The sequence below is a fragment of the Clytia hemisphaerica genome, unplaced genomic scaffold (assembly GCF_902728285.1).
Source record: "Clytia hemisphaerica strain Z4C2 unplaced genomic scaffold, Clytia hemisphaerica genome assembly, whole genome shotgun sequence".
Lineage (NCBI taxonomy): Eukaryota > Metazoa > Cnidaria > Hydrozoa > Leptothecata > Clytiidae > Clytia > Clytia hemisphaerica.
Genome location: NW_027103917.1, coordinates 1,211,245 through 1,272,192, shown reverse-complemented (window position 1 = coordinate 1,272,192; position 60,948 = coordinate 1,211,245). Strand labels below are relative to the sequence as shown.

The 60,948-nt window shown below is 34.6% G+C and overlaps 6 protein-coding genes across 6 annotated transcripts; 5 read left to right on the top strand and 1 right to left on the bottom strand.

Annotated features, from left to right (window-relative positions):
- The first annotated feature begins 5,589 nt into the window (after positions 1–5,589).
- Positions 5,590–7,677, top strand: LOC136809367 (glucosamine 6-phosphate N-acetyltransferase-like). The gene has a single exon (XM_067065892.1). The coding sequence runs from the start codon at positions 5,693–5,695 to the stop codon at positions 6,287–6,289; it is 597 nt and encodes a 198-aa protein (XP_066921993.1). The 5' UTR covers positions 5,590–5,692; the 3' UTR covers positions 6,290–7,677.
- A 3,457-nt stretch (positions 7,678–11,134) lies between these two features.
- On the top strand, positions 11,135–23,506 carry LOC136809366 (SH3 and PX domain-containing protein 2A-like). Its single transcript, XM_067065891.1, has 11 exons — positions 11,135–11,330; positions 16,713–16,793; positions 18,122–18,197; positions 18,685–18,761; positions 19,034–19,125; positions 19,863–19,974; positions 20,347–20,512; positions 20,815–20,932; positions 21,307–21,440; positions 22,024–22,058; positions 22,567–23,506. Exons 1-11 carry the CDS (start codon positions 11,250–11,252, stop codon positions 23,281–23,283), a joined length of 1,689 nt encoding a protein of 562 aa, XP_066921992.1. The 5' UTR covers positions 11,135–11,249; the 3' UTR covers positions 23,284–23,506.
- A 2,759-nt stretch (positions 23,507–26,265) lies between these two features.
- LOC136809365 (lysosomal thioesterase PPT2-B-like) lies at positions 26,266–30,969 on the top strand. The gene is made up of 7 exons (XM_067065890.1): positions 26,266–26,816; positions 28,605–28,761; positions 28,929–28,984; positions 29,112–29,201; positions 29,671–29,764; positions 29,914–29,968; positions 30,437–30,969. The coding sequence occupies exons 1-7, from the start codon at positions 26,531–26,533 to the stop codon at positions 30,578–30,580; spliced, it is 882 nt and encodes a 293-aa protein (XP_066921991.1). The 5' UTR covers positions 26,266–26,530; the 3' UTR covers positions 30,581–30,969.
- Positions 30,970–35,286, bottom strand: LOC136809515 (lysosomal thioesterase PPT2-B-like). Its single transcript, XM_067066054.1, has 8 exons — positions 34,790–35,286; positions 34,470–34,562; positions 33,999–34,188; positions 33,576–33,631; positions 33,189–33,284; positions 32,218–32,311; positions 31,576–31,639; positions 30,970–31,269 (listed from the first exon to the last, which is right to left on the bottom strand). Exons 1-8 carry the CDS (start codon positions 35,109–35,111, stop codon positions 31,126–31,128), a joined length of 1,059 nt encoding a protein of 352 aa, XP_066922155.1. The 5' UTR covers positions 35,112–35,286; the 3' UTR covers positions 30,970–31,125.
- A 616-nt stretch (positions 35,287–35,902) lies between these two features.
- Positions 35,903–37,586, top strand: LOC136809547 (uncharacterized). Its single transcript, XM_067066089.1, has 2 exons — positions 35,903–36,143; positions 36,552–37,586. The coding sequence occupies exons 1-2, from the start codon at positions 35,940–35,942 to the stop codon at positions 37,536–37,538; spliced, it is 1,191 nt and encodes a 396-aa protein (XP_066922190.1). The 5' UTR covers positions 35,903–35,939; the 3' UTR covers positions 37,539–37,586.
- Positions 37,587–55,865: 18,279 nt separating this feature from the next.
- LOC136809514 (solute carrier family 35 member F2-like) lies at positions 55,866–60,614 on the top strand. Its single transcript, XM_067066053.1, has 7 exons — positions 55,866–56,032; positions 56,717–57,011; positions 57,377–57,530; positions 57,908–58,064; positions 58,378–58,430; positions 59,420–59,574; positions 60,048–60,614. The coding sequence occupies exons 1-7, from the start codon at positions 55,866–55,868 to the stop codon at positions 60,354–60,356; spliced, it is 1,290 nt and encodes a 429-aa protein (XP_066922154.1). The 3' UTR covers positions 60,357–60,614.
- The last annotated feature ends 334 nt before the right edge of the window (positions 60,615–60,948 follow it).

Sequence of the window (60,948 nt, the reverse complement as noted above, 5' to 3'; positions counted from 1 at the left end):
GATATTGAAACCTGCTTTCTTAAAGAAAAAAAAGTATTTTAATCGCAGAAAATCAATGTTCTCACCAGAGGAATGTAAAGAGATGGAAAAACAGCTTTTCTGATTACTCAAAGTTCAACAATCACTTCTATTGAAAATTCTATTGTAAAAACGTTGATTAGGTCATTAAATGAAAGTCCAGAAAAGACAGCTCGCCATACAAATCGGACTGTTTCTACATGATTTGACGATAAAAATGAAAATTTGTTTTTCCTTTTTTGCCGATTACTAGTTTAATTTTTAAGAATAAGGAGCAATATTTTTACCAATGTAAAGCAAAAGAAATTCTTAACGCAATGATATTAAATTGGTTCTTGTAAAACTGTCAGAAGTCGAGTAAAATCAAGATGAAGTTAAAATTTTCTTGAGCTCTAGCTTTCCATATTATGTTGGGTCATGATGCAGTTATATCAGTAGAATTGCTAGGAAATTCTGAGCAAGAAGATATAGGTACCTTTTCGTATAGGAGAGGTGTACCCAAAATATAAGCCCCAAAAGTTTGCGCATAATCAGACTTGAAACAAAAGAATTTTGTCACAACATGCTAATTATGCAGATTTTTCATAGCGACAACAAAACAAACCTATTTACTCGACATAAACTCCCTTAAGGGCAAGAGACCTGGTATATGACGAGCCGTTTTTCCATTGTTTTCAAGAAGTTGTTTTTCCATCTCTTTACATTCCTCTGTTCTCACTTGACAATCTCCCAATAAGAAAAATTCGAATAACTGAGGGTGATTTAGCCTATAATGTAAGGGGAATAGAAATTGCTTCGAATAACTGAAAATTCAAATAACTGAAGTACGAATAACCAAGAATGTTTTTGCCTGGGTTGAGTAAGCAGTTCCAAGGGGAATGCCATCTCAGTTCGAATAACCCAATTATTTGAATAAGTGCAGGTTCGAATAACCGGGAGTCTACTGTACTTATAAAATGCTTTAAAAATACATTTGAATCAATCAATCAATCAATCAATCAATCAAAGCGACCAATTGTTCCAAGTTAGAGCCATTGACGGTATGTAGCCCTCATAAAACATTCATAATGACCTGAGGAGATAAAATCCTGTTTTTTGGCTTATAATAATAAAATCACAGTTAGAGATAATATTCATGAGCTGTTGTGCAGTCATAAGGTATTTAAGGACAGTTATCTGGCACCCAGATGGTGACATTTTCATTTTCATTTTCGACACGCTAAAGCTCCGAAGGTCGGGAAAATTTTCAACATCTGGAAGGTGTTTACATTGCGGAATTTTGCGAGACTGCGTCAAGAATTTTGCAGCGGGAGGTCTGATAACCCAGCCCTCGTTTTCGGGGATTGGCAGGTCCAACCGAAATATTTCTAGGTTTACAGGCAAGGACTGTTGAACCCGACTGAGGAAGCGGCACATCAAAGGCCGACTATCATTCCTCTCCGAATGGAAAATTGGCCCGCTCCCTTTAGAGCTTTAGCGTGGGCGGTCGCCAATCCGCCATCAGAATATCAGATATATAAGGACAGGTGCAAAGGGACTGTACTTGGGTTTGACAAGATTTAAGTTGATGAAGCAACTTGTAATCCTCAAAATAGTTGAACGCTAAAAACCAATCTATTTAGACCCTTTTTCCTGGGGACTGAAATTGGGTGACTAATTCAAACACATTTCCGCCTTCCTTCTCTTCATTTCATTCTCTCACCTGTTCTCATTTTCACTGTTTCAGAGATGCGTTTTATTACATTTTTGCAAACAGCAAGAATCCAAATATTGTTGTTCAGCTCAGAGACAGAGACAGCCCTACAGTCAGGGGCTATCCAATTCCAAATTTTAAACCCAGAAAACAACAAATATTATATACATTAAATTCTAACTTCTTGATTATGATAGTAATTACCTTAGATTGTTTTTTATCTTGGCAAGGATGTGAAACATTTCTAGTATTTTTTGACAACTGATTCTCTATCCGGAAGAACTCTCCTTGTTTGTGCAAAATTGTTAAATTCAGGACTGAAAACAGATATATTTATTCCCTAATGTAACAATGGCTAAAAAACCATTGTACATAAAAAAGAAAAATAACCAATGGACACCAAATAACCCACATCACACAATCAAAACTTTTATTGACGCCTTTGAAAACAAGATAAATAACCATGAAGTCACAAGAACCAAACACAAATACAATCTGAAAAACGAAGAACGTGAAGCTTTAGAACAACTAAGGAGAAAAGAATGACATCACAAACGCCGATAAAGGAGGCACCGTAGTAATCCAAGGCGTTGCAGATTATATAAATGAAGCCCTAAGACAACTAAATGATCAGACTTTCTACAAGGAGTTTGACCAAGACCTCACACAAAAACATAACAAAAAGATACAAGACATCATAGAATCCAAGCTACTAGACAATAAAACCACTGAAATGCTTACCGAGACACAGCCAAAGACACCAAAATTTTACACCACACCCAAAATACACAAATCAGATAACCCAGGCAGACCTGTCATAAGCTCCATCAATTGTCACACAGCACGCATCTCCCATTATGTCTATTATCACCTACAAGACCATGCGAAATCACTACCTTCATATATCAAAGACACAACAGACTTTATCAACAAATCCAAAGATTTACATATACCAACACACGCAATACTTGTAACCATGGATGTGTCTGCATTATATACCAACATCCCGAATGTCCAATGCATAGCCTCCATTCATAAATCATTAACAAACGCTGAGTTGTCCATTAAACATATGACAGTAATTTTAACATTCTTACATCCTCACCCTTAACAACTACATATTCAACGACAAACACTATCTCCAAATCAACATGCGAACATTTTTATGGGAGAGTTCGAAGAACGAGAAATCTATCCCCCCATAACTAACAATATAATGAAATACCTCAGATTCATAGATGACATATTTTTTATATGAAAGTGATCTAAAAGAATTTTTTGCTATCATCAACACAGTTCACCCATCAATTAAATTCACAACGGAATACTCTCATAGCAAGATCAACTTTCTGGACACAACGATAACCATAAAAAACAATCGTCTAGATTACAAGATCTTCAAAAAACCAACAGATTGGTCATCATACCTCCATAATACCTCATACCACCCAAACAACCTAAAACACCACATCCCATACTGTCAAGCACTAAGGATAAAAAAGATTTGCTCTAGCCCCGAAGAATACAACCAATCCCTCCTCCAAATGAAAGATGCATTCATCAGAAGAAGAAACAAAGCTGAAAACCTCCATAAACAGTTCGAGAAAGTTAAGAATAAGAACTGGGAAGATCTCCTAAAATACAACAACACCAAGAATAAACAACAAATTGCCTTCATCACTACCTATAACAAAAACTTACCACCCATCCTTACCTTACTGGAAAAGCACTGGGAAATCCTAAACATCAACGAACGGTTTCAAGATACCTTCCAACAAACACCAGTCATTGCATCATAGACGCAACAAAAACTTGAAAGATCTACTTGGACAAACATCATATCCAATAACAAATTCTCAAGAAAACAACAAAAACTGAAAGGAAAGTGCCAGCCTTGCTTGACAAGGACAGGAAACCTTTGCTGTAAACAAATAATGTCAACCTCAACCTTCACCAGCCAACAAACCAAAAGGACATACCAGATCTTCCACAACGTCAACTGCAAAAGCACTCGTATCATCTACCTCTTGGAATGCAACAAGTGTCACATCCAATATATTGGAAAAAGCGAGACCAAATTCAATCAAAGACTCGATAACCATAGAAGTAATGCATACAGACCACGACAAGAGACAATCTAAGCGTGTAAACATTTCCACCAAACCAACCACAATTTCAAAGTTCACCATCATCGAACAGATCAATGAGACAGATATAGAAAGAGTGAAAAGGATAATACTACAGAGAGAAAAGTTCTGGATCCAAGAACTGAGAACCCTCACACCTCATGGATTGAACCAAGAACTCAATCTTCTCCAACCGAGTGCCTAAGTCTGATTTACATGCTCATTTTATACCAAATTCAACTTATCAGATGGCCCCATTTACACCAACCCATTTTCAAGCCAAAATCGCCTAAAATGACGTATTTGTCCAATTTGACGTCAAATAATTTTGTATAAAAACAAAGAAATATCATTCCTTTGAGAACGGACCAAGTCCGAAACATGTCGGGGAAAAATCAAAATAGAATAGCCGCATTCTTATTCACTGTTCAACATATTTATTCTCTGAAAATTCTAAAAGTACTTTATCTTCTTTCAATGGGTACAGTTTTTCAAGTGAAATACCTTAAATCAACTCTAAATTGGTCTTTTTAGTACAAATTAGGCCATATTGTAAACTCTAATTCCCGCGCGAAATTTCCAAATTTTGAGCAGTGGACTGCGAAATTAAATTCCGTGAAAATTTCTTCCCTTAAGGTAAGCCTTTTTTCGTTCATTATTTAGAACAATTGCCCCTCGTTTTGAAATCATTACCAGTGTGATTAAATCTATTTAGTCTTTAATGTTATTTTCAAATAGAGTAAATTAGTTTATGATAGTCTTTATTTATGGGTTCTTTATGCTTTGTAAAATTAAACTTTGCAATACTGAACAACATGGGTTTTATTTGTATATAGCTATTTGTGAATGTCTACATATTTCTATTTCCACTTTTGTGGTCAGGGAAAATCTCTTTTGTTTTTGAAAAATTTTTCTTAAAGTTTTTTCTCATTTTGTATTTTGAATACTTGATATGAAGTACAACTATTTTTGGTAGGAAATTTCCAATTAGTTGAGTTGAGAAACTAATTACTTAATAAGTTTAAAATTCCTGCTGAATTATTTAGGTTTCTGCATGATGCTTATGAAATCTACACATCTTTTTTGATTAATGGTTTCCTTTTTACCTGTTTTTAATGAATGCTTAAACACTCCCACAAATACGCCTTTATTTATCAGTTTTCAGTAAAGATGATAAAAATAGGACAGAAGTGGTAAAGGGTTACAACCCTTTTAAAGACATTTTTTCAAAACCTCGTGTCAAAAGTTATTTGAAATTGTTTATATATACCATGAAGAAAAAACTTATATAACATTAAAAACTTTTGTATATCGAAAACTTACTGACACTTTTTTCTGTTAAATTTGGGTTACTCAGAATCTTTACCTAAGAAATTGACTTTTTGAGGAAAGCTTTTTTGAGAAATATTTCATGTTTTTTAATGAATTAATGTTTTGTTGTCCGAATACAGCTTCCTGATATAATTACCCATTCAAATTAATTTTCATTTTGTTTTGTTTGTGAACAAAGATTTCCTGTGTTGCTTGATAATGTCTTTTATGCTTTTGGTTTAAAGGGAAATACCCTTGTGTCATCATTCCAAAATAATGAGCTTTTCAACAATTTCTTGCCTTACATAATAAAGATTATGAGCTATGATTTAAAAAAGTAACATCATTTTTTCAGATGATTTCTGCTCTGTTTTATTTTTTACTTCACTTGCTTGACTTTATTGTTTGAATTTCATTGGTTTTCTTAGATTGTCATTATAAATTCAATATTGGTTTTCTTTTTCGTTTCAGATCTTACTCATAAAAAATCTTGGAATTTCCATTCTTGCCTTTTCACGGCTTTGGTTTTGGCTTTGGTGTAAACATGTCTAAGAAGTCAAGCGGTCTTCATTGTGACAGTGAATATCTTTTCGATGCTGAAATTCTTAAGCGATTGGATTTCACTGACACGTCATGTTGGAAAAAGAATAATATATCCGTGAATAGTCCTGGTGAAAATTTAAAAGTGCGTCCATTGCATATAATGGATCACCATAAAGAATATCCTGCTTTGATGTCAGAATTGACGGTTGTTGGAGATGTAAGTGATGAGAAATTCCAGACAAGATTCAAAGAAATGAGGAGTTGCTCTCAAACATATTTCATTGTGGTTATAGAGGATACTTCCATGAATAAATGTGCTGGCAGCGGCACACTGGTTATCGAGAAACATTTGAATCGCAAAGTTAAATTGGTTAGTCGTGGACGTGTTGAGGACATTGTTGTGCTAGCCTCTCATAGAGGGCGGCAGTTAGGTAAATTGATGTTGGAAACGTTGGTTTTATTAGGCAAAAGTGTTGGATGTGATGAAATAAGTCTTGAATGTAAAGATCCATTAATACGATTCTATAACCAATTTGGTTTTGTCTTGCAGAAAAATGAGAACTATATGCAACTTAGGTATGAAAATAAAGATCATTGATTTTCAATTCATGCCATGGACTTGTCGATTTTTATCATGAATTTTTATTTCTAATAATTATTTATCAGAGGTTATTGTGTATTTGAGTAGAGTGCTAGCAACATTTGGACTGGGGGTTGATTTTACTGGAGGATGTTTTTCTGCTATATTAATTTGCACAATATTTCTCCCTTCAGGTTCTTTGTATGTCTAGATTGATCTGTGCCTGTAGATTTAGGGAGATCTTGTGAATAAACTAGAAAATATTGAGTTTTAACAGTTTTCGATAAACCCCACCCTCTCTCCTTTAAAAGATGTGTCATTTGAAACGTTTAATTTGAATTTAATTTTGAGTTTCCCTGATTTCTGTGTCTTTTGTTTACTGAAAAGGTTAATTAATATCCTTTATACTGTTCATTGTCTTTTACTGATAATCGAAATCAGAAACTGGAACATTTTTCATTAGTTCGCTTCCATTTATTGCTAAAAAGCCATATGAAGCCATCATTGGTTGCTAATTTACATTTGGAATGAATTTCTATCAATTTTCTCAGTTGATGTGCAAAGTGTATATTTTCTACATACGATTTGGGTGCTTTACCAATCAGGCATTCCAAGAGATACAGTGTCATCCTGCAATCACTAATTATTTATATTTTGACTGACCATTTTATCTTTAATTTATTTTAAAGGGAACTGTATGATAAATACAATTTAGAATTATGATTTAATGTGTTGATTTTTTATTTCCTTAGATTCGAAGGAATTTTGTGTTGTTTTTGTATTTATTTTTGTGTGACTTTTTTTGTAATCAGATTGCTTTTTATTTGTTTAGTGTACGTGTTATACTTTTTTATTTTGTTTGTATAATTTCAGCTTTTTTCACTGATTCGCGTTTTTGATAAGATTTTCATACTTCAATTAAAATTACTGATCAATAACAAGCCCTTGCCTCTTAAGTGACACCATACAAAATTTTTATTTAAAGCTTTCAAGATACAATCAATACAATACCTATTATATATCATAAGCAAACGAAAAGTTGCAAAGTTCTGTTATTCTTTTCCAATTTTTTTTTACATTATGATTTCTCTCTCAAATCATTTTAAAAGTCTCAAAATAGTCAGCAGTTGAACTGAAGACAGTTGTAAGACTGTCACATAATATTCCTTATAAATACCTTTTAACAAGAAAACTGAAAGTACTTGAAATTTTGTTCATGATAGGGTCAAAGCTACCAAAACTTGCTGTTTATCTCTTTAACCAACAGTAGAAATTTGTGTAAGTTTATTCGTCTTAGTTGCAGTCATTAGTAATTTGTAATGATCTTCAGATTAGTAATTATCTGTGCTAATTTTCTGTAAAAATCTGGATTGTCAAGAAAGTCTGTCAAGTGACAGGACAAATTAGTATATGTAATCACATGATAACGAGTGCAATTCGAGAATAATTGCACGAGTGATTTTTTTGTTATTAATTTTCCGAGTCCGAAAGGACGATTCGAGCTAATCGCACAATGGGTTTCACTACTTTTTTCCAGTTATGAAAGTAAATTACAGAAATTACACTGAAAGTTTTATATTTTTCTCTTCTCTCTATGTTTTTCTTTTATTGTTGTTTATAGATTTTCTTTCTCACAAAATGAATTTCGAATGCAATTAAAACGTTCGATGGAAAAAGAATGTGAGAAAAAACATTAAAATCAATTTTGTAAACATTGGCGCTGCATCGAAGAGTGTGATTAACGATTAATTGCTCTCTACAGGATGCAATTAACGATTAATTGCTCTCTTTGAGGGCGCGCCAAATAAGAAAAAATAACCCATTCTAATCTTTCAAGAAGACAGCTTTCTCATTCTTTGAGTGTTTAGTTTTTTGAATGACGATCTTGTCAACTCTAAATTCCATATGATTAAATCCCTGTCTTTAGATAATGCTAAATGTTATACCCTGAACCGTCAGTAGAAAACTGCAAAGATTCCTGTTCATTATACATCTCATGCTATATTTACATAATCAATTGCAATATACTTCATATCTCTGAACCCTACTTTTATTGAAAGCTAAATAAAAAGAAACCTACACACTGTTCAAAGTTCTTTTGATTGCTTTTGATGCTTAGGTTTTACAGTCCTTTTGTCATGCATCACTCAATGCCATAATAAATTTTATCATTACTTGAAAAAAAATTCTCTCTCGTTCCCTTTGTTAATGCTAAACTGCTAAAAAGAGTATGCAAAGAAATTCTGTTAACAAGATTTATTGATGGACAAAAAGTTTGATTTAGATTTTTTTCATCTCTACAATACACAATACGTAGGCCTTCCTTGTAAAAGTATGCCACTAGCACTTAATAAAAATGCTATGTTTATAACTGTCGAAAACATTTTTCTGTTTACAAATCATTTTGTTTACATTTCGTCTTACTTTTGATATAGTTTAGTTTTCAAAGTTTATGATACAGACTTTTATATATTTTTTATTCAAGCTTATTCCAATTGTAAACTTTGATGGTATCCCGGGGGGGGGGTACTAGGGCAAAATGGGTTACGGGGATGCTCCGCTGGTCAGGGTACCTTTTTTAACCTCCACGAGTCCCAGGTAGGGTCGCAAAAACACAAAAATAGAAAAATCAGTCCCTCGTAGGGTGCCTATTTTTGGAAAATTTGGGGAAAAAGTAGAAAATTTTGCAATTTCAGTCCCATTCAGGGTCACTTTTTTCGCAAATTTAGAGTCCCACGTAGGGTCCATTTTTCGAACATCGGCGGAGCACCCCCGTCGGTCGACAAGGGTAGTACCCCCCCCCCGGGGATGGTATTTTTTTTCTATTTGAGTTACAGTAAAGATTCCAATCCTATTTCATGTTTTCTTTTTATGCTTTAAAAGTGAAGTAGAGTGAGCTAAAACACGAAAATAAATCTCATTTCTCTGAAGAAATATGTTTTTTTTGTTGTTATATAGAGCAGTAGTTATTAGTATTTTATAATTATGGGGGGGGGGTCAGACTCCTCTGCATGAGTTAGTATAGAATAATAGAGTTAGTTAGTTAGAATAGTTAGAAAAACCAACTTAACCTTATTCTTGATGTAAAACGAAATTTTGAAAATATTCTTTTCAATACAGTAGTTTTAAATATCCCTATTAGAATACGAATAATGGGTGGGGATAGGGTGAAATGATGTAGTCAACGAAAGTTTGACTATAAATCTCTAGAGTCGATGCTCTTAAAGCGAATGGAGTAGTTTTGACACAGTATACACTCATTTTTCATCAGAGCCAGTAAATTTTAAGTGAGCCTTCGGTTGTCCTGATTTCAAAGCACTTTGAGCCTCAAATTGTTCTTAATTTAGTGCAAAGTTCTCTAGACCATAATTCTTGGCTGAGCATTGTTCTTATTTTTTTATCTTTTTGAGTCTCGTCAGTCTTATGTTCTTTAAAAGAAGATAGTTTTCCTTCGGAAAGAGTATTTCATTCCTTGCGAATAGTTCATCATAAGCTATAAACCATATTATTAATCGAAGTCATACTTTACTTTTTATTATGGAATGTTTTTGTAAAGAAGGCTGCTACACATTTTCTTTATAAGAACAAACTATATAAGAACAAAAGGCTTCGATGGCCTAATATTGAAGACAATTTGAGAACATTTTAACAGCAAATTTCTTTGGAAATCGAACAGAAGTAATCATAAACGGCGAAGATAGAACATTTTAAGAACATTTTAAGAACATTTGGATGCTCTTATGAAAAAATATGTATTCTCTTTTGAGATTTTAAGTGTAGATTATGGTTTGGTCACAGACAAAAGACATGTTGAGAAATACAAAAAGTGCTTACTCAGTCATACGATGGCATCTTTAATATCTAGATATGTTTTGCGCTTAGCCTACATGATCAGATTGTTTTGATTTTTCAAGTGGTTTTACTAGACTTTCCTATTATGTCACTTTGTTTTTAAGAAATGTAATAATTTTAGCTATCCATTTTACAACTTTTAAAGTGATTTCTTTTCTTTTTATAATTTCTATCCAGGATCTCAGAATGAAAAGGTTTTGCTGAAAAGGTTTTGCTGAAATGAATTTTTGACATTAACAACCTGACATACAAATCGCATATAGAGGTTCTTCGTGTTTTGTTACGTACTTTCCACCCTTATTGAAGCGAGCCTTCGATTTACGTAAGGGATGATCACCTCTGCAGATTCGAACGTTTGCTTCCATGACGGAAATTACGCTTAAAACATGAAAAACCTCTACTGTATACCATAGAGTAAAATTCTAAGAATCTTCACAAATTTTACTTTCGATAAAACGCATCCCACTCGTCATCTAAAGTATTTTATTGTTGGTCAGAAGTATTTGCGAGGGAGTCGAACCATAATGAAAGGTTTTCAACAAATTATCCTTTCTTTGGTAGAGAAGTCAATTCATTATATTAGTGCTGAAAAGACCAATTTTAGAAGAAAGAGTTTTTTGATTTTTTTGCTTGGTAGAAAAGGGGGTAAAAGTGAAGTCATGATTGAAATTAGTTTAGTATCGACGAAGCATAAAAAATCAAGTGAATTAAAGTTGAACGTACTATAACTCACGGGTTGCAAAATTATCGAGATTTTATCTTTATTTATTTATTTATAGAAGTATATTTCTCAGGTCTATTGACCTCTATGCCACAATCTTTTATAATTACAATTTATAAAGCTTATTTTCCCATTCAATTGCAAGTTCTTCTTTGAACTTAATGACAGATGACTAGATATGACTAGATATACCAACTTCTGTGCTTCTTTGAAGAAAGGTGGAAATCCTGTAGGAACTAACACCAGACTTATGCAACCTTTCAATTTAATATCTCTTGTTTTCATTTTAGCATAATTAAGACGACAAAATTAAAAAGTATCGTTTGTTGATTTGGCTGAAATTTTTTTCGCACACCTGAATTTATTACCGTGTGGCATATTTCACCGTTGTAAATCACCACAAAGATGCCAGAAGAGACGACTTCGTACGTTACTGATGCCAACATTACAGACATCCAGAAACGAAAACTACCCACCAAACACTATGTAAGTCAAATCATTCATATTGTTGCAATACCTCCATATTATCCATAAGTTTTATTATAAGAAGTTGTAGCTAGTACATGATTTTGAATTAGAATTATCCGTTCATATTCTTATTCATTCTTTAACCCCTCGAACATCTTTCTTCTTTTTTTTGTTAAAATCTTATGATTGTCAAGTGCTATGACCTTGAAATTCTGACCAAAATTTTGGTTGGGCCACCTGTCTGGTTGGTTTTTTTAACGAAGCAAAATAAAAACTTGACCAGAATGAAATATTGATTGAAATTTGTTACTGAAGGCTAATTTGTCAACAAAAAAAAAAAAATTATAATACTTATTCCCCAAAAATGCATGTCACGTGGAGTTGTCTCACAAAATTTGAGCAAATAAAATTAAATTTACAAAGAAGTTAGAGATGGGGACCTATTTTAATTGGAAAGTCTCATCATTGTTCTTTTAATACCGTTCTAATAATATAAGATTTTATTCGTGCTAGCAAGAACTTATAGTCCTGTAGAATTAATTAGAATTGGATATTCGAAGTTTCTGTCCGACCCGGGTTAGTAGCTTTACCTGTAACGCCAGTCTTTTGGGCATAGAAGTTTTGCCAGGCTTAATTAGCAGGCCTCATTAGCAGGCCTCGCAAAAAAGTCTTTAAACCCTATCTTTCGAACTCGTTATATGCGGTTACTTTCTACGAAAGATTTTTAATAATCTCTCAGTCCATTTAAGGCTTGGACAAACTCTTGTTTATTCAACTTATTCACATTGTCTTTCATAAAAAGCTACTCGGTTTTATGAAGCTTGATTATCAGAGCACCGTTGCCTTTAATTCATGATATGCACCATTGCAATGTCTTCCATTCCACCCAATAGCTGATTGGTTGAAAGTGACGTATTGACTGCTTTTACGTCACTTTCAACCAATGAGCTATTGGGTCCATGATGTAATGTCAGAAGACATTGCAGTGGTGCATATCATGAATTAAAAATAAAATATTGCTGTTTTTCATCTAACACACAAAATGTAAAGGATAAATGAAAAACATTAACCAACTAATTTGTTCATTAAACTGTCTTTAGGGACGGGCTCAGGAAACCTCTAAAGACACAAAATCAACCATGATACAAAGGATAACAAGGAATGACGATTCAAAATCGAATTTTGATGTATAAATCGTCGCTGTAGAAAAAAAAAGGCGTTATGTCCATTTTTGCTGTCGACATGTTATCCCGGAATATGGCGCACCGGCTAGTCATATTTTTGTATCATGGGCCCAACACTAAGCTTTTTAATTATGTTTTTTTCTGCTTATTCTTGATATTCATGACGTAATCTTTTATACGAAACACACGAAAAACTATTTCTGTTATTACATAGTCCGTTCAATTATGGAGATGAGAAAAATTTATCTCAAGAGCAAAAAAATATTGTAAAAATATAAACAAAAGTTATAAATTAAAATTAATATAATTAATATAAATTAAAATTTTATGGCCTGGGGAGCCAAAAAATAAAAAATTAAAAAATTTCAAAAATTGGACTCCTTTTTATTCTATAGCGACGAAATATTGTTATTATTGAAAGAGGATTGGAATCAAGTTTAAGGGTGAATGTCAAATGATTCCAGATTGGATTGAGTCACTTCATGTAATCAGTTTAAAAAGACAAATTTTTTTTTTTCTAAAATGATTTGGATGGTTTTGTGCATACTCTCCTTACTCCTTGGGAGAAATTCATCAGAAGCGTCGCACAAGATTATTGGTGTCTTTTCAAAATGTGCCGGACAGACCACCAACAATACAGACTTCCAAAAACGAGCTGTGCTTTACGACCATGTTTTTAACGAAACATTCCACATTGCTAAAATGTCTTATCCGAAATTTCATGATCATGAATAGATCAGTTTAGATGTTTGTGAAGATCATGAGCTTTTGATCAATCTCATCGTTACCTTTATTTTGGACCTCGACTTCAATGTTCAATTCAATGTTTCAATTCTGGGGACGAAGGGTACAGACCCGGTACAGATAGATCTATACACGTCATCATCGTATGAAAAACCAAAACAATATTTACTTCTTCATCAGTTTTTTAACTCATAGTATGAATAAACTATACCGCCTTAAGGATGTTATCGGCACGCCTTTGGACGGTTTTGTTAGTTTTGAACAAAACGATTGGAAATCCAATGATTTAATTTGAGTCTTTACTTATTTCGAAAACTGTCAAAGTTTACAGATTGGAAAGGGTTGGTCTATTACTCCTGAAAGGCTCGAAAACAGAATTCAGTGAATACTACTCACGTATGTACGAAAGAGCCATTCAGAGAATCCGTCATGATCACCCAAACGTTTGCTATTTCACTGATTCGATTAATATCCGAAATTCAATCCAGTTAGATAAAGCAGCTGACAATCTACACCAAGAACTATCGATGAATGCTCTGGTTTTGTTTGGCACTCCAAAAGATCAAATGTACTTCATCAAAACTGTCAATATCGGATTATACAATTTCATCTGGGTGACGCATGATTTGGATGAATGGAAAATTTATCCAGCATATCTCCATCTTTATCATTACATCATGATTTTCTTAATTATCGCACAAATATGAGGACTTTAATTCTACGTAATCGTTCTAAATTTAAACACCGAAAACATCTTTTCCAAAAGTATTTTGTTCAAAATGACAGTGTGGCTGAAATGGCTCATGCAGCATTCGAAACAACATTTAACCTTCTCGGAAATAACTCAAGGGGAAAGCTTGGTAATGTTTTAAGGCTACCATCGTTAACAGAAAACCATTTTTTAATGGTAAGAGGGTCAATATCTGTCGTAGAAAAAATTGTTTTTGATGAGTTCAGTAGTATAGAGAAAAGATTGTTGGAAGAATTTAGTGTCAAATTACAAACTCTTCCAGAAATATCTACGTGCGAAGTGTCCGTCAGGTTGGGAAATAAGTAGAGGAAAACTTTTAAAACAATTCACAAAATGGAATTTCGAATATGGTTTCACTTGTAAACAATGTCAAAAAAACTTCATTAAACAAACGGAAGGAAATGTAGAAAAGTGCCAACAATGTTCTCGCTATTACCTTTCCAACGGTAATCATACGAGATGTCATGACCCATATAATGAACAATTTCTAGTCAAAGATACAATTCACTGTACAGCCTTTGTTTTGAGCAGCTTTGGTATTATATTTGGTATTTTTGCTTCAATAACTTTCGTGGTATATAACGGTACCCCCATTGTCAAAAGCTCTGATTTCTTATTGACTGTGATTCACTTGTTTACTTCAATATCCATCAATATAGATTTCATAATATTACGTCATATTAAACCAAGAGGATGGACTTGCTACTTGGACGCCATTATTGCTTGTAATTTATACACAATTTTCATGGCGATCCTTCTTATGAAGTCACATAAAATCTTGAAAGCTTTTAATGCGATGCACAAATTATCAACAAAAAGCAAACGAAACACTGTTCTCCAGCAATGGTTTACCATTTTTATTCTGACTGGTTCAACTTTTGTTTTGACTTTGATTGCCATGGAAACACAAAAAATAGATGTTCAATCTGAAAGAAATACTCAAACTCAAATCATATATTTTTTCTGTAGAAATATCCTCCCTAAAACCGTTCAGCTGACTTTAGCATGACCTTTACAGGTGGCTACTTTTATAATAACATAGATAGGACGAAATTTGCCGGATATTTTCAATGAATAGATGTCTTTATTAAATACTTCATTTACTTCAACTGTATCCTTTGCAGTCATGTTTATTTTGTTGAAGGTCCTTTCTTCCATGTTTGTTTTGTTGAAGTTTCGCAGTCGAGATCCTTTCTTCCAAGCATCAATAATTTGGCTTGCACTCTCATTGAATTAAAATATTTATAATTTGTTATGTTATGGGAGGAAAGTCTACGCGAAGTTATATTCAAAAAAAGACTTTCGAATCGAACTGTAGTGACAGCCTTACATCCACATAACAAACAGGGGGGGGTCTTGCAGTTACTCCTTGACACTATGTGGAGTAACTGCAATTTTGGACATTTTCTACAGACACCACCACCCTTGCAGTTATTCCATAGTGTACTAACTGATTTTACCCTCAAAATTGGTGTATACCACCCCCAAAAATGCCAAATTTGGCAATTTTTTCACTGAATTCCTCATTTTTGATACCATTTTACTGGGTACGTCTTATTAACGACCGTTCAAGAGTTAAATATCTCAATCATTTTCCAAGTTTGTTAAAATATCTTTCATGCCTTGATTGAAGAAAAAATTTGATTTTTTTTTTGACTTTTGAAAAAAATGTTTTGAATTTTTTTGCTTCCGGAATTTTTAAAAACCTATGATTTTAAACTGAAAAATTGAAAAATGTGCTCACTTAGTACACCATATCCTACCAAAATCGACAATTTTGGGCTTAGGCACCACCCATGTTGCAGTTAGTCCACTGGTGGAGTAACTGTTTTCCCAAATTTTGGTTTATATACCACCACGGTAGTAATTGTCATAGTGTTTATATAATAACTGCATGACCCCCCCCTGTAACAAAGTCAATTATGATCTTCATTATATTCAACTGTTACACCGTTGTTGTAAAGCCAGGCTAATGGTATTTAAAATGAGACCTGAATGGCTATGAAAAAATGCTGAGCTTGCGAAAACATTCAAGTTGTCAATGGAATGTCTTTCTAGAATTACATCATGCCGACCATCGATTTAGAACGCTCATAATAATTCAAACGAATGGTCGACATTTTTTATGTATGAAGTAAATATATTTTGCATAACTTTTGCACATAGCTTCCATATGTATTGATTGGCTTTAAATTTCCAACTTTCAGTGTATTTTAAGAACAATGCGAGAATACGTGGAAAGATATCGACCGCAATAAGTTTATTTTTTGACGGCTATGTGTTAGCCCTCCCTTTCACGAATAAAAAATCGAATCGAATAAAAAATTCCTGAATTTGAAATAACGAAAACCTTGAAAAGTCAATTTTAGTGTTTATGCTTTTTTTCTCGATTTAACGGCCAATTTGTAGAATTCTGTATAGATCTCTCTACCCTCCTAAAGGAATTCGTTTGTAAGGCTCGTTCCTCTAAGTAAGGCTTACTTACCTTCATCTTCCTTTCCTTATTGTGTATTAGAATTGCATCATTCACCCGGCGTCGCACCCGCCGAGCAGAGTGTTGTTGAACACATCAAAAGCCCTTTGGATGGAAAATTTTCAATTGAGGCGAAAATAAAAAAATGTAGAGTTTCATTGCAAACACATCATTGACAAACTATTTATTTTGGACTGTTACCAATATCAGGGACATAATGTAGATTTATTTTCTTGTTTTATTTCCAGGTTTATATTATCAATGTACTTTGGAATGATGGCAAAAAGCAAGTTATTTGTCGACGATATAATGCCTTCTTTGAACTTCAGGTAACTTGTAATTTATTGAATCTGCACCCATTTATTCACACTGATTGTCTACGAGGGAGGGAGGATGCCATACGTTTCATTGTTTTGTACCAAACATATTTCTTTATTCCTAAAACACAAGTGTCCCTGTTTCATATCAGACACATATTTCATATCGGGACAGTGTCCCCTATTGTTATGTCATGCTGATTTAAGCAAAAAAATGTCTTTCTTTTCCTCTTTCTGACCAATCTTGCTCCATATCTGTGTCAATCCAATGTGAAAAAGCTTTTGAATTAAAAGTGATGAGTAAGCAAACGATATCACTCTTATTTAAAAACAAAACCTTTAAAGTTACACAATGGTGCAACCTAAAAAGCCTAGAAAATTGCTGAAAATCTAAAAGAGGAAAAACTTTCACATAACAAGTCCTAATCCTAGTCCAAGTCAACTTCTATCGTCTTTTTTGCAAAAGGTTTGTCGATCTTTTGGGTCAACTTTTTTTTTGTGGAGGGGGAGGGGAGTGGGTAGGGCATCTTTTTCTTTCTATATAAGTTTATAAACAAAAGGGTAACTATATCAGCTTCCCAAATATTACGTTATATTGATACCATTAAAAAATATTGATGAGCCTAATTATACTTAAATATTTGTGGATTTCCATTTCATTTGTTCAGCTTTATGTTTAAAGCTTTATGTCTTTCTTTTACTGGTAACATGGTCCTAGAGAGACCAATACTCTACTAAACGATTCTTTGTACCCTTAAGAGGCTTTTTCCAATATTCTGTCTCTGTGAATGTGTCAAAAAGTTTTATCTTTAAAAAGACCATTTTAAATTTTTAATCTCTATGAAGTTTTAACAAGATGCCATTTCCTTGAACATTAATAACAAAACACCGTTAAAAAAAGACCTTACAGTAAGGGGAAAAGACAATTTTTGTTTAATACCAAAACTAAAAACTCAGGCTTGCTACAAAGGTATTTTCACTGACTGAACAATGGCGTAATGGCGTTAATCATTTAATTCCGTCCGTTAGTAGAGGGATAGGAAAAATATATGCATAGTAGAATCAGTGCGTCAGGGTGGTTTATGGAAAAAAATGGCGGTAGAGTTTGGAACAAACACTGTAAACACCTCCACAATTGCTTACTCCGCATGGGCTAACCAACCGTTCACAAATTTTTCCTGCCTCATTTTAGTGATCTTGTCCAGGCGATGGATTGTTTATCGTCCTTTCAAAGAACCCAGTTCTACCAGAACGTTGTTTTAACGTTCATCTAACGTTCGAGATCAGTGCTATTGATGTGTTCGATTCTGCTTCATTTTTGTTCATTTTTCATTTTCCAGACATCTTTGATTGATTCCTACCCAACGGAAGCTGGTGTTCACAACCCGACAGCCAGAGTTATCCCTTTCTTGCCAGGTATGAATATCAATCACCACAAAATGTCCATCAGACGTACTATGTAGCTTTACAAAAAGCATGCTGTTTACAGAAAATATCCCATGATGTCGATTATACCTCAGGAAAAGAACAACCAAATCTTGTTGATAAATCCCTTCCTACTATTTGTTCATAGTGTTATCCTCATTAAATAATTTAGGTGCAAGTTTTACTATATTTCGGTCCGAAATTGATCATAAAGTGCTAATTTTGTCGAAAGCTTCTAAATGTGTATTATTTTCCCCCTAAATCACGCTACATTAAGGAAATTGGCTAGACGAATGTTATATCTGATTGTTAAGCTACTATATCCCAAAAAAAAAAAAGATCAATAATTTTCAAACGTGGACTTGTTTCATGTAAAGAAGAATAGCACTTCCAACTCTCGAGATTTGATCAAATTTTTATTTTCATAAAGCGAGTTTTGCATCACCTAATCTCACAATGAATTGTTCAACTTTTCTAGGAAAAGTGTTGTTCGGTCGAAGTAATGTTCGCGAAGTGGCATTGAAGAGAAAAGACGCCCTTAACGAGTATTTAGAGGTAAGGTTACTCGATCCAGACCCCTTTCTATGAGTCTTAAGGTACTATTTACATGATATTATGACCTTGGGCAAATCAATATTTTAGTTTTTTTTAAAGGATTTTGGAATTTTTGAGATATGCAATTGATTTTATCCTTGACGTTTACCAGTTAACGCGAAACTTAAAAAGTCCATGGGCTGCATAAAGCTAAAGTTTCAGATCAACGTTTTTGCGAGTTTTTGCACCTGCTTGGAAATATTGGATTGATCTTGCATCTTTCTTTCTCATAGAAATTGGTGAAACTTCCAGCCAAGATTTCACAATGTAAATTGGTTCTTGACTTTCTCCACGCGAATGAAGAAGATGTCAAAAATCTCTTGAGGTAAAATTTTCCTTCATGTTTAGTGTTATCCTATGTCAAAACGTCAAAAAGAGGTTCATCAAACGTCCTTAAGGGAATCAATGATTGAAATGAGATTCATTCTTCCTTGCCTGCAAATCAAAGAGCTATAGTTTCAATCGGTGATTCTGACCTTTTCAACGACGGGTGACGAAATTAAATGGGGGATATCGACAACAGACTGACTTATGATACCTATTGTTGGGATGAGAAAAGCAAAATGATGGTGAAACCTAGATTTTTAGAAACTATGCTGATTAGTACTAGGATAGTAATCGTATATGGTTTGGAGTGCAATTAACGATTAATCACGAGTAACAAAGGAGTCCTGTTACGAGTGACTCAACGTTAATTGCACGATAAAAGCATACTATTGAGTGATTGCTGTTTGTAAAAATATTTTTTCATATTTTTGTAAACATTCGATTCGAAAACCTCTTTATTGTTCTTTTGTCTAAAAAGAAGACTAGACATTGTAGTGTGATTTCTCTTTGTTTTTATTTAGAAGAAATTGCAATTTCTTTATCTTTAAAGTGAAAAAGTCCCTGTATTGTTACACTTGGAGGGGCGGGGGGGGGGGGGGGGTAAAAGGAACAAAAGGGCAAAAGTGTCCCCCCCCCGCCGTAGAGTGCAAAAAGTAGTAATAGCGCAATTAACGATTAATCGCGTTCCTCTAAGCCAATCAGATTCGAATAATTTTTCTTTTCAACTCATCTCAGTGGTGGAGAGAAGAAGGAGAAGAAAGAAAAGACTGCAGACTCCATCTCTGATCCAGTGCTTCTCGAACAATATATCGTACTTACCAACTTCAAAAGTAAACAGAGGAACCAGGTATACTTTCACTCTCATCTATTCATTCTGACAAACTGGAAAAAAATGTCAAAACAATGTCTTTTGACGTCAATTGGGTTACTTTCATTGGGCAACATTCTGCCACAAACAATAGACAATCATGTTGTGACTTTCAAAAATCGAAGATCACTAATTAATTTGGTCTAGAGGCTTTGAAATTTATCCCGCATTTAAGAAAAGAATCACGATTGACGGTAGATTTCATAACTCCATATACAACGTTAGATGGATGTTGAAGCAGCATTGCGCAAGAATCGGAAAAACTTTCTTCAGCCTCTCAAAAGGTATACGGATGTTTTCCTTGAAACAGGAACATTCTTCAACCACCCTTCCGCCCTCTCTGTCTTCTAGGTTTCTTTAGCAGCTGGTGATACAGTAGAAGTGATTGAGAAACATGAGAATGGGTGGTGGTTTGTTTGTATAGAGGATGAACAGGGGTGGGCGCCCTCCTCTTATCTGGAACCTCTTGAAGGCAGCTCTTCGGGAGAAGTTGAGGAGATCGATGTCCAAGGGAGAGGTATATTTCTTACTATTCTAAAGCTCATTTTCTTGAATATAATTTATCTAACTTTTAAGATCGATAGAGGTAATCTTTGGACCATTGAATTATTTCATATTTTCTTTTTGTGTTTGATTCAAACTAAGAGCATTTGGTTGGTGCAATATTGCCGCCTGTTTTTGGGAAGATCTGCAGCGCTATATAAAAATCAACTCTTTGTTATCAGATCCGATTTTAAGCTCATACTCAAAACATGTTATGTTCTTTGGGGCTTATGCTTTTGATGTGAAACTTCAAAAATCGAATTTTTGCTTTATTAGAGGGACGTCACATTTGTACGAAACCGTTCAAATCTAGCATGCCGGACGAATTGAATCTAGAAGTAGGGGATGTGGTCGACATCTTGGCCAAATGTTCTGATGGTTGGTGGAAAGTCACGTAAGTATCTCAATGCAATGCAGTTGTCAGATTCTTTCTTTCTGCCTCTTCATGCGGCTGCTTACTGAAATTTTGATTCCAAGTGTGTTTTTTGTTTAAAAGTTGATATTTTTCGTGCAAATTACACAGAATCAAATTCAAAGCTAATTCAAAAACTGTGTATTGAATTTTTTTTTGGTCCGTTCTAATTGAACTTACAAATTTAGATTGTTTTATAGGAAACCCCTCACAGGAAAAAGATATCCCCACTTCTGTAGATTCATTTCTTAAAGTTCTTGGATTTATATTGCTCATACCGAGCTAAAATATGATATAAACGTTAAATGGACGTTGAAGCAACGTTGTGTGAACTTTCCCTCTTCTGTTGACATTAGGTTATCGAATTCGAAGCAAGGTTATGTTCCACTGAACCATCTGAAGAAGATACCAAAGAACGCTCAAGGAGACCTTATGAAAACTGTTCTCGATGATGCCAAGAAGGAAGAATCATCCACTGGTGCCAAGAAATGTGAGTTCCATTTGCTGGCATCAAATCTTTCTTGCTTTTTTTCATTTACGGTCTAATTGTGTAAAAATTGTGCACAAAGGCGTACAAGCATGAGACTTTGCACATTTGTAGTTTAGGAGCCAAAAAATGGATTTAAATCTCAGACCCAAAAAATTGGCACCTGTTTGTGTATTTTACAGAACAGAACTGGTTCCCAGGCTAAAATGAATTTTTTTCTCCAAAGTATGCCATGTTATATACCGTTCTAAAGCATTTTTTATGCTCGTTTAGAAAAACATTACAACCTATATTTGAAAATGAAGCCAATAAAAGTTCTCGCTGAAGGCTTTTTGAAAAATGACGTAATTGCTGACGCATTGATCGCATTGCATTGACATTCAATTCAGTTTAATTCTATCTCACATCTTCACATTCAAATTTTCCCAGTTAGCGAGAGCTAATAATTGAGAGCTTGATTAACTAAAATGAGTAAGACTATGCAAGAATGTATCGTTGGCAAATCTCTATTCTTAATCATCCAGTAATCCATACCACAGTTCTTATGTACAATGTTCTGATATTTTTCATTAATTTGTTCTTCCAGCATTCGAAACTGCACCAAGAAAGAAAACGATTCGTGTAAGTTTTCTTTATTTGCGGCCTTCTAAACTTTTGGTTCTAAGCCTTCGTGTATTCTTATATTCGTGGACCGGTGGGTTTTCCACTAACGTTCGAAAAAATGGATTCCCACATAGAACTCACTTTTGAAAATCCTTTCCAATTCACAAGTCTTTCATGTTTTTGATTGATTCGATAAATCTTTCAATTACTGTACCTTTAAGTTCGACCAGTAGCGACCGTAGTGCAGTGGTAGAGCATCCGGCTATGGTTCGCAAGGTTGTAGGTTCAACCCCCAGCCGGGTCATACCAAAGATTCCCAAAATGGTACTTGATGCCTCTCTGCTTGATGCTCAGCAATTAAGAGAAGGATCAAGGGTAAGTGGAGCAATCTAGGGAGAAAGAGTGGCGCCCTCCCCTACCTTCGGGTAGATAGCTATCGAAAGAGAAGCCTTCAGGTCGCCTCCGACTTAGAACTTCTCGCTTTTATCACGGTTGGTTTTAATTTCTAATTCCTATTTTTTTGCAGCGCAAAGCACAAAACGAGAAGCAAATCTTACAAAAGAAGAAAAGTTTACGAATGGCTTCAGCTGCTAAAAAAGTCATTAACATGAACAATATTTCCAAAATGGTAGCCGCTGATGACGACATCATTTACTATGCTAACGAGGCTTTCAAAGGTACGGATGGGAAACTGACGTTCTCAAAAGGTCAGGAAGTAGAGGTTGTTGAAAAGTCACCAAACGGTTGGTGGTTCGTAAAGGTCGGGAAGGAAGAGGGCTGGGTACCGTCTCATATCGTTCAACGACATCGTGGTCATGATATTATTGACGATAAGGATTTGGTAGATGGCCAAAAGTACAAGACATTGGGCGGATACAAAGCGACCGAGGAGACGGGGATATCCTTCGAACCAGGTCAGATTGTTGAGGTGCTGGAGAAAGATCCTGCTGGTTGGTGGTTCGTTAAAATCGGAGACGAAGAAGGGTGGGCGCCCTCTACATTTCTGGGTGAAATTGCAGAAGAGGGTGGAACGCCTGCGCCCGCCCCACAACAACAACAAGAAGAGGCGGGAGATTCGTACATCACGCTCAGTGACTATAAAGACCCCGATGAGGGAATGTTGAGTTTTAAGAAAGGACAAAAAGTGTTCGTGTTAGAGAAAGACGATGGTGGATGGTGGCTGGCGAAGTGTGGAACCCAAGAGGGATGGGTGCCTTCTAATTTCCTCAAGAAAGAAGAATAAATTACCCTTCGTGTTCGTCGGTTTCGTTTAGAATGACATTTCAGAGGACTCACTTCGGACGCTTTTGTGAGCCTTCAAACCAACAAAAAGGTCATTTGGTCGCGGTTGAATAGCATTTGATCGCTTTTCCTGTTAATATGTTTTGAACAAAACAACTAATTTCTTGGATGATATAGATATATCTTTTTCTGTTCTGTTTTTGGGTGCACATAATTAGATGAACAATGTAGTCAGAGATAACACATCATTTTTCTATGAATATTTCGGCCAACTGGCCTTTTTCAACATAAAAATGGATTTATTTGACAAGGTTTATATACTAATTCTATATACACAAGGGAAAAAAAATTATAGGTCTATTGACAATTAAAAAGTTCATCTGAGAATAAAAGATAAAAAGGCGTTAAAATGCCGGTGTAATGTATAATTGTAATTAACGAAAATAAATTAAGCTCGGGAGAATAAATAGGGTAATAAAATATGATAAAGTAAAGAAGTTTTTTCTCAAAAGTTAAATTCCCGCCTGACAAGAAGACAAAAAGAACTAAACAAAGAAAGGGAAAAAACCTAGCCATAATCGATCATCACTTCCCTCTCATTCAAGCCCTGAGGCTCAAAGGTCTGGAGTTTGTTAATCCAGAAATCTTCGCGTACCCGAAGACTCTGTTCATTCTGGGATTGATCGATTAGTGTAAAATCCCAGTCCTCCATACCATTATGACCCTCCTGACAAAAATGAGAGTGAAATGACATTTGAGGCGCTGTTTCACCTGAACTGCATTTCCGGAAACAAGATTTATAGTTGTTAAACCTGTTTCTAAATTTTACGGTTTTTGTTTTTTTTTTTTTGTTTTTGTTCATTAGATGAACAATATTTTTCTATTTGATATTTTTTGTAGAATTGTTTTTTAGATATTATTGTAATTTTTGCGAAATAATCTTGCAAATGATTTCACGAATACTCTTGAGAAAGTTCCAGAGCCCTGCCGTCACATTTAAAGCACGTGAGGTGTCTTTTGCGCATGCGTCTTCTAAAGACTGCAATTTCTCAAGTGTCAATTGGTCTCAAGTCTCTTATGCAATGTTATACATCTGGTACGATCAAATGTTGTTTCAAATGATATCTTTTAGTAAATAAATACCTCCGATGAAGACATTTGAGAAATGGAGATCATATTTCTACTATAAATTACCATCGAACTAAACTATCAAAATATATTTCGCGATACTCATTGAAATGGTTGCAAGGTTATTTCTGAGCACTTTTTTGTACCTCCAATTTCTAGATAATTCTTTTCTACCTTTTGTAAGTTATTATTGTAGGAATGAATAAGTATTTTTGGACATTATTTAAAGATAATATAAGATATTTGAATACGTGATGATTATGTCTTCAATAGACCTCTTGGCGGCAGAATTGAGTGGGTAATGTTACGGGGAAAGATATTAGTTTACATAGGTCAGAAAGTAAATGAAATATTGTTGTTGATTTGAAGTTATCATTGTAGTGGGCTGTTAGCAAAGTGCTTTTGGTTCTTTTGTTATTTTATACTGGGTCTTAAAAATTCAAAATCACCAAAACCCCCACGAAATCGCTTTACTTTGACCTGTTTGATCATCCTCCAGGAGAGCATCTTTCCAACGGGTGTATTTCTCTTATACACACGGCACGAATGGACGATGATGACATGCTTACTACACAGGAAACTCCCTATCTTACAAAAGTGAAGAGGGAAATAGTATCTGCAAAACAAGAAACTCGATGTGATTTCTCAAAAACATTTCTTGTATAAACTGTACAGCATTTTTAACGTTTTATTTAAATCGTTTGCACTGAAGATGACTGTGTCGAAAAGCTTATGCTTAATATTTTAAATAAAAAATTTTCGTGTCTAATTCTTTACTGACTTGAATGATCAACTAATGCCTGGCAAAACTTTCGTCAACATGAAACTCGAATGTTTTATCAAAATTTTCGCGGTGGAACGATAGACGGATTTCCGGTTTATACACGAGTTTTTCCCGATGAGAAGAGGTCGAGGGAAAGTATTTTGGTTTGCATGATTCAGACTTTCGAACGCGTCATTTCTGAACTGAATCGGTCGGATATAGTAGAGCCATATACTCCATCTAAAGCGGATCATAAAGAAGTAAATCATTTTTTTCGAACACACGCTCATCCGGACATGCATGTTAATTAAGACAATTACGGCTTCAGTTTAATCAAAACCGGGTACAAACACACACACTTTGCCGTATAAAGTACTCTACTTTTTGCATTGTTGCTTTTACCCCCCGTGCCAAAGAGTCGAAAAAAGGTCCAAAAAGGTGTAATGCAACCTCGTTCCCTGTGTATATCAGCTTTTTCATGCTTACTACTGATAGCCCCGGGGGGGGTACTAGGTTTGCAAGGTGACGGGTATGTTCGAGCCGAAAATTGAAAAACGACCCTTTGAGAGACAAAATTTTGGTGAATTTCTAAGAATTTTGACCAAAATTTGGTGAAAATCAAACCAAAATTTGGAAAAAATTGACCGAAATTTAGGAAAAAGTCTCTCAAAGGGTCCCATTTGAGAGATTTTTTCCTAAATTTCGGTCAATTTTTTCCAAATTTTGGTTTGATTTTCACCAAATTTTGGTCAAAATTCTTGGAAATTGTGACCCTTTGAGAGAGAAATTTTTGATTTTTGTGATTTTGGGACCCGTTCAGAGACTAACTTTTGAATTTGTACCCCTTTGAGAGACTTTTGAGGAATGAGAAAAGGTACCCTTATGGCTCGCACATACTCGGCACCCATTTTGCCTAAGTACCCCCCCCCCCCCGGGCTGATAGCGCTAGATAATATTCTCTGGCGTCTATCAACTATCAGAAAGTAAATATTCCTGAATGCTTCTGATACCGACTGATATGACTTTTGTTCTTTTTTATGCGAGGTCAGCGTTTTTCGTCCGGCCAAATTTGTAAACAAATATGGTAGCCCTAATTCGGCAAATTTCATCAGAGAGGCTGGATCGTCCCATATTTTTTGAGCATATTTCTTTTGATAAAAGTTCAGGACATTTATTGCTGGCAAGAAAAGTTTTTTTTTAACTTATTTTGATATTTTAGATCATTATATCGTATTGAAAGCAGAAACAACTGGAAACGTATATCAATAAAGCGAATTTCATACTAAAGCTTTAAACAACATCCATCCCGTTTGTTCTTGCATTGCTTGCTCTTTTTGTAGCTAGCAACAAACTCAAAATGAAGCTCTACATGTTCTTAGTAAGCATGTTCAACTGGGCATTGGGCTACTGCTATAAACCAGTTGTTATTGTACATGGTGTCATGAGTGAGGCAGATCATCTTGAAGATATGAAACAAATGATTGAAAAACATCACCCAGGAACAAACGTCACCCTTGTTCATCTCTATCCTGATATTGAAAGCTTCACACCACTTCAACGGCAGTTGAAATACTGGAAACAAAAGATTGAACCTCTGATGAAAGAAGCTATTGATGGAATTCACTTTATTTGTCATTCTCAAGGTATTTTTAGTTAATCAAAGTTCTAGATTTTTTGGTCTTTTTAATGGATTGCATATAATTTGTTAAGACCCCCCCCCCCAATCTTCTGACACCCTTCTTTAGGCATAAGAAAAAAAAGGAAAGAATGGGCAAAAAGTTTTTTTGAACCTTCGCCTAGATATCCAAGCTTTAAAAATTTCAACAAAAAATAAAATTTCAACTCAACATACAAAGTTCTGAAACTACAGCTTGGTCTCCCTAGGGAATGAAATTGCAAACTTGTGTTTCCAAAATATTTCCAGTAAACACAGGACAGCAAAACAGAAATTAATAAAAAGCAGTCTTGGTATAACTGCTCTAACTTGGGACTATGATATGGAAAAAAAATATGTAGTGGAGCACACACGAGTGTCTTTGCACTCTAAGAGGAACAAAGACAGTGTAGACCTAACTCTTCACACAAAAATTACGGAAAACGCATGTTTGGACATTGTACTCTATGCTGCACTCAAGCACTTAAGCCAAAGTCCCGCAAAAGCGGGACAAAAATCAGTCTTTTGAAGTTTGCAAAAAAACGCCACATAGAAGATCTTTCAAATTCAGTATGTGAATAAAGCAGTAAAAAATACAACTTTTCTATTTTTCCTTTTTTTTGTAAAAGTTCTAGGAATGAAAATAAAGGGATAATGATAATTGAATACTATCCATTGATGACCCGCGGCACTATCGTAAAGCTAGAATCACTTTGCGTACTCTTCGCTTGAGAAAATGATTGACAGATTGAAGTTTTTCACCCGCGCAGGAGTTCGCAGAGCGTTCTCGGCTCAATCCTTGGACCGCGCTAAAAATGGTAGACTGAGCTGTGATAGATCATTTCGATGGAAGTTGTTGGAATGTTTACAAGGCTCTTGACAGAAAATCGTTTGTTTTATTGTCAATGATGACAGTGCGGTTATTAACTTTGTTATATCTGACAAATTGATGTTTGTAAGTGCACTTTATAGTTTTGATTTCCATTGAAGAATCATATTCTGGTTTTCATGTTATTAGATGCTGTTTTAGAGCTTTAGGTCTACACTGAAAGAAGTATGATTGATAAACTTGGTGGAGTTATCAAAAAAAGTTTGTTGTCAAAGAGATTTAACAGTAAGTGAAAATACAGGCCAGATCCCAAGTTAGAGTAGTCGACGGTAAGTTGATAAAGCCATTCAAAACATTCAAAATTTTCATCAAAATTCATAGCAAGCTTGCATGCATCATCATGACCAACCATGTTTTCTTTGAGACTGAACTTGTTTTTCTTTTTCATTATTCATGTTGTTAAAAACCTTTATCTACACTAAAAGTAGAGAATTACCCTTTTTTTGTTATGGAATTTCTCAACATCGTGTAAACCAGACTTTATGGCTGTAACAAAGTGCGCGCATGCGAGAATGTAGCGAGAATGGGACTTTGGGCCTGATGTTACTTAAATTTATAGAAATATATAGATAGAGGGGCCTATGTATTATGATTTGAGAATGCAAATGGCTTTAGGAAGAACAGGTAGTTAACCAAAACATAAGATCTCAAAAACTAGACTGTGAAATAGTTTACAGCCTGGATATCCAGGCTACGTTGATATTAGAATGACTTGAAAAACTTTCAAAGTTTCGTATATTTTTAAGGCCTTGTTTTTGGTTTGGGAAGAAATGGAAAATGTTGAATTCATTTGCACTAAAATGAGAAGAACGATTCAACTGATATAATCTATAAATCTAGTGCAGCATAAAAATCACAAAATTGATTCCAATATTTTTCCAATTTTAGGTGGTCTCATTTGCCAAGGATTAATTGAAGAAACTGAAAAACACAATGTTCACACCTTCATTGCATTGAGTTCTCCCTTGAATGGCCAATTTGGTGTACCTAAATTTGTTTCCAGCTACATTCCCTGGCTGAAAGGAGAAAGAGAAAAATTATCTGGGTATGCCTTTTTTCCGTTAAAAAACAGATGTAGTTTCTGTAACAGATTAATCCAATTTTGTCAATATTCAAAATGATGACTGAATTTGGAAAATTATCAAAGTCTGCCTGGGGAAAAAAGCATTTTGGTCCGACTGATAGAATGAATGAGTTTATTTTCTTGTTTAGGTTCATGTATTCGACGTTCACACAAGACACATTTGCTATCAGTAATTATTGGAAAGGTATAAAGCTTCTTGTGATCTTTTTTGATGTTATACTTCTTTTCCTCTCCAAATCTTTTTAAGAAACAGCATTCAATCAGTAATATGTAAAAAACCTAATTGATAGAGTGATTGAATTTCTCTTTAGATCCTAGAGAAGAGTATTATGAATCTTACTTAGATGAATCACGATATTTACCAATCCTTCATAATAATCCACAATCTCCACGAGCCGATGGTATGTAAAATAATTAGAAAAATTATTTTTGAAATTTTGACATTCCAAAAGTTAAATTTAAAGAAAAACAACAAAGTTTTATTTTAAAATTTAGCAAAAGCTTTTCGATTAAAAAACCGTCTTCAGTGCTACAAGCGATGTTAAATTTTAAAATAAAACTTGTTGTTTTTCTTTAAATTTAACTATTTTTAGTTTTATAAAAAGTACACAAGTATTTGAAAGCACTGGAAATCAGTATAAGTCGATCATAATGATATAGTAACATATATTTTAAAGTGGCATGAGAAATTGTTTCCACGAAGGGCTATTCTTAGATATTTGGTTTCTTCCTTGAAAACAGTATTACAAAAATGTTATTGAGAACAACTCTACAAGTACCTAAATGAGTTTAGAATATCAAAAATGACATTTCTTTCATTTAAGGAAACTAATTGAATGACACTTCAACTTTCTTTCTATCAAACTTTAGATATGGCGAAAAGAAAGAAGAATTTTTTAGAATTGAAGAAGCTTGTTTTGATTGGTGGACCTGATGATGGAGTCATTACACCTTGGCAATCTAGGTTTGTTAAATGAATAGTCTGTTTCCCATATTATCGAGGGTCTTGTCCTTATTTCATCCTGATAAAGTTTAAAAGGTAGAATTTGGATTACTCTACACTATTCAAAAATGGTCAGTCTACTTTGAACTTATAATCACTTTTCATTTCAGCTTATACGGATTTTATGATGAAGAATACAAAATCCAAGACATGAAACAACAAAAAGTAAGATTACTTTTCTTTTAGATGTTCCCATTGCCTACACAAGGTGATTTTACTGAATTCGGGTCGACTGTTAAAATTGTTTTAAATTTAAAAGAAACTGCTGCATGCATCTCATTCGCCTTATTCCAATTTCAAATCAAATCAGAAGGTAGATGAGGAAGCTATTCAGCTCTTACATTTCTCAATCACCGCTCGAGTATTCTGATACCTAAAGACCGGTCTCCACTTGCGCGCGCTTCGATCGCACTTATTTGTGCAAAGCTTCCACACTATTGGTCAAAAGAAAAATGAAGCAATTCCATTGAAAAACAAACAAAAAAGTTGAAATGTGCTCAATTTTTTTTTCGAGCGTGCGCTACATTTTTATGACGTAATCTTTTTTCCAAGCAAAAATGATTGAAGCCGAAAAGTGCGATCGCAGCGCGCGCAAGTGGAGGCCGGCCCTAACAATTTCCATTTTTTCGTCAGCTCTACCAAGAAGATTGGTTTGGATTGAGAACACTTTTTGAAAGAGGAGATGTAGTGATGAGTTCCATCCTCGGTGTCAAACATATCGAATGGCATGGCAACCAAAATGTTTTCAAAAGCTTCATCGAGCCATGGCTCATCTAGAAGATATCATCCTTCACATCTAGATTTTCCCCTTATTTTTGAGACTTGGATTTGTCGTTATTTGGTGTTCCTGCTTATTTGTTTTGTGTAGTGATGTAAAAATGGGTCTGGTGCTTGTATTGTGAACATATTCTATAAAATTTCATGTTATTTACATATCATTGCTTATTATTGTCGTATATATAACCTTATAATATACTCTGTCGTAACGTATAACGTAAAACTTTCTATAACACTCGTAGAGATTTTTGTACGCTTTTTTATAATCGCTAGAATTAGAATTGTCAAATTTTGGCTAAGAAAATATTTTGTATGGTTTTGTTATTGGATTTTGATTTACGAAATTCATCATTGCAAAAAATATCAAAAAAGGAACAAAAACTTATAAATTATTATGCAGCTATTGATCTTGCCCCTAATACTGTCCCCATGTATTAAACGGTCCATTATTAACTCCAAGTCAATAAAAAAAATATATCTACAAATCAAAACTATAAATCATCAATTTATCTACAGTTAAAAAACAATCATCAAAGATTCTTCTCTTAAGTCAGCCAAGGATAGACAGCTAACTTAAGCACAAAATCGGACCCAGGCCAAGAGTCATGGTCGATTCCAGGGATGACATATGACGTCACTCGCCCTTGGTCGTTTTGTGTTTTTAAGCCGAACCAATCGTCTTGGTACATCTATGATCGAATGAAAGGGAACAAAACATATTTTAGAGAGATCTGATGCTTGTCAAAATATATAACTCTACTTTTCGACCGTTAGTTAGAGCAATTAAAAATCACTTACGGTTTCTTCACAATAACCTATCTGACGATTACGCATGGGCCTAGGGGAAGGGGGAGCTCAAGATGTTGCCTGAAATAATTATTTTCAGAAAAAATGATTCAAATCTCTATTCTAAGTTTTTAACACATTAATTATCCCTGCCCTGAGCCCTGAGGCTTGCATGAAAAGGGCATGGATTCTAAATAATAGTCTATTACCTTCGTTTCAGTCATATTAAGCATCGTTTCGCTGAATGGATCGTTCCCATAGAAACCGAATAATCTGCAACGAAAGAAGAATATTCTAGTTATCCAATAAATCAAATTTCTTTGGAAAGCTTATTTTAGAATTCTTTTGACATTTTATTGTCACGACAGAATCAATTCATCCTTTGAAAAAATGTCTTTCATTCCAACAGGTTACGAGAAGAGCCCGGGGGGGGGGCACTCAAGGTAAATGACCTACCAGACGTTCGGCCCTTAAGGGTAGGTTTTTCATAGTTCAGCTAGTGCACTGTAAGGGTAGGAAATTACAAAATTGGACTGAACTGCACTGTAAGGGTAGGAAATTGTGATAAAAGGCCAATTTTTTGGTAAAATTGGTCAATTTTGGAGGAAAAATTCCACATTTTCTTGGAAAATTGCAAAAATTTTCACCCTTACGGGCGAGAAATTTTGAAAAAGTGCACTGTAAGGGTATGATTTTTCATGGAAATTCACTGCACTGTAAGGGTCCGATTTTAGAAGCCAAATTTTGGGCCGAACGTATGGTCGTTTTCAGATCGAGTGCCCCCCCCCCCGGGGAGAAGAGATATCGTCAACATTCTGGTAAAGGTCATAAGAAACCAGAGGTCAACGTACGCAGATTGCCAAGGTGTAATGATTTCATCACCAGGTCCTCCAACTAAAACCAGGTTCTTCAAACGAAGAAAATTTTCTTTGCGAATTGCTGCATCTAAAAGAATGAGAAGAATGATTTGTATCAACTCTTTGACAGGCTCAGGCTCTTTGTTGTTTAATAGTCAAGAATATACATTGGAGAATACTAACTTTTTACAACGATCGTTTCAATCAAGGCATGGCACTCGGGTGAGTTAGGGTATGTCTAGATTTTTAAATATCACAAATCCCGAATCCGCGACCAATACCCATTCTCAGGTATTCACTTATTGATTTTTAGATGACCTATACCTTAAGATGCCATGACCCGTTTGTTACGTAATTAAACATTAACCTAAAAATTAATTATTAAAGAAATTGTGAATTATGACGTCATCAAATTATGACGTCATAAATCGTAAATTAGCTCTAACTATATAAGGACATGTCAAATCTTTGTCAAATTTGGACCAAAGATGCATCTTAATGGTGCCGAACTTTTCAATGAAAAATTTTTAAACGATTTTGATGATGTCAGGAAAAAATGCAAAATATCGAAAAACGCAATTTTCTGCTGACGTCATCAAATTTTTCCAAAATTTTTTTTTCAAAAAGTTACATTTCAGTTAGATACATCTTTTGTTAAAATTTGGGAAAGATTGAACATGTATTTTTAATATTATAGCGATTATACGATTCATAACGTCACCAAATTCGATCAAATTATGACGTCACGGTTACAATTTCTTTAATAATTAATTTTTGGGTTAATACTTAATTACGTAACACCGGGTCCTGAAACCTTAAGGTATAGAGGTACTTTAGAGCCCTAAGTGGATCTCTGAATCTGGCTGCTATTGGTAGCGAAAACTTAGGGTAAACTGTTAGGTTTTTGAGACTTGCCCTAAGTCACTCGAGCAGACAGAAATCTTTTAACAAACTTTTGGTTGTACCTTTTTGATTATAATAACGTGACCTTGGATCGTTCAGAATGACGGGTACATAATTAGAATAATATTCATATGCTTCGATCATCGAATCACGTGGATCTAAAGGACAAGAAAAACAACCGTGTCTCAGATGATATCCACTGATGAACGAAATTAGAGTGTGTATTGGATGGTGCTCTTCCAAGAACAAAATCGGTATAATAAAGGTTTTTATGTTTCATAGTGTTTAGTAAAACTATTATGAGACTTAAAAGTGGAGGTAGAATGATTTATAGATGGAGAGAAAATTTGCTGAAGTTTAGGGGCAAGTAGTCTAGAGAAGGGGGAGGGGTCTAACATGCGTCTTAGACAGGAAAAAAACACTGAGAGTTTTTAAATTAAAATTGATACCTTTCCAATAGTTTGCAATGGAGACTGCACCTTGGAAAAGGTCAGAATAAATTGGTCTAGAAAGAAAATGTATAAAATTGTGGTCATCATCATAAAACCCTTCAAAAAACAAATATTGTACCGTACAACGGATACTTTTTATGCCATAAACCCTCAAAGATAAACATTTTTTTTAAACAAAAGAGGTAGGTCAGAGGACGGCTATTTAAAAAGATATCAAATTTTACTAAACGAAAACAAGATCTTTCAGGGAAATTGAAGATACTGTATATAAAGTGAACTGTATTAACAGTTTTACTTAAACTGAATCGCAGACCTCTACAAAACTGCAGGTAGTATAGGGAGCCCGAATTCATTGGTGGATGTCACCAACCTACATTTTGCCTCAATGTTAAAATCCAAAATGAAGAATAAAATTCTTACATGCTTACAAGTTCTCTGGACAAATTGAGCAATGGTTTCATGATTGGTACTTCATCGAAAACTCCAGCAGGAACTATAAATGGTGAATCGTTTCTTTTTTTCATACCATATATTGCGTGATATTCAAAAAGAAAGATTTCATTAGACTTAAAATATGTTTTAGACAGCTTTAGACAAATGCTTAAAGGGTCTTATATGTAGTTCTTTTCTCAGAGAACGGATGCTAAAAAAGATATGTCGAAGTCAAATTGCTGTTTCTGCTCTATAATTTGACATTTTATTATTTGATAGGCTCCCTTATTCTTTGTAAATCTAGTCTGAATCGCAGACCTCTATAGATATACTTTCTATGTAGAATCTATAAGAAACCTTTTTCGCTAGAGGATGAGCAAATGCCTATGAAAAATCTAATTCCCCTCGAAAATCGGATTTAAGAGATCTGAATATTGTGTAGCAAAATAATGTCTTTACCTCCATATTGTCCAAACAAAGGACCGGATAGAGAGATGAAGGTTTCAATTGTATGATTCAAATTCAGCACTGCTCCCAAGCACATCAAACCACCTGAAGTGTTGTGAAATGTAAAAAATAACACCCCTGTTTCATTGACCACTTTGGAAAATTTACCAGCTATAGACCTTAATTTCAATAAAATTTTGATGGAATAGATGACCCGGGAAGGTTTAAATCTCGATTCCAAGATTTTGAAAATTACTTTAATGATGACTTGGACATGGAAAATTCTCATTAATAATTGAAGTAGTCAAATAGAAAATGTTAAGCGTTGGTACCTTGTGAATGGCAAAGTAGATGAATTCCATCTGGGTGTTTCTTCATGATTTTATCCAGTTCAGAAACGACCAGGTCCAATTGTCCTGGTAAAGGATCCAAGGTTCTCAGATTCTCAAAATATTTCAACAAGATAACATTAGTGCCTGGATGAACATCAAGAATCTTTTGTTTCGTATCCTCGAACGAATCTGCGCCACAATTTAAGCCATGGACCAAAACCACTGTTTTGTAAGCCTCCACCCATGGTAAAAAGATGACCAGCATTACACTGTAAAGTTGTAAACCAATCAGCTTTCTCTGTAACATCATCTTTATTGACATGAAAGATCCCAAAGGTTTGATCCTTGTGGCGGAATTCTGAATGCCAACTGGCCAACCTTTTCCAACAAGAATCAATAACCTTTTCAATGCCTCGTAAAAATTTTCTTTGCTCAAACTCTCACAAATGTCAACCAACAAATCAGTGCGGTAAAAAAAACATCTTTTGGAAGATGATCTCAAGTCAAATCATATGAGCAACACGGACATTAACCAATGTCAACAAAAAACGACTGGAGGTATCTCTTATTACAAACATGGAATATGTACACTCTTTTCTTTGACTCAGTTTCCGGATGAAAATTTACTATTAAGTCTATTTATAATTTTGGTCCCAACCATCCATGGGCATCCGTGTATGAAAACGTCCATTCGATTTTTGGTCAATTTTCAATATTTTGAAAATTGAAAATTGATTTTTTGCAGCAATTTTCAATATTTCAAAAAGTTTAAAAATTGAATTTTGAATTTTGATTCAATTTTAATTTTTTTTTCACGCTCAAGAAAATTGAGAATTGAATATTCATCCAATTTTCAATATTTTTCAGTCTCAAAAAAATTGAAAATATAATTTCGGTCTTATTTTTAATTTTAGAAAAAATGTTGACCTTTAAAATTTATTGAAATTCCAATAGGGATCAAAAGGGAATGGCACTAGTGAGGAGGCCTGGGAACTAAATTCAAAACACAACCTTTTGTCTTTAGGGATCTGGGAGCAAGAGAACAATGATTTTTAAATTATTCATTGTTCGATTGTTATATTTTATTTTATATTTTGTTGTTGAAGCAAGTTTTGAAAAGTGCTTATTCGTTAAGATAAAAACGCAAAGGATGGAGCTTGATCGTGTTAAGAAGCTGGTGCTTGCTGGTAAAACGTACGAAGAAATTTCAAGAATACTGACATCTGAAGCAACTACTAGAAGAGGATTTTCAGCAAGATCTGTAAGACGATTCTGCAATGACAATCAAATTGACAAGAAAAGATTGTTTGGAAGAGACCAAGTAGATAATATTGTAAAGAAGGAGCTTCTAAAGGTATGCATTGAGAAATTTCACTGATATTTGTGTAGTTTGTAACATGTTTCCATTAAACAGACTTCGCGATGATAAAGCGTGTCACTGGAACTTTGAACAATTAACATATTTGAGATTCTTGTGTTTTTGGCAATGAAGCAGTGTCTGGACATGGGCTGGACATAGAACCCTGTAGTATTCATTTAGACACCATTTTTTATTTTGATGTTCTTTGTCATTCTTTGTAATGTCATAGATATTTTCCAATGGGTGTTTGTAAGGAAAATATAATGGAATAATGGTCATATAAACACATTACAAATAGTAGGAAATAAGCTAATCGATTTTATTTAAGTGAATCTGGGAAATTGACATATTTTTCTATCAAGGTCGATTGTTGAATATTTTTTAACTTTTTGCATTTTATAGGTTGGAAAAAGTTATGGTCGAAAAATGATGACTGGTGCGCTTAGAAGTAACAAAATCAATGTATGCGAAGAGAAAGTTGGGAAATCATTGAAAAGGCTGGACCCTCATTCACAGCGTCAACGACAAGAAACAGCTGGTCGATCCTTAAATCCAAAATGTTACTCTGCTGATTATTTCGGGCACAAAATTCATATCGATCAGAATGAAAAGCTTGTGATGTTTGGAGTGACCCACGTCATGGCTCGAGATGGTTTCTCCGGAATGATTGTTGCATTCACTAACATGCCCATCAAAAATAACTTAGTTATTTACGATCAGATTTATAAAAAGAGTGCAATGGAGTATGGATTATGGGACCAGGTTAGAATTGACGGTGGTAAAGAATTTGTCTTGATTTGTCATATTCAAGAAATGATGCGGGACCAGCGACGAAACCAATCAATAGAACCTTTTAAATCAACAAAGTCAACTGAGAACAATATCATCGAACGAATGTGGGTTGAAGTGAATAGCCGAGTTAACTACCCGCTAAAAAGTGCTTTGAACCGATTTATTCAACAAGGTGACATAGACTTCTCATCAGAATACACAAAGTATGCTGTTTCTTGGGTGACCTGTCGCGTATCATACGTTGGATTGAAAAGATTTGTTGACGCATGGAATCATCATTCAATACCTAAGAAAGGACGACCGATTGATTTAATGGCTTCCAACAACAGAGCTGCTTCGGTTTCGAACATGCTAGGAAAAGAAGAAGCTGCAGAACATTACGAATGCGTAACTAGCAGAACTCTGACTCGTGAAAACGAGTTTGGTACCGATCCATTATCACATTGTGCTGAGCTGAGAATACGGAGAGAAACGGAAATGACGAAAAAGTGTTGCTTTGACTCTATTTTTTCGGATGTACAACAACATAATACAACCTCATTTTTATTTTGTATCCAGCATTTCATTGTACTTTCAAATGCATTGTTAGTTTGTTAATATACGTTTATATTATTTAAGAATAGCTCAACGGCGCTTTGTTTCAAACTTTACTCTATACTTTTTTGCTTTACACGCTTTTTTATAAGAATGTCAGGGTGAGATTTGGGGTCTAGAACAAACGAAAAAAAAACTATTTTTATAAAAAATTAGAAATAAAGCGGTCAAAAGAGGACTGTCAGGTCTTGCTCTTGATAAAAAAAACCGTACTCCCCATGTTGAGAATATATCATTTCTCTGGAGGTTACGCCTCTGGATTTCCAAGGAAATTTTAGGCCATTCCCCTAAGGAAATTCAACATTTTTTATCTTTTTTGCTACACCCTCTGGATTTCCAAATAAATTGCCTAATATTCAGAGAATCCCCTCGGATTTCCACCCATATTTTCTTAAAACCCCCTGGACAGGAAATCGACATCCTCGACGGGGGTGTACGATTTTTTTACTACTACACGCTTTTTTTTTTATAAGAATACACTTTATAAGAATGTCCATGATGAAAATTGCTAAAAAATTAAGAATATGCTAAGAATATCACCATCATGGAATTTTGCTACTCAAGCTAAGAATGTCATTTTTAGAGCATTTTAAATTATAAATTGCCAATTACCCCCAAATAATAAGAATGCTGTAAGAATATTTTAGGATGATTTTCCCAAAAAAGTTAAGAATATCCATGATGAAATGGATTTACACCATTCTTATAAAAAAAAAAGCGTGTAATCATGTATTGCTTCAAGAGCACGTATAATACAATTTTCGTCTAGATCAAAGCTAAGAAAATTTTCCTAAAGTTACAAAATTGGCTCTATCAGCTAAAGAATAGCCCTAAAATCCTGACGTTAGATTCAAACAATTTGATAACCCCTTCCCTCGCGAATAAATGCCCCTTCTAAAGACGATCTATCTATCGATGGAATACAAACGTTCACTACTGGTTGTTCGCAACCACTTGGACGATGGAAACAAGGCTTTAGACACAAAGGAGTACAATTAAGGAGTTATCACGAGCCTATTTAATGACAAATGTTAAAAAACCCCGAAACATTTCGGCTCCTCCAAAGCCCAGTGAAAAGATTTCTATATTGCTTAAAATTTGTGACCTGACTATAATTATCAAATTTACACACGAAAATATAATCAAAATTCAATACATTATATTTTTTTGTAAGAAGATTGAAATAAAACAATAGGACAAAAGAAAAAAATTGTAGAGTCGTGTATCAATTACAGTCTTACAGGGAATTGAATTTTCAAAAGCCTTTAGGACCTACCCTGAGTATCAGAGGTTAAGTTTTCAAAGAAAATAGTAACCTCTGAAGACAAATAATATAAATTTTATCGCGCATGTGTCAATCTAATCACTGTAGAAAAAATCAAAGATGAAGAGCAAATATTACCATATTAATGTCTAGCAGACTGTATCAGTATGCAGTTTACTATTTACGAATTCCCCAGAAACCTCCAAGTGTAGTTGAAATGAGTTTATTTCGAAAGAAATCTTTTACATGATCCCCAAATGTATAACAGTAATTACTAAACTTTTAATTATGGAAATGTCACTTTAATTGAATCGAAATAATAGACAGACTTTATGTTATGATTCTCTATCACTGACTCTTTTTACAAAGCATTGATGACTTTTTGTAAGTTGTGTTTTCAACGACGGGAATAAAAATATCGACTTTGACGCTCATCCAAGATCTTGGATGGTCGTCATGGTTACTTTTGTCTTCGCTGATTGCGCGATGAATAGAATCTCGATTCGTCGGCACAGCGTAAATATATGATTTTGAGCTGTGCTTTTCACGGTATTTAGGACCTTTTACATCGGAATCGAAATTATCAAATCTATATATTAATACGCTAAAACGTGTGTGTTTACAACGTTATGTAAAGGGTTTTCGAAAATCTGACAAAGCTTGCAAAGCTTCTTCTTCACGGCGTTGAACCATCGTCTTTTTGCACCTTATGCAAATTTCCTACCTTTGAGACGCCAAGATACTATTTTCTACACATCAATATTGGAGCTGGATGGGTTAAAATCAACCTTCTACACCCAAATATAATTTTTGCTTTTGAAGAATTCTTATTCAGATGCCCGGGGTGGGGGGGTACTAGGGTTGGTGAATGAGGGGTATGTGCGGACGGGACCTCCGAAAACTGACCCTTAGAGAGACTGATTTTTGCTGAAAAGATGACCCTTAGAGAGACTTTTTGAATTTTTTTCGATTTTTGATTTTACCCGAGAGACATTATTACAATTTTTTCTCTGGAAATCAAAAAATTTCCTAAAAATCCTGAATTTTCCGACCCTTAGAAAGACTTTAAAAGGTGAAAAAACCGACCCTCACCGTCCGCACATACCCATCATCCATTTTTGCCTAAGTACCCCTCCCCCCCCCGGGTTCAGATGCTCTTTAAAACTTTCTGTTTACAATAGCGGCTCCCTATCACTTTCAAAACTTTTCAAAGTAGCATACGGCTAGTAATTAGTTATTTCAGAGCGCTCATTAAGATTCAGGAGTCAATGGGGAGTCAATGAAGGAAATAAATTTATTTCAACAAACAGAAAGATATCACTTATTTTAAAATGAGATAGGAAATCTAAAATCTACATTTTTGTAATGTTATACAAACAAGTTTGAAGTGACAAAAGTTCATGACAAAAGTTTATGAGTCTGGAATGACTGGTAATGTATCGTCAAAGGCTCCACCAAGCCCATCATCTTCATTGTCGTCGATATCAGATTCTTCATTTTCCATAATCTTTATCTGATCGATAAGATTGTCGAATCCACGTAATCTAAATGAATGAGCTAATCCTCTCTCGCATCTGCATTTCGGGCACGTTTTCGCTGACACGTTACTTGAGCCAAAGTGTCGATCTGAGCAGGCCTGGCAACTCACCAATGTACCACATTGTTGGCAGCCCATAGGTTTTAAGGCAGGATATCGGTGGCAAATGCAACAGCTGAAAGCTTCTTCGAGGGAGTGCAAAAACGCAGCAGAAAAGTGGTGTTTGAATGCCAACTTTTTAAATGTTTCTAAAGCACCTTTTATATCTGTTAACTCACCGACTACATTATCCAATGTTGATTCCTCGTGCAAACTTCGCCGGCGTTTATTTGGGGTTGGGCTTGTAGTTTCGATTTCTTCTAAGGATCTACGTCTGCGATTACTGATGTCTTCTCTAGGGACAGCAAAAACCTTACGGGATCCAACTTTCCAGAATGCGACTCCTGAGCAGAATTAAAAAATAGCACGTATTTAGTTTCATGGCCACAAGGAGCAAAAGCAGTTTTTCAGTTCAGTATTCCTTGGTTCAGTCACTTGTTTTGAAGTACTAGAAAATCCACTTAAACCAGCTTAAACATTGTACTCATTATTTGAGTACTAGTTGATTTTCTCGTTAGTTTGTTGAACTTTCTTTATTGATTTCAAGGTCGTGAATTTGCAAAAACACTTTATTCCTGATTTAGCCAAAATATTTTCTTGATGGAATCACAGAAAAATTTAATGATTTATGGAACTTATTAATGCAAATCAGTCAATTTTAGGTATTATAGAACACGACTCCTCCCCCCAATTCAAATATAGTGTAGTTTAGTGTAGTGGCAAGTCAGACCATTTTGTAGTTCCGCACCCGGTACTAGGCATAGCACTCGTATAGTTCGAATTAAAATATACATATTACATCTTTTCCATATTTCTTTTTAGCACAAACTTTTAGTACATAGACTTTTTCAACAGTGAGTTTTTTTTAATGCATAATGAGCAAAAGGTCTATTCTTTGCCACGGAAAGTCATGTGACATCTTTTTCAACCAATAAGATTTAATGATTTCGAGGGTAAAACAAACACTATGGTTTAACTCACTAAAAGATTATGTTTACTGAATACACATAATTAATCTTTAGTAAGTGTTCTGTTGTACCCCAGTTCTGACGTCATGCCGTGGCAAAGAATATATTTCTTAGACAACGCCCCTTAAACCTCGTTTACACTAGAGTTAAAAGTTCCGGATTGCGTTCAAAACTGAAAAATAATTCCGTTTTGGGGACAAATTTTGATAAAAACGCAACGTTTTGAAAACATAAGAGTAGAGTGAAAAACTTTTTTCCATTTTCATGTGAAATATAATTTTTTATTTTTTAAGCAATGTAAACACTTTTGTTACTGCACACAGTACGCATATTTTTAAAATATAATTTTATGTGTAGACGACACCCCAAAACATAACAGGCCATTTGATCAACAAAAACGGAGGAATAGATGAAAACTGAACTATTAGCTGTAGTGTAAACAAGGTTTTAAAGCGACTTCAGCCGTGTGTAAACACCCTTGTCTGGTAAAGTTAAAAATTTAAAAGAGCCACCCCACTAAAAATATGATGGAAGAACAAATAGAATTTCATGACCCCATTGAAAAAACTTAATCGTTTGACCCACTCCAGCGGATTAGAAAGTTATAAAATTTCACCTCGCTGAGTTTTTCGATACCCACTGGGGTACAGAGACAGGGTTATAGAATTAGATAAATGCCACCACCACGGCCAAATTCGCATAAACCTATTCCCTGAGGTGGATAAAAGTCTAGTTAGAATTTTTCATAATGAAACGATGATTTAAGTTGAAAAGTTTTTACAAACCTCTGGTTCCTTCTTGATCATAGTAGGACAATCCATTTGCGCCGACAAGAACTAAATCATAATCATCGTTTATTTCTTCGTTAACTTTGCCAAGTATGAAAGGAATATTAGCTTGTTCCTCCGAGTACAAATTCACATGTACGCTTAAATTGTGAAAGTGGACGTTTGTCGGCTTTCCATTTTCGCCTACATCAGCTCTGACGACTTTCACAGTGGCTAACGGTTTTCTGGCTATTCTCTGGAGACTAGATGGTGGCTGTCTTGGTGTGGATTGTTGTGCTGAATTGGTAGCCGGGGTGGATGATGTTACATCAGTGCTGCTTGATGGTTGAGGCTGGGATTGGGATGCTTGAGGAACGCCACTTATACACACATTGAAAATCGTTTTGTCCGCATAGTCTCCGAGGTCGAAGTTTGCATGATCGTTGGTGAATTCGGCATTTGAGCCATGTTTTAAGAAAATTCCAGTTGTATCAGTAATCTAAAAAAAGAGAGAATTATTTATAACGAATCAACAAGGTCGACGTTTTGTCATTTTTAGCCTTTTCATCTCTGACAGAATCAAAATTTTTTTTACGAAATATAAAAAATATTGTCCGAAAAATCCATTTTTCGTCTCGAAACAGCACACCCCGGAGATGCAATGGATTTTGAAAAAACCGTAAAAAATAACAGAAAAAAAAGAAATCCTAAATTCATTTTTTTTCTAGTGGAATCGAGATATGTAGTAGGGCCAAAATAGCTTTCCACTTTAAGGTGTCTACACCGCTCCGCCTTTACGTATATCATAATACATTGACCAGCTTTATTGCTCAGATATGACAGATGAAATCTTATATCACTTCAGGACTTAGCAAACATACTTTTATACCCCTTTTTCAGAACAATAAAACTTACTTGGAATGATCTCCCAATGTTTCGTTGATTGATTTGACTCAATCTTAATTTCACTTCTGCCGCACCATAACACAAGGTGAAAGTCTTCATTGTTTGTTACTCACCCAGCTCACGGACGTCCTGACACTTTCAAATGACCTGGCAGCTTTGTAAAAATACGTTCTCTGCTAGTTATAAATATCTCCGAAAATAAAAGCTTTTGAAAAATAACCAATCAGAGGAGAAGGCGCGTATAAAACAATAGGGAAAGTGACAAAGGAAAGTAAAAATGAGAAACCCAACGATACGCGTTTGTTTATGCAAAAATAATTTAAAGTTCAAAGAAAAAGTACCTGTAAAATCTATTCAAATTAGAATGGAGTTTCGACCAATACACAATAGTCAGCAAATAAATGGTAACAGACACGGGAGAAAATTCTTTAAATATCTCTGGTGGGTATTTCTAAAATGAGACAGGAGATGAAAGTAGGTGTTTACGTAAAATCTACGTCATCACCTTTTCATCTTTTTCTTCTTTGGGTGTGGCTAACAAAAATTTTTCGGAAATGCAAAATTGACTGACAAAAAAGGTCAGCGGCACGGCCAGCGGCACGGTCAGCGGTTCACAAGAAAGAAAGGAAAAAGTATATTATGTTATCATATTTTTGTCGAAAGCACATTTCTTTATTATCTTATTTATTTTATATCATTTACTGTATGATTAGGCTTTTGTTGAAATTACGTCATGGTGATACAATAACTTTCCAATTAACCGCTGACACACAGGCCGTGTGCATTAAATTTAGGCTATTTTAGACAGATTTTAGAGCATCTTTTTCACCGGGCTATTCACCGGGGCGGACTTGACAGGGACACTAATTTATGGGTGTTATAAATAAATGTTCCAAATTCTTATAACAATTAATGTATTCTGTATCGTATCATAACTGCGGTTAAAGACAAAAGGTTGTGTTTTGAATTTAGTTCCCAGGCCTCCTCACTAGTGCCATTCCCTTTTGATCCCTATTGGAATTTCAATAAATTTTAAAGGTCAACATTTTTTCTAAAATTAAAAATAAGACCGAAATTATATTTTCAATTTTTTTGAGACTGAAAAATATTGAAAATTGGATGAATATTCAATTCTCAATTTTCTTGAGCGTGAAAAAAAAATTAAAATTGAATCAAAATTCAAAATTCAATTTTTAAACTTTTTGAAATATTGAAAATTGCTGCAAAAAATCAATTTTCAATTTTCAAAATATTGAAAATTGACCAAAAATCGAATGGACGTTTTCATACACGGATGCATGGGGTACAACTTCCATAGAATAGCTTTGAATTCATTCTTCCTCCTACTCCGATGTTTATGATCATGCAAAATGTACTAATGAATATTTTTATGTAACATGTGTTAGGAAATAACCTATTTTACATTCTTTTTCATCAGGGTGGGTTTCTTTACCGATTTTTTAGTATGGGTAGGGCAGTCCGATCAGGTGTTTAGTACGGAGGTGTGATTGAATTAAGCATATGGTGTTCCACTACTGAATTTTCAGAATTTTTTTTTATTATACCTAAGTTTGTTTAAAAATTGACTCATCTGTTTAACCCCTCCCTAGGGGTTCCTACATTGAAAATCTATTTTTATTTAAATTCTCAAAATTATTAATAAGTCCCTGTATTAGTTTAATTCAAAGGTTGACAAGATTGCATGAAAGATCTGTCGAAAAATAAAAAAAATTGAATTGATAATAAACATTTTTTTTCAGTTTTAACATTCCAAAAAAGAAAGAAAGAAGTATCTCAACTTTCACCAGATACTAAAGCAAATGAATGAAAGTAGAGAAGACGGGTAGGATGCGATGTAATTTTTCATCTTGTTTTGATTTTGTAATGGAAACTATTGAGACTTGGTTTATGAAATATGTTTCCACGAAGATTATTAAAACCTGTATGTGATAATCATTTCGTGCCCGGTCGATTAGACTTTTCTTTTCACTCGGTCTTTCACAAACCGGTGAGCTGTAATAATTCTTTTAAGAATGGTGTTACAGCTCGCTGGACAAACGTTTAAAACTTCTTGTAGATTAGATTTGAAACCATCTCAGACCATCTCCAAACATATGCCAGTTCAATTCTGAATCATACAAACTACAGTACCGTATAAATTTTTTTAAAGACACGATTATATATAACCTGTATGTACTAAACACTTCTTTGCTGACTGAAAAACTTCTCCAAGGCCGTTCTTTCAAAAGCATAAAACCGCCCGTGGGAGGGATCAAACAGGCTAGGCTAGGCTAGGCTAAATTAATCTGATTAATCGAAATATTCGAGGAAGTATTCATCCTCCCCCCGATGGTCTTTTGTACGTTTTTCGGTTTTCCAAATATGCACGCTTTTTAAATGCACCAGTAAATTTTGGTTCATGCTTAAATATTCTTAATTTTCAGGCTTATATATGTTCTTCGTTTCTTTTCTTAAAATCTAATGAAATCCATTAAAATGAGAACTATCTTAGTAATTTCTGAATTCTGAGGCTCACACATCTTATTTTGTTCTTAAATTTTGGCCTATTTTCAGCCTCGTGTTCTTATGAAATTGTTCTTATAAAAAACGTATAGGACTAAAGGTGTGTCTGGAAAGGATTTTCCAGGATTTAAGGATTTATCAATCCAAAAATAACCATTAGGAATTGAATTTCATTTTAAAACCTTCTCTGTTGGATGTTTCGTTTAGTAGTTACGATGGAGTGAATCAAATGTCTTTCGGAACCCCTATAAGGTATCATTGCTCTCCCACACAGAGTGTTTTACAGATAAATAGCTTCACCTCGCTGTTAAAATGTCACTACAACAAGAAGATCCAATTATCAATTCGATACCTTTCTATGTTTTGCTATTTCTGTTAAATGAAATTATGAAGCTGATGGGATATACAGATTGCAAAATGTCTGTTCACAGCTTGTACTTTGTTTTTGAATGATTTGGAAGCTGAAGTAAATCGTGTTTGGGAAGTCATTGTTCGTAAAAAAGGTACTAAGATCTTGTCTTTTGAAAACATATACGGAGAAGAGTGTTTGTGTTCGATGGTACGCACTTCTTTTATAATTCGACTCACTTCGAGTCTCTTTCTCATATCTGTAAAATTTAGCCCTACACGGAATTTACAGGTTTTGCTAATTCCAAACATATGGTTGAGCTAGAATTTTTTGATTCATTTCAGTATGAAAGAATTTTATATCATTTTAGTTGATGTAAGATGTTTGGTGGTGACTTTAGTTTTAGGCTGAATATACTTTATTTGGGAGGTAGTAGATAGTTGGGTATCCTGCACTTGTATGTTAGAAATATTTAATCTATTATATTATGATATTAATTGACAAATGCTCATTTCAAACTCAGAGTTGTCGCTTCATATTGTTCTCCTCAAGAATATCTTTCCAATGGTGTATAGTCTTCTTTCAATATAACATAAGTGGGTGCTGAAAAAATGCTGAAAAATAAATGCGTCTACATACTTTTGATACAGACTTCTTAATGATGAGACATGCTAAGCTAAGCATCACATTTCACTGAACAATCGATTACGAAATAACACTACATCTACTATGTTAGATTGTAAAAGACTTCACAGTTCAAAGGTATTTATGTTAGTTGATCAATGAGAAATAAATATTGATCTTTGTAGCACAGTCTAAAAAAAAGGTCCTCTTTCAGTTGGAAATCACGGTATTTCCAAAGGATGTATTTAGATCTTTAAAAATAATGAAAATATCTGGATGAGACGCTCAGGAGGGAATTTATCTCATTATAAGAATTTAGTGGCTACAAGTTGTTTTTCGATATTCTGGCGTCTAATTACGTAATGTTACTCCTTCGTCCGGGGGGACTGACCTTGACGATCGACGGGGACTTGCCGCTTGAGTTTGAAAAGTGGACCCTGCTTAAATGCCCCCGGGCTCCTTCACCCCTGTATCAGTGATAAGGTAAGACTTTTTGACTGGTAGGGATAAGATGAAGGAATCGTGATTATCATTTCGTGTTCTTCTCATTTAAAGCTTAGAAATGAAATAATAGTTATTAGGATAGAACCTTAACGTCTGCCCAAATGGGAATGAGACAGGGATGCCAATAAGGCCGGATGAAGATTTCGGAAATTTTCTCTCATCAGTGACCAAATTTCAATCAGGTCTGTGCCACAGGGGTGCTTCTATATTCATTCGGAGTACAATATTTGCTGCATTATTAAAAGGAAAGATGTCTTATAGATGTATCTGAATGGCTTATACCGCTCCTAGGGCTGCAAGCGAAATTTATGTTTCTTTATGTTTTTCGCCTCTTCGTGAATTTTCATTGAAAGAATACACATTTGAAGGTTGATTACCATGTAGTAAATCAAACAGTACACATAGGTGCAAAACATTAATCTTTTGAAATATTCACTTATAGAAAATTTTTGCAAAAACCTTAATGGATATAAAACGAGCTTTTGGATATTTTTGAGCTAACTGATATCAAAGAGACTTTTTTTGACAGGGACAGCATCATTCGCTTATGGTGGAGAGATTTAGAGGTTGATGGTTTCAAATCATTTCCAAGACACGTTCAGGAAATCATTTTGCGGGTAGCTCTCAAACTCTCGAACTTATTTACTGGGTTTACTAATGTTATTTTGTATATATGCTGTTTGGACTGTTCTGTAATATTCGGTTTGCAAAAACGAAAAAAAAGTTTGCAAAAAAAGTATTCCACCTTCTGATTTTCCACTAGCAACAAGGTATAGGTTTTTTTTATACATGCAGTGAAGTCTACATATCTGAAACACGCACCAAGACCTAGAATATATTCGAATTATAGTGATTTTTTCAACTTTAGTTATCTGAAAGGAGGATATATTTCCAGCTATGGGGGTTTTACTTTACTTGTATGACTTCATGAGATACAGAAGTATACCACGACTGCGTGCCAACATGTGAAATATATTTAGACGCCTATTACACAAAAGCTTAAATTACGTCAAGACAATCTTTCAGGTATTTGATAAATTGACAATATGCTGCAATTTTTGAAAGCTACGGGAAAAATTTCAAAAGGTCTTTAATCAAATATCAAAATATCCGGATTAGACTGGAGGCCTACTCTCTCTTAGCTAATCTTCTTATAAACCGGACAATGAAAGAGCTACAAGTTTCCTGGATGAGAGATTTTTGCGGCCGGAGCTATACAAACATTTACTCTTTAGCGTTTATTCGTTCACAGCGCTGTAATAAGATACTCACGAATCACTAATTGAAGGAAAGCACTTTGCTTTTTCATTCAGCACACTAGCCAGTTTGGAAAAGTCTGAGATTACCTACATTCGGTTGTTTTACCTCGTAGGTAGAGTTAGAATTTAAACTATGGGTTATATCTTTGGATGGTAGAATTTATTTGTCACGAGAATGTTAACCATGGCGACGTTGTTGCTATGGTTACCAAGTTGTATTACTTCAAAATACTTAATTGTGGACGGATTTTAAAAGTGGTTTTGCCATTTCATGAAGCACTTTACATAGATTTTTTTGAAGTTCTTATTAATGAATTAAAAAAAAACATGTTTTGAACGTTTAGTAAAGCCTCTGGTAATCGTTCGTAATATTTGCTGGCTGGTCGATCACTTTTTTTGCAGTTTTGAATCAGACTAATTATGCCTACTGATGCTGTTCTTGCTGAGGAACAGGTTGAAGATGTTGCAGTAGATACTTAGACATTGTAGCAAATGGAATTACATATGAAATGGTGTATACTGAGTATGCTTTATCCATTTGATATCAAACTTCGTTTGAACTTCTTGGTATCAACAAATTGAGCAAGGTTCTTTAGCTTCGGGGAACCAGGAGCTCAAGACATTATTTTTAATTTTATCATGATGCCAGGGGGGTGTGAGAGATGCCTATATCATGAAAAGAATCGAATCTCTTCCATCATTTCTGTATATACTTATGATCTTATACTTATGTAGACGTATTGCTCAGATACATTTACAAAATGCCGATGATTATAAAACCTAAACGACTGGTATCCTATTTCAAAATCCTTACTTCCGCTCATGATTCAATGACAGCCTATTCTACTACGAAATTCTTGAATGGTGATAGCGGCTTTACTAAACGTAATCGAGTTAAAACTTTTTGTCAAAAATTCATGATGTGGATAGACCCAACAGCTGATTGGTTGCAAGTGACGTAACATCATTCAATACGTCACTTGCAACCAATCAGCTATTGGGTCTGTGATGCAATATTAAAAAATATTGCAACTGTGCATATCATGAATAATAACTCTCCGGTTCATAATTGGCACCCAGATGGTGAAATTTTCATCCGACACGCTAAAGCTCGTTAAAGGTAAGGTGAAAAGGTGGAAAGTTCATCTGAATGTGCAAGCAAGTCTTCGTTGCTCCCATTGGTCAGGGTAGATTTCAGTGGTATTGGGGGAACTATAAGGTTTTTTTGAGTCAATGTTTGTTTATGTGGAAATCGAAAAAGTATCCAATCAGGGAAAATGTTAATTATATTGGCCACAATTATTTAGAATCATGTCCTTTTTTCTTCTTTCTGTTCAACGACCTTGGTTTCCTTTTATAGATCTCGTAATAGGGATTAATCTTACGGATTTTCGGTGTAGGCAGAATATGTCTTTTGATAGATTCCCAGGGGGCGATCAAGGTAAACGATCGACCGTGCGGTTTTTAAGGGTCTTTTACCAAGCTTCCCAAAGTGCACTGTAAGGGTCGAAATCAGCAAAGATGAGAAAAAGTGTACTCCTACGTAAAATTTGTAAAATCTGACTGTATTTTGCCTTAAAATGGTCAAAAACTTTCAAAGAAACGCACGCAAGGGTCGATTTTTCGCCTAGATTTACTCTTACTTTAATTGGCTAATTTTTTTCTGCACTGTAAGGGTCCAATTTCAAAGGCTTAATTTTGGGCCACATGTACGGTCGTTTGTGAATCGAGTAGCCCTACTCCCCTGGGATAGATTTTTTTTTTTTTGTCGCAAAAAAAGAGATCATCAGAGTAATGAAATGACAGACATGTTGTTTGTTAAAATCTCTTCAATAATTGTTCTCATAGATTTTGATAGTGAAGTTTTGGCATTATACAGGGTGTTCCTAATTAAAGTATCGAGTCGAAACACAACTATGAGTAGAAAGTTTTATGTGCGTGTTCACAAAATTGTATTTTAAGCTCTCCCTCTTTTTTCTTTGTCATTACGATTAATTTATACGTTCTAACTACCTTTTGTAATAAGCCTGTGTGATGGAGAACGTTCTTATATTTTAGCGATAACACACGCAAACTTTTCTACTCAATCGCATGTTCAAACTCGATACTTTAATTAGGGACACCCTATAGATACAGAAATGCTGTAATGTCCACCATTTTATGATTAAAGTACAATTCGCTTTATACCGTCGTTTTGTATAAGTTTCCCATTTCCAAAAATTCCTTTGCCACTTTTCTAGCGGATAAAAACCAAGACTTCGGGTAGTTGAAAAAAAGAGCTTCGGAAAGTTTAGGCAGTTTCACGAGTAAACACAAGATTTCTGTACCTTAAGAGACAAACCCTTTCAAATCTCATACCGCCCGGGAGAAAAGCAGAAAAATTCCGGAAAAGTGACAAGAATCTTGCAGAAATGGAAATCTTATACAAAAAGAAGGTACTAAAAATGAAGTTTTGAAAAATCTTTTTATCTTTCATTGTCATTCTGAAAAATTTTCAAACTTGTATTTCTCGAAAATTATAGTGCTCTAAATTGTCTTTTCAACGCTATATAATTTGTTAGATTTGAAGCATTGGACAAAAAGGTAAGAGAAATAAGAATTAATGGAGTACCTAAATCAATTGGACTTTGTGTTGATGCGATTTCAGTCGTATTAAACCAGGTATGGGTTAGGTCAAAAGAAAGATTGGTGTACGAATAACACCTATATGAAAACTTGTTATACATTTTCTTTTCTAATTCATATTATGGTATGTTACATATATATATGTTTTATCGGATAGACTTTGAAAATGTGTGTCTCGAATAATCTGGTCCTGAGAATTGGAAACTGCAATTTGCTATTGTACAATGTCGATTATCTTACGGAAACAGTAAGGGGTATTTGAAGAATCCTGGGTATTATATCGGCAGAAGGATACCGGGAACACGTCAAACTCTTCAAAAAGGAAAATCAGGTTGAGGAAAAATTCGGATCAACACCAGCAAAAATGTAATGAGGTTGCTATTTCCCTAAGCTATTATGTCTAATTAGTTTACATTATTTAAAAAGGAGTTCGTCATATTGAAATTGAGTTACATATCTTGAATGAATCAAATTGGTGAACGGTTAATGTGTAAATAAATGAAAGTGTTTTGGCAAAGAAACAAGGAACTAATATTTGTGTTTGTAGAGAAATATTTGTGATTCTAAGAATTGACAATTTACGATTATTTTTGTATGGTACACATTTCTAGGGAAAGAAAAAATTCTATTAGGTGAAACGATTCCCCTGGGGGGGGGGTACTTAGGCAAATGGAAGGTACGGTATGTGCCGCCCTTAAGGGTACCTTTTTTGGACTTCCAAAGTCCCGCTAAGGGTCGTAAAATTGCCAAAATTTCCCTTTGTTTTCTCCTTTTTAGTCCCGGTAAGGGTCCAAAGTTGGAAAGTCGGGCGGCACCCCCTGTCAACTCGCAACCCTAGTACCCCCCCCCCCAGGAACGATTCAGAGTAGATTGGATATCCACAAAGGACCCTTGGTTGACCTCTAAATCACCCGTATCTAATACTATAACGCAGCGCATGCACATTTAAATCAATTTTAAATGATTGCACGCAACTAAGACAATCGTCTACATAAGGTAGGAAATAATTTTGGTATGATGAATCTAAAAACAAAGGTAATAAGGCTAGGCTGACAGTGACGGAAATGTTTACAGTGTCAAAACCATCGAGTTTAAAGCCCGAAGGGCTTGAGTTCAATCTCTAACCTTTCTCAGGCATAAAAAAGTGAAGCCTTAAAAAATGCGCCGCATTTTTGACGATAGATTGAATCTAGCAATTCCTTTGTTTACGATTGATATTTTTTTCGAAATTTAGCGGTAAATTTTAGTTTCAATCTGTCATTTGTGTAAAAACCAGGCGAGCTGCTCAAGGCCGCACAACTTTGGTAGGATTTGTTGGCTTCAAGTCCTACCAAAGAGATTGAATTTTAGCCCTTCGGGCTTATACTTCATTGGTCAAAACTCTACTGCTATTGTTTTCCATATATATTGTCTGTAAACTCCGCATTTATATGTTTTCTCGCGTTGACTATCCATAAACGAGTGATAACACCGTCTAAACGCAATTTAACCCTATTATTATCAGGCTTTTTCTGATTTTGTATTCTCAAGGGGGGGTGTTTTCCACCAGCCTTGCATAACTTTTGATCTATAAAAGATATGGACTTGAAATTTGGCAGAAATGTTCTCTACCATAAAAGGAGTTCATCGAAAAAAATTTGGGTTGATGACGTTATCATAAAGGTGGTGACGTCATCACAAACTTTCACATTTATCGCTGACCAATGAAAAAGTACTATTCAATGAAATAGCAATTAAAGTTGAACAAATGGAGATTTTTCAATTCTGTTTTGAATTTCTAAAAGCCAAAATAAATATCTTTAACATATTTGCCGGTTTTAAACATACTAATAAAATTGACCTTTAAAATCCATGCAGAAAATGAGTAAATTTTTTCAAAAAACAATGACGTCATTTTTGATGACGTCAGCAGTTTTTGAAAATTTTTTAAGTATTTTTTAGAATTTATTATTGATACCTAAAACCTGTCAAAATTTGAAGTCAGTTGGATGACTAGATCAAAAGTTATGCTAAATTTAAGATTTTTGGATTTTACAGGGTTTTAGCTGGATTTTATGATATGCCTGCACACAAAAGTCATAAAACCTGATCTGGTCGGTGTATAATTGTAAAATTTGGTATACATGCTGCTAATAGGATTATATTAAAAGTCAAGAACTTTCAGAGTGTTAAAAAAAATTTTCAGTGAGCTATGTATTAGCAAAAGAGTGCCAGCCTGGTGGAAAACACCCCCCCTGATAAAAATAGGGTTAAAGCTAGGATATACTCCAAGCTTTTCAATGGGTATGGTTCTCGCTATATAATTTGTTAGATTTGAAGCATTGGACAAAAAGGTAAGAGAAATAAGAATTAATGGAGTACCTAAATCAATTGGACTTTGTGTTGATGCGATTTCAGTCGTATTAAACCAGGTATGGGGTAGGTCAAAAGAAAGATTGGTGTACGAATAACACCTATATGAAAACTTGTTATACATTTTCTTTTCTAATTCATATTATGGTATGTTACATATATATATGTTTTATCGGATAGACTTTGAAAATGTGTGTCTCGAATAATCTGGTCCTGAGAATTGGAAACTGCAATTTGCTATTGTACAATGTCGATTATCTTACGGAAACAGTAAGGGGTATTTGAAGAATCCTGGGTATTATATCGGCAGAAGGATACCGGGAACACGTCAAACTCTTCAAAAAGGAAAATCAGGTTGAGGAAAAATTCGGATCAACACCAGCAAAAATGTAATGAGGTTGCTATTTCCCTAAGCTATTATGTCTAATTAGTTTACATTATTTAAAAAGGAGTTCGTCATATTGAAATTGAGTTACATATCTTGAATGAATCAAATTGGTGTAATGTGTTGAACGGTTAATGTGTAAATAAATGAAAGTATTTTGGCAAAGAAACAAGGAACTAATATTTGTGTTTGTAGAGAAATATTTGTGATTCTAAGAATTGACAATTTACGATTATTTTTGTATGGTACACATTTCTAGGGAAAGAAAAAATTCTATTAGGTGAAACGATTCCCCTGGGGGGGGGGGTACTTAGGCAAATGGAAGGTACGGTATGTGCCGCCCTTAAGGGTACCTTTTTTGGACTTCCAAAGTCCCGCTAAGGGTCGTAAAATTGCCAAAATTTCCCTTTGTTTTCTCCTTTTTAGTCCCGGTAAGGGTCCAAAGTTGGAAAGTCGGGCGGCACCCCCTGTCAACTCGCAACCCTAGTACCCCCCCCCCCCCAGAACGATTCAGAGTAGATTGGATATCCACAAAGGACCCTTGGTTGACCTCTAAATCACCCGTATCTAATACTATAACGCAGCGCATGCACATTTAAATCAATTTTAAATGATTGCACGCAACTAAGACAATCGTCTACATAAGGTAGGAAATAATTTTGGTATGATGAATCTAAAAACAAAGGTAATAAGGCTAGGCTGACAGTGACGGAAATGTTTACAGTGTCAAAACCATCGAGTTTAAAGCCCGAAGGGCTTGAGTTCAATCTCTAACCTTTCTCAGGCATAAAAAAGTGAAGCCTTAAAAAATGCGCCGCATTTTTGACGATAGATTGAATCTAGCAATTCCTTTGTTTACGATTGATATTTTTTTTCGAAATTTAGCGGTAAATTTTAGTTTCAATCTGTCATTTGTGTAAAAACCAGGCGAGCTGCTCAAGGCCGCACAACTTTGGTAGGATTTGTTGGCTTCAAGTCCTACCAAAGAGATTGAATTTTAGCCCTTCGGGCTTATACTTCATTGGTCAAAACTCTACTGCTATTGTTTTCCATATATATTGTCTGTAAACTCCGCATTTATATGTTTTCTCGCGTTGACTATCCATAAACGAGTGATACACCGTCTAAACGCAATTTAACCCTATTATTATCAGGCTTTTTCTGATTTTGTATTCTCAAGGGGGGTGTTTTTTTTCCACCAGCCTTGCATAACTTTTGATCTATAAAAGATATGGACTTGAAATTTGGCAGAAATGTTCTCTACCATAAAAGGAGTTCATCGAAAAAAATTTGGGTTGATGACGTTATCATAAAGGTGGTGACGTCATCACAAACTTTCACATTTATCGCTGACCAATGAAAAAGTACTATTCAATGAAATAGCAATTAAAGTTGAACAAATGGAGATTTTTCAATTCTGTTTTGAATTTCTAAAAGCCAAAATAAATATCTTTAACATATTTGCCGGTTTTAAACATACTAATAAAATTGACCTTTAAAATCCATGCAGAAAATGAGTAAAATTTTTCAAAAAAACAATGACGTCATTTTTGATGACGTCAGCAGTTTTTGAAAATTTTTAATTTTTTAAGTATTTTTAGAATTTATTATTGATACCTAAAACCTGTCAAAATTTGAAGTCAGTTGGATGACTAGATCAAAAGTTATGCTAAATTTAAGATTTTTGGATTTTACAGGGTTTTAGCTGGATTTTATGATATGCCTGCACACAAAAGTCATAAAACCTGATCTGGTCGGTGTATAATTGTAAAATTTGGTATACATGCTGCTAATAGGATTATATTAAAAGTCAAGAACTTTCAGAGTGTTAAAAAAATTTTTCAGTGAGCTATGTATTAGCAAAAGAGTGCCAGCCTGGTGGAAAACACCCCCCCTGATAAAAATAGGGTTAAAGCTAGGATATACTCCAAGCTTTTCAATGGGTATGGTTCTCTTCCCCAGACAAATCTCTTCAAGTGCACTTTTTGGTTTTACCACAATTTTACTGAATGGATTGGTGCATTCGCCGTGGGACTAATAATCATGAAAAAGTGAACTGGCGGAGCGGGGTACTTCAAGTGGCATCTTTATCTTGATTTTTATTATTTTTGAAATTAAGAATTAACCATAAGTAAATTAAACATTTCAAATTACCGTCGCATTGCATGATGGTACTAGAAGATGATGAAAAGACGCTGTTGAAACATGATGCATTGCAAACCCAGGATGCATTGCAGGCAAGAGAAGCTGTATTAGATGTGAAGGAGAAGTCCGCTCTCTTTTCTTCCATCGAACAATCAACGGAAAGCAATGGAAATTGTTGTCAAAATAAAATGTGAGAGATTTATTTATCATTACCATTTGAAATAACCAAGCTGATGATTCAAGTTAACTTATCGGCCAAAACTTAGTCGGCCCTAAGTGACTACATTTTGACGAGCCGACTGAAATTAAGGCTGACTAAGTTTTGGCCGATAAGGTATAGCAGCGCTGAAGCGGGTTTTTTTCGTCAACAGGCGAAGACCTACGCTAGCTGCCGAATATCTGCAGATTTAATGCGTGATCATATTTCCAGTGGTCAAAGATCTTAACAGACCACCAAAAACCTGCAAAACTTACACATTTAAGAATCTAAATGCGAACAATTACCTTAGGTTTTTAAAAATCAAGTCAATTAAACTGTTTTTGTTATCAAACTATTGAAGGCCTTGTTTGGTCTTCGTCTGTTGGTGGAAAAAAATCCGCAGCGCCGAGCTCACGCCACTGTTTCGTGACAGTGGTAAAAAACGAAGAACTTTGAGTTTTGTGCCGAAACGAAGACAAAATTTTCCCGCTGTTTTCATTGAAATGAGACGCTTCTTTCACAGTCACCATTAGACTCGTGCTAGCATGCTATACAATGAAATAAAATCCCTCTTATTATTTTATTTAAACTTAAATTTTACCCTTTTTACCATTGCTGCACTTGCAAACTTTGACCAATGCAACACTCACACTGAATTTAATTTGTCCTTTTCAGGTTGCTTCTCAAAACGATAGTATCTGGACAAATCCTATCTTTAATGTTGAGTGGTACGGGAACGGCCGCTACCGCATTAAGTGTTAAATACAAAGCGGAAACACCCTCATTGAATGCTTTCTTCATGTATGTCATTCTCGCTTCGACTTTTGGTGTTTATGCTGCAACGAGAAAAGAATTTAAAACAATCGTTCGTAAACATTGGTGGAAATACCTGATTGTAGCTATCCTTGATGTGGAAGCGAACTATTTGTTGACCAAGGCGTACACTTATACAACGCTAACAAGTGTGCAGGTAAGGAGACTAATTGCATACAAATCCACGTACCACCTCTTTATTTCACTGGCAGACACAATCGCAGTACAATCGCTATCAAAAATTCTGAAAAAGCGAACTTAGAGGTTGGGTATGAGCTTGGATTAATTGTTTCATCAAACTAAAGATACGATTTTCCTATGTATGGTATCTTAGTTTTACTGAGACGTTTTTTTTTTTACTGATAATGAGTTATTGTACTGGGTAATGGTTATCTGTTGATGCCAGGTACAAATTCTAGACCGCCATCCTATTGGTAATCTCTTTACTATCTGAGAGTCTGAAATATCTTTTGTGAATATTATTTTTCCCAATATCATACTTAACTCTTATCTCTCCAATAGCTATGTGACAGTTTCACCATTCCAACAACAATGGTTATCTCCTTTATATTTCTACGGATAAGATACAAAGTGATCCATTACATTGGAGTGATTCTGTGTATTGGAGGCGCCGTTTGTTTGATTTTTACCGACGGAAATGACAAATCAAATAATGGTAAGAATATAATTTTGATAATTGAAATCTTAATCTATATTTCAATTAAATTCCCCGATTAGCTCGGCTAACACCTATCTCACGCATGGTAATATCTACCAAAGTTTCACGTTTGCTTTTCCTGAGACGTGCGGGGCATTAATAGTTCTCATAAAAAGGGTGTTTTAAGAGATTAAAGCAGTAGAATGTAGCCAGCGCATTCCCACAAATCAAATTTTTAAACGCAGTAAAAAAAGCGTTTCTTGTCTAACAGGCTAGGTAGAATGTGGTTGAAAGTGATTTTTTCCCAATCCCGAAGAATCTTTTCTGCCGAACTAGTGGTGGGAACTGTTAGATTACCAATTTAGAAAAAAAACAAAACTTTTATTCTATTTCAGCGCGTAACGAAATTTTAGGAGACGTAATTGCATTAACAGCAGCTGTTTTATATGGTATTTCGAATGTGGGTCAAGAATATTTAGTGAAAAAGTATTCTGCTCAAATGTATCTCGGTATTGTTGGTATCGTAGGGTTTGTCATTACTGGCTTGCAAACGTAAGCATATTTTACAAACTGGAGCCCAGTTCCTTATGACGAGTTTGGTGTAAATTCGATTATAATCAATAGAACATGGTATGGAAGCTGATATTGATCACATGATCAAAATCCACAAAATAAAATTCAACCAAAGTGTCCAAGTGATATTAATCCAATATATAAGAATCCGTCTGTCATAAATTTTGAGGATCTGGTTTGATTGGGACGGGCTAAAATATTAGGTGCTTTGGGTCAATAAATTTACATAAAAAAACAACAACTTATTATAACCTTTTCAATAGTTTTTAATGAATATCTTTTGATATTTTAGAGCAATCATAGAACGGAACGATATAGCGTCCATTGATTTCAAATGGCAAGTTGGTAAGTGACATCACAAAGTCATCGATTTGTGCTTAAATCCTTAAAAACGAAGCCGGTTAATTTTGTTTAATCTAAGCTTTTGAAAACGACAATAACTGAAGGCAAAAATTATAAACCATCCCTCCAATAAAAATGCGAAATTACGAAAGAAACAATTTCCTCTAAGAACTAAAGCCAACTCGGTGTCACGGATGAGAAAAGTCACGCTGTTATCTAGATTCCCTAAGCTACCCCTGTCTCACAGCCCTGGTGAATAACTTCTTCCCTCATTAGGATGAAAATGTCTATCAGGATCCCAATGGGGATTGTTCTTAGGTCAAATTATCCAGTGGGGATGGTTTTTGAGTGTATATTTTTCGTTAAATTTTAAATTGGGATGAAAAGAAATACAATATTCCAGTAGGACTGAAATTGGAGGGTATTTTTCCCACCGGGACAAAATTTTGACTAATTCTGTTCTATGCTTTAATGGGATAAATTTTCGCGGGGATTAATTTTCGCGGATTTCGCGGATTTGGGTGTCATCCGCGAAAATAAGTCCCATTGGAAATTTGAAAAAGGCCCATCCGCGAAAATTAGTTTCCGCGAAAAATTTGAATTTTTGTTGCAATCCGCGAAATTTCTATTTTTATCGTTTTTTATTTTTTTCAACTTTTGATAGTTGTAATACATATCTCCTCGCCCTGTTCCAAAACACCCTCTTATTACTTGAAAAAAAATTCTTAATTTTCCTGGAAAAATTTTATTTCAATGTTTTGACCCTTTTCAAAAAATTTAATTTGTACCCCAATCCGCGAAATAAAATCCCGCGAAAAATCAGGAAATCCCTCATCCGCGAAAATTAATCCCCGCGAAATCTTAAAATTTCGCGGATGAGCTCAACCGCGAAATTTAATCCCCGCGAAAATTTATCCCATTAAAGTAGACAAATGAGAATTTTCATAATCCCAGCTCATCAGTCCAGTCTAACTATATATTTTGAATTTTAGGCATGTTATATTTTGCATTTGCAATTTGTCAGTATTTCTACTACACGATGATGCCTGTTGTGATGAAATTGAGCAGCGCCACAGTGATGAATCTATCCTTACTCACCTCTGACCTGTACACGCTTCTCATTGGTCTACTCATCTTTGATTATCAGGTATGTAATAACGCCATCTTTTTTAATCAGTAAGTAAGACGTGCTTCTCCACATGGTGACGATAATATTGTGTGTTTTCTGAGTATAGCTTTTGGCATTGTGACGCTTAAACTGACTTTTCTAAATTTTTAAAAAGTACACCAAAACAAGGGTATTAAATTAAGCATTTTAGTATTTTTGATGGGATTTTTTTTTATAATTCTTTAAATAACTGATGATGTTAGAAGTTATTTTATGAAGGGAAGTATCTTGTTCAAAATAGAAATATCAATATAATTGACTAAATTCAAAAAGCTGTACCTCAAAGTTTAAGTTAGACTATCCTCCTTCTAATAAAAGCATTGAGATCAATTAAATATTACATTTGACCTGGTTTGATTATTAAACGTCCAAAGTATTTTTGCGAGTCACCCAGCAGTGAGTTGTGACTCTGTAGTAAATGATTCTTACTTACACTTTTTTATTTTCTTTAGTTTTCAAATATGTATTTTGTGGCATTTGCTGGTATCCTCACTGGACTCATAACATATAATGTCCGCCCACCACCTGCCGCCCCGCCCAAACGAAAGAAAAACACCTCAATGAGAATTGAAAACGGCGTCGATAAACCGAAAAATTGGACCGAGTCCTCCTTCAAAGCTCAGAATGGTAATACGTTGTTTTTCTACAAAAATGAAAATGGAATCAATAATCATAACCACATCGGTAACGGTAATTTAAATAGTACCTCCTCATTGGTTAATAATAGGACTGGACCGAATAGAGATTACTCAGGCTTATGAGGTGCTGTATATTGTTTGATGAAGAGACTTTGATAAAACATTTTTTGATGATTTATATATGACTAGATAGATAGTTTTTAACAAATTTATCCGACCCTTTATATTATATCTTATTTAAAAAAGTATATTTTATTGATTATCATTTTTTCGATACCAACTGTATATGATGTTAATTTATACACCTTTATAGTTAGACCTCTCCATGCCACCACCTTTAGGATAAACATTAGGCAAAAAGTTAATGTCTCAATTGTCGAATTTTATCGAATTTTGAAGCACACTTTTTATAAGAATTTAGTTTTTAAGAGCAGTTAGGCCGAAATTTGGCACAAATAAGAACATTGTAAGAATGAGAATTGAAGACATTTCCCAAATTTTCTTAAATTAATCTAAATTCTTAAGAATATTTTGTAGTTGCTGTCATTCTTTTACTTCCCAACTTTTAACAAGCAGATTTGTTCGACTTGAGGGAGAATTTTTATAACCCAAAGTCAATATGTATACCTAAGTAAATTAATTTCAAGAAAGGTAACGTGAACATTTTAGGCTCAAAATTGTCTTAATTGCTGTATTTTTCAAAATTTATTGCCGA

Bases quoted from the DNA above. Each gene is read 5' to 3' on its own strand.
- LOC136809367 (XM_067065892.1), top strand. From the start codon at position 5,693: ATGTCTAAGAAGTCAAGCGGTCTTCATTGTGACAGTGAATATCTTTTC.
- LOC136809366 (XM_067065891.1), top strand. From the start codon at position 11,250: ATGCCAGAAGAGACGACTTCGTACGTTACTGATGCCAACATTACAGAC. The intron at 11,331-16,712 runs GTAAGTCAAATC...TTTTATTTCCAG, and splicing joins AACTACCCACCAAACACTAT to GTTTATATTATCAATGTACT. The intron at 22,059-22,566 runs GTAAGTTTTCTT...ATTTTTTTGCAG, and splicing joins CAAGAAAGAAAACGATTCGT to CGCAAAGCACAAAACGAGAA.
- LOC136809365 (XM_067065890.1), top strand. From the start codon at position 26,531: ATGAAGCTCTACATGTTCTTAGTAAGCATGTTCAACTGGGCATTGGGC. The intron at 26,817-28,604 runs GTATTTTTAGTT...TTCCAATTTTAG, and splicing joins CTTTATTTGTCATTCTCAAG to GTGGTCTCATTTGCCAAGGA. The intron at 29,202-29,670 runs GTATGTAAAATA...ATCAAACTTTAG, and splicing joins ACAATCTCCACGAGCCGATG to ATATGGCGAAAAGAAAGAAG.
- LOC136809515 (XM_067066054.1), bottom strand. From the start codon at position 35,111: ATGTCAATAAAGATGATGTTACAGAGAAAGCTGATTGGTTTACAACTT. The intron at 33,285-33,575 runs GTATCAATTTTA...CTTGTCCTTTAG, and splicing joins CATTGCAAACTATTGGAAAG to ATCCACGTGATTCGATGATC. The intron at 31,640-32,217 runs GTACGTTGACCT...CTTTCGTTGCAG, and splicing joins ATTACACCTTGGCAATCTGC to ATTATTCGGTTTCTATGGGA.
- LOC136809547 (XM_067066089.1), top strand. From the start codon at position 35,940: ATGGAGCTTGATCGTGTTAAGAAGCTGGTGCTTGCTGGTAAAACGTAC. The intron at 36,144-36,551 runs GTATGCATTGAG...TGCATTTTATAG, and splicing joins TAAAGAAGGAGCTTCTAAAG to GTTGGAAAAAGTTATGGTCG.
- LOC136809514 (XM_067066053.1), top strand. From the start codon at position 55,866: ATGGTACTAGAAGATGATGAAAAGACGCTGTTGAAACATGATGCATTG. The intron at 56,033-56,716 runs GTGAGAGATTTA...TGTCCTTTTCAG, and splicing joins AATTGTTGTCAAAATAAAAT to GTTGCTTCTCAAAACGATAG. The intron at 57,012-57,376 runs GTAAGGAGACTA...TCTCTCCAATAG, and splicing joins CAACGCTAACAAGTGTGCAG to CTATGTGACAGTTTCACCAT.